General features: G+C 61.2%; 3 protein-coding genes across 5 annotated transcripts; all 3 read left to right on the forward strand.

Moving 5' to 3' along the window:
- The first annotated feature begins 816 nt into the window (after nucleotides 1-816).
- On the forward strand, nucleotides 817-32,093 carry KNDC1 (kinase non-catalytic C-lobe domain containing 1). Of its 3 annotated transcripts, none has more exons than XM_070432136.1 (31): nucleotides 817-1,060; nucleotides 7,098-7,296; nucleotides 7,840-7,898; nucleotides 9,811-9,957; nucleotides 10,646-10,763; nucleotides 11,866-12,530; nucleotides 13,415-13,529; nucleotides 14,278-14,349; nucleotides 14,453-14,514; nucleotides 14,902-15,060; nucleotides 16,424-16,501; nucleotides 17,008-17,101; nucleotides 17,629-17,791; nucleotides 17,863-18,503; nucleotides 18,794-18,938; nucleotides 19,349-19,446; nucleotides 19,951-20,357; nucleotides 22,238-22,267; nucleotides 22,904-22,997; nucleotides 23,079-23,176; nucleotides 23,389-23,609; nucleotides 24,984-25,097; nucleotides 25,859-26,006; nucleotides 26,086-26,265; nucleotides 26,753-26,959; nucleotides 27,546-27,628; nucleotides 27,852-28,002; nucleotides 28,475-28,597; nucleotides 28,702-28,761; nucleotides 29,538-29,695; nucleotides 30,226-32,093. In XM_070432136.1, the coding sequence occupies exons 1-31, from the start codon at nucleotides 959-961 to the stop codon at nucleotides 30,455-30,457; spliced, it is 5,223 nt and encodes a 1,740-aa protein (XP_070288237.1). In that variant the 5' UTR covers nucleotides 817-958; the 3' UTR covers nucleotides 30,458-32,093. The 3 variants fall into 3 exon arrangements, with proteins under 3 accessions (XP_070288237.1, XP_070288238.1, XP_070288239.1); XM_070432137.1 differs by having other exon boundaries at nucleotides 17,878-18,503; XM_070432138.1 differs by lacking the exon at nucleotides 817-1,060 and adding an exon at nucleotides 6,689-6,783.
- A 3,722-nt stretch (nucleotides 32,094-35,815) lies between these two features.
- Nucleotides 35,816-36,982, forward strand: UTF1 (undifferentiated embryonic cell transcription factor 1). Its single transcript, XM_070433233.1, has 2 exons — nucleotides 35,816-36,371; nucleotides 36,504-36,982. The coding sequence occupies exons 1-2, from the start codon at nucleotides 35,816-35,818 to the stop codon at nucleotides 36,980-36,982; spliced, it is 1,035 nt and encodes a 344-aa protein (XP_070289334.1).
- An 8,330-nt stretch (nucleotides 36,983-45,312) lies between these two features.
- Nucleotides 45,313-47,051, forward strand: VENTX (VENT homeobox). Its single transcript, XM_070433234.1, has 3 exons — nucleotides 45,313-45,373; nucleotides 46,431-46,591; nucleotides 46,677-47,051. Exons 1-3 carry the CDS (start codon nucleotides 45,313-45,315, stop codon nucleotides 47,049-47,051), a joined length of 597 nt encoding a protein of 198 aa, XP_070289335.1.
- Nucleotides 47,052-55,958: the final 8,907 nt, after the last annotated feature.

Genomic DNA, 55,958 nt, shown 5'->3' on the forward strand with positions numbered 1-55,958 from the left:
GGGGGTTGGGAGGAGGGGAACCTGACTCTTTGCCCAACTGCAGCCCCAGCTTGGGGCAAGGCTCACCTTGGTGGACCCTAATGTGCAGTGAAGGGCTGAAGCGCGGGCCGGCTGGACTGCAAAAGGGGAGGGGTTGTCTGGTCTTTGGGCTTCCGTTCCACTGGCTGGCAAGGTGCGGGTAAAGCTGTAACTGCTGGTCCCCACATGGCGTCCAGGGGACCCTAATTCGAGCGAGGGGGATTGGCCACCCTCCAGCCGCCCGGCCAGGTCCCTGCCAACCCCGTCCCGCCGGCCTGCGCGCCTCTGCGGCCGCCACCCCAGCTGAGACTGCGGCAGCCCCGGCCCAGGCCAGCGGGGACGGGAGCAGGGATCCGATGGAGGGTCGACGACCCACACGGCGCTGTCCTTGGGGTGCGCCGCGGCCCGCGCCCCTCCTGTGCTCGGGTGGGCGCGGACCCCGGCGGCAGCCTGCGGCGCCTCTGGGAACAAATCGCCGGCCGCAGGCTTGGCCCCGCCCCTAAACCTCCCCGGTCCCTCCCCCGCCGGCAGCCCCCTCCCCGCCGCGCATCCACACCCCCGCCCCCCCCAAAAAAAAATCGGCCAACGTGCGTACGCCGGGGAGCCTAGCGCCCGACAAAGTGAGCGCGGCCTGGCGAGTGCCGGGCCCCCGGTGCTGCCCCCAGCCTCTGCCCGGTCCGGGCGGCACTGCGGCAGACGCGCGGGCGGGGCGCACCGAGGCCGGGCGGGCCGGGGCCGCGAGGCGGGGCGGGGCGGTGCGGGGCGCGTTGCCATGGCTCCGGGGCGCGCCTAGCGGGACCCGCTCGTGGAGCCAACCGGGCAGACCTGGGCCCCAGGCCGGGGGGAGGGCCGAGGCGAGGCGGGCCAGGGGCGCCTGCCAGGCGCGGAACGCTGAGCCCAGCAGTGGCCGAGGCCGCAGCGTCGCCGGCGCGCTCGCAAGATGCAGGCCATGGACCCGGCCGCGGCGGATTTTTACGAAGTGGACGGCAAGGATCTAGACTTCTATGACTTCGAACCGCTCCCCACTCTGCCCGAGGACGAGGTGAGACCCCGGCCCCACGGTGGGACCCCCACCTTTCCTGGCGGAGGGTTCCCGGAGAGTCCCCAGGGAAGGTACCTCCCACTCCCCAGGCCCCTGCGCCAGGTCTTGGGGATAGGGGGATCCCCAGCTGGTCTCAACGCCTCCCACCACCCTAAACATTTTCTCCCAGAGGGGGCGGGACCCCTGGCATGCCGCAGGGGACAGCCATATGGGGGCTGTCGCTGGAGCTGATGCTCTGTGGGAGGTGGGCCCTGATTGTCAGGGTTGGGCAGGGGCGTGTGGGGCACGTGGGGGGTAGAGCGCTGTTTCCTCTTTGCAGCTGACCTAGGAGGTCAGCAGGAGGTGCCGGCAGAGCCCAGTCTGGCGGGACTGTTGAGGAGCTGGGGGAGAGGGGGGGGCGTGGAGCGGGGGGGGGGGGGGGGGGTCAGGACTGAGGGCTGCTTCCTGCTCACAAGGGCCCTCACTCAGGTCCCCGAGTGGGCCCCCACCCAAGGTGCACAGGGGTCTCTGTCACATGAGATTTCTGGCCGTTAACTGAGTCAGATGCCCACAAGGCCAGGCTGCCCGTGACTGAGGCAAGCAAGCCATCCCCCACTTGGCTGGGGTTTGTCCCTGTGGCTCTGGCTTCCCCATAGTGTCCCACGGGCTCTGGGTCAAACGAATCAACGGCTAAACAAGCCAGGCCTCTCTGCATGAGAGAGGATCCCAGAGGATGCAGCTGCTCCCAGAGAGACCCTCTGGTCTCCCACGGCTGTGGAGCCTGGGCACGGGGCCTTCCAAGCCTCCAGCAGGCAAAGGCCCGGCTCCCTGGGCTTCCCTGCTCACTGTTGAGGGCCTGCGCCATGCAGCCCAGAGTCGGATGCCGTCCCTCCATGGCTGGTGCTGATGGGGACCCTCCACGTGCCTGTACGGGTGAATCAGACTGGCTGGTGCCTCCAGGGGTAGAGAAGGGATTCATCATACTCCCCGGGGCCTTCCCCCCTTGGCCCAGCCCCAGCCCCAGCCCCAGCCCCTGGAGCTCAGGTTGAAGAAGCTCAGTCCTTCTTTCTGGGTAGCAGTCTGTCTCAGGAAGCTGCTGCTGGCCAGGAGGGGCCGCTGAGCCAGTGCCCGGGGGTGGGTGCTGCCACCCCCACCCAACCCCCGCCCCCCCATGGTGACCTGGATTTGGTGAGAGAAGCTGCAGAGAAGAGAGGCAGGTAATAAATAAACCTTTGGACATCTCCGTGGCTTTGATGGAAGAAGAAAGGGTGCCTGCCCCCTGCCCTAGCCTTCACAGCTCCCCAGAGAACGCATTCAAGTGCATCTGTGAGAAGACTCACCCCTAAACCACCACGCAGACAGAACAAGCCGCCCACACTCCGCCCACACTCGGCCCGCCTCCTCTGTGGCCGAGCACCAAGCAGGACTGGGGCCAAGTAAACAGGACAAGAGCCAGGATTGGACCCAAAGCCACCACCCTGCCACAGTCCTTCCTCCCACCGAGTCCTGACACCTTCTCTTGGGAGGTGTCCATGGCTCCCCTCTGTGCACAGTGCATGGGGTCCCCACTGTCCTGTGACCAAAGCCTCCAGGGGACCGGGGGTGCACAGTGGTCCCACTGCTGAGCATCCAGCAGGAATGTCCGGGGGCTCTTCCGACTTCTCGCCCCTCTGAAAAATCAGGTGCTGCCTCCAGGTGTGTCCCACAGAGCAGGAGGCTGGCCTAGAGCAGGCCTCACCTGTCCCTGGAACACACCAGGTCCAGACTGCACGCCACACACACTCAGCTTGGTCGCTGTTGCAGGTCTTAAATCTACATCAGGGACACGTGACACTGCCTGCCACAGCGATACCTAGTCAGGTGGCATCCGGAGAGCCATCTTGTGCAAGGTGAGGGAGGAGCCAGGCTGTGTCACCTGGGCAGGCTTGCTGAAGGAGCCTGGAGAGCCAGGACAGCCAGGACATGGGCCGCCCCAGGGAGGAACAGTGGCCACCAGACCCAGGACACCAGCAGACCTCAGGAGACACAGGAGTTGGCCACTTACTGTAACGGACTGTACAGTGAGGTCAAGAAATAGAACTCCATGGAGCCCCAGGAGCCCCTCCCCAGTGTCACCAAGAAAATCCAAATAGCCCATGAACACATGAAAAGATGTTTGACTTTATTATAAAAGGGGATAGGAAATACCCGCACTGTGAGTACCTCTCCAGGTTGGCAAGGCCCAAAAATCCGGACGGCGGCCCTCCCTCCCTGCTGGGGGAGCAGAGGAGAACGGTCTTTGTCAAACAGCTTGGCGTTCGGTGTGAAGTGGAGACGCCACAGCCTGTGTCCAGCAGTTTCTCTGGTGGGTGCTGGTGGGTGCCGGCGGGTGGGAGAACTCGACTGGAAACCCCCGAGGCATATGGTGAGGGGCTGGCACCACCAGCAACGCCCTGGAGGATGCAGCCCGGCTGGTCCCTGGTCTCCTGCAGGCAGCACCCTGTACAAGCAAAGGACAGGGTTTCGGGGTCAGGCAGAGCGGCCAGTCAGGCAGGACAGTGGCTGCAGGAGAGGCAGACGCCAGCCATCGGGAGGCAGGTGGTACCACTGCCTGCCAGGGGCCTTGGAGCGGCAAGAAGGAGAGCAGGCTCGGACAGGAAGATGGCGCACCAGTTTAGGGATTGGCGGGAGTGGGAGGGGGAGAGGGGGTGAAAGGGGGCAGGGTGTCTCCTGGTCCCCAGACCCCCTTTGAGGAGTAAGGAGCATTCTTATCCCTGCCCCGTACAGCAAGAATCTCCCAGCATCTGTGGGCTGAGTACTGGGCTTGGGGATTCGAAGGCAGATGGGGACCTTGTCGCTGCCCAGAGGAGCACACAGCTGGGGGTGCCCTAGAAAGGAGTGACATTCCCGCTGTGCCCTAGGGGGTCCATGTGACGTCTCTAAGGAAATGAGCTCAGAGCAGCAGGCAGCTGGAGAACCATGGAGAGCTTCCGGGGAGGTGAGAGTTACGCGTGGGGGGCTCTAGGGCAAATAGGCAGACCCCCAGCAAGGCACCCTGCAGAGCTCCCCACGCCTGTGGGTCTGGCAACTGAAGGGACATCAGCAGGCCTGGGGGTTGTTGACAAACCTCCGAAGTGACTGGGCTTTGTGTTGGCAGGCCCCGTTCCAAGGTTAAAAAATTCATTGGTTATAAGAGAATACCTCTGGGTCCCCATGGAACCCTGGCTCACAGTCTGTGACTGGGTCGACGGCCTCTTTAAGACACAGAAGCCCCTGAATGGGCACTCTGCTGCAACCAGACAGTGGCCCTGGGTGGGAAGCCAGCCCTGCCCAGGGTCCCAGGGACTAGCCGAGGAGGGGCTGCCGTGGGGACAGCCTGCCCTGGGGGCTCGCCTGCACCTGCCTCCTGCACCCCTCCTCCCAGCCGGGACGGGTTGACTTTGTGTCTGCAGTCGCAGGGTGGAGACCTCTCTTGCCTGCCCTGCACGGAACAGGACTTAGGTGGTCACTGCCCTCACACCTACCCCATGGCCCACTCAAGCACTGCCTTGCCGAGGGATGGTGAGGGGTGGGGCGCGAGGCCCAGTGGGGCCCATGGATCGGGACCCCTCAGCATGCAGGAGACCTCCTCTTAGAAGCCAGCCGTGTCCCTGGGCTCTGTCCTGGCCTGTGCCTTGGCCGTCCCCCCCTTCCTGTTGCAACCACGGGGCTTCAGGGGGGCTCAGCCATGTGGAATCAATGACCCATGGATGTCACTTCATAAAATCGCGCAGAGAAGCCCCTGATTAGCTCCTCCTACCATGAATGGGACAGGGGCCACAGGGCAGGGGCTGGGCAGGGCCTGGACCTGAGCAGGAGGTTGGGCAGGAGCACCGTGGGCGCAACTGACCTGGGATCCCCCCTCTTTTGGCAGCACACCCAGTCACCAGCTGTGTGAGCAGTTGGGCCTGCTGGCCACATGGGCACACCCGTGGGTGTGCACAGGGCCCTGTGGGGGACTGGCACAGACTCACGCCATGGGCTGGCCTCATTCTCCTAAAGCACAAACCCACGTGGCCTTTGGGTAGTATATTAGTGTGTGCATAGTGTGTACACATGTATGTGAGTGTGTGCACATTTGTAGAGGTGTGCTCTGTGTAATTGTGTGTGCTGGTATACACATACACGTGTGAATGTACAGGTATGTGTGCGTGTTTTGTGGGTGTGTTTGCAGGTGTGTACTGTGTGTACAGGTGTGCACATATATTTGTGTTGTGTGTATGGATGTGTGGGTGTGCAGGTATGTGTGTGCATGTGTGTGTTTGTGTGTGTTCTGTATAGTGTGGTATCGTGTACGAGCACTGTGTGTGTGTGTGTGTGTGTGTGTGTGTGTGTGCAAGTGTACACATACATTGTGCACTGTGTATACATGTGCACATATATGTGGAGAGTGCAGGTATGAGTGGACATGTTGAGCCAAATCAGAAAGGCCTGTTAGCAGTGAACTCAGGGACACAGCAGGTAGAGGTGGAAGCTGGTGTTTTGGGGCTCCCCCCTCCAACGCCCCACTCTAATGGCTCTGCCTTTTGTCCTGGTTTCTCCTTCTAAAACACCCAGTCACCTTCGCACCGGGATACTTTTCTGGAACCCAGCTAGGGGTTCTTGGCTCTTGGAGCTCTAGGATCGGGTGGCCACTTCTTGAACCAGCTCCCACAAGTCTCCCTTCCCTCATCCACCCCCCACCCCAGCCCCGTAGAAAGAGCCGGAAGTTCCTGGGGAGTGGCGCCATTGGGCCCCTCACCGAGCCCAGAGGAGGAAGCAGATGGTGGCAAATCCCAGCCCTGGTCCCCACTCCCACCACCCCCACTGCCAAGCCCAAAGGCTTAGCCAAGATGCACGAGAGTCGCTGCCTGGTTTTCTGTCCACCTGTCTCTGGTTGAGCCCTTTGTCCTCTTTCCCTGGTACGGGGTCCTTGCAATGCAGGAGGGGAAGTTCAAGGACAGGAGTGTGAGATGCTTTCTAGGATCGACAGCTTGTCTGTGCTTGCAGAGCAGTCCTAGGAGGCCCCCAGGACTGCACTGAGTCTGTGGAGGGACTTGGCCTCTCTTCTGCACCATCCCCCAGCACATCGCTTCCCCACCCCCCAGGTCAACCCCCCTCCTTCTTCCTCAGAGGCCCGTGCCCAGACCCTTTCTAGCCCCACCACCCAGTTCCCAGCCTGGTCCCTCGTCTGCCCTCCCTTCTGGAGCCCAGGTGGTGCACGGACACAGGGACACACAGATGACCAGACGTCAAACAAAAGAACAGAGAAGGGCCTTGAGGTCCAAGGTGGATGTGTGTGTGAGACTGTGTGTGTGTGTGTGTGTGTGTGTGTGTGCGCGTGCACGTGAGTGCATGTGTTGGTATATGTCCGTGTGTGTGCAAGCAGAGGGGCGTTGTGTGCACGTGGCTATGTGTTAGGTGTGAGTGTTGGTGATACGATCACAGCTGAGCTCTTACAGGGTCAGAGGAACCCACTCGGACCTGGAGGGTGACCTGCACGGGGAGGCCCGGGGTCAGGCTGTGCCCGGCGTGTGAGCTGCCTGGAGCAGATGTCCGGCCGCTCTGCAGCCAGCAGGCCCTGTGCGGGCTGGTGCGTGTCCCGTGATTGGCATAATAGCCCTGTGAGTGGCTCCCCGTGCACAGCTGCAGCTTCCTAGGCAGCAACTCCATTCCCAGTTCCAACGTCTCGCTCCTCTGCTCAGACCTAAAACAGCCAGCGCCTCCGTGTCCCCGCGCTGTGTGCGGTGAGCTGTGGGTCAGTGATGTCTTGGCAAGTGGGTGACCCGGCTCGCGGGGCTGCAGGGACCGAGGCACAGGTGCTGGCCCCCAGCGGCACCTGAGCATCTTGCTGAATGCTCTGTGGCTTCTGACATCCAGGAACCGTGCGGTGGTTTCTGTTGGGTTGTGGTTTTTTAAGAAAGCCTTGCCTAAAACCTCCTCCCTGACATAAAATGAAACTGCCACGCGTTGTCTGCCTCCCCAGAATTAGTCTCGCTGGGGGCCTCCCTGGGGAGGAGGGCCTGTGCCCGCACCGGTGTCAGTGAGGCTGTGTTGGCAGGAGAACGTGTCCCTGGCCGACATCCTGTCCCTGCGGGACAGCGGCCTCAGCGAGCAGGAGGCCTGGGCCGTATGCCTGGAGTGCAGCCTGTCCATGAGGAGCGTCGCGCACTCGGCCATCTTCCAGACGCTCTGCATCACGCCCGACACCCTGGCCTTCAACACCAGCGGGAACGTGTGCTTCATGGAGCAGCTCAGTGGTGAGGCCCGGGGCGGGCGGGCAGCTCCGAGAAGGTGCAGAGCCAGTGCAGGGGCCCCTCGCTGGGTGGGGGACAGTCACACACCCAGGTTTCCTCGGTAACCTGATGGGCTCTCTAGCCCCGTGGGCTCGGGCCCTGTTGGTGGGTGCTGGTCTCTGCAGCCCCGTCACACAGCCCTCAAAGGACCCGGAAGGGCCTGCTGCCCTGACCGCAGGGAGGACAGGCCTGGCGCCTCAGCCGGTCCCTGGGGTCCCCCTGGCCCTGCAGCGAATGGGTGCAGGGCCGCCTCCACCCCAGGGAGGGCCCGAGTGGAGGGCCTGGTGCTTCAGCTCTCTGGGAAGACAGCGCCCCTCCTTCCTCTTAGGAGCCTCGTTCCCACACTTGCAGGGAAGGAGGTGGTTTCCTCCCCTCAGGGACCGGGGCAGGGGAGGGGCAGGAGGCAGAATCGGCCCCTGGAGAGCTCGGGGCTGGGGTCCGCTCCGTGCCCAGAGCCGCCTCCTGGCGGGCGGGTGTGTGATCACAGCATCTTCTCTCTTTCCCCAGATGACCCCGAGGGAGCCTTTGTCCCCCCAGAGTTCGATGTGACTGGGAACACTTTCGAGGTAAGTGGCTGCCGGCCTTGGCCGGGCGGGGCCAGCGGGTGGTTAGCAGGGAAGGGCTTCAGCAGGCCTGGGCCCAGGGGCACGCCCACCCGGTCACTCCCGCAGGCAGCTTGGCTCCAGTGACAGCTGGGTGTGCTTCGCGTGTTGTCATTACAGTTGCATGTTCTCTAAAGTGTGAATTGTCTATATTTAACACGTTAAAGTGCCTACAATTACCAGTGGTGGCTGGCGTGTCTCTGAGGATTCGCAGCCTCTGGATGGTAATTCACAGCGTTAGGCAGCCGCACCCACTCACTCCGGCTGCGGCCACCAAGGCCTGCGGGAGGTCCCCCTCAGCTGAGTGGACCCTGGACCCCCTAAGTGCACAGGCACAGGGCTCCCTCTGCACAACGACCCTGCGGCATGATGGGGGGACCTGTCCGTCCACTCAGCGCTGCTGTCCACCGTGTGCCATGCTGGGCTCCGGCCCAGGTGGAGAATGGCACAGAAGCCATTGGTCATGGTATCTTTCTTCATGGCACCCCGTCTCCTAAGATGATGGTGGAGGAAAATGAATCCATCGTTAATAAAGAAACGAGAAATTACAGACTCAAGAATCTTCCCAGTAAAAGTCCATTAGTTTCGTGACATGAGTTTGAATTTTTACCCCAAATAAGAGTTTAGGATTGGCCCTTCCTGTGCTCAATTTTACTTTAAAACAAGCCAGTTCTGGGCCCCTTGCCCTGAGAGGCTGTGTGCGTCCCGGCTCCGTGGACCACAGGACCCGGGCCCATGTGTCTCGGTGGACCCCCTTGTCCGGTCTTGGGGATTTTTGGACCTCACGGGCCAGAACCTTTGGTGTGTACAGTTCCCATTCCTGGTCCATGCGAGGACTGCTTTATTTTTTAATTGTACTTTTGGGAAGGGAGCCGAGCTCCAACACGAACACCCCGGAAGTGGTTCTGTCCCCACCCGCACCCCTGTCCATGGTGACCAGCACCCAACACCATCCCTTCTGCCTCCTCTGTCCTCATTCTCACAAGTATAGATTTCTAAAATCCGCGTTATTTCACTTGTGCTGTTCTTAACTTCATAAAACCTCAGCATGCTGCATGGGATGTTGTGGAACTTCCTTTTATGTTTTTTCTGAGACTCATTCGCATGGTCCTGGGCGAGGCAACACAGCGAATCCTCCAAATCCTCTGCTCTTGGGAGCCCGAGGCAGTCATGCTGGGTCTGGCCCCAGAGGGGATGTGACCATGGACTGGAGTGGGCGCCAGTCAGGAATAGGGGGCTGGGCTGGGGAAGGGAGCACCAGACAGGGTGGCAGGGAGCTTGGCCTTTGGTCAGGGCCCCGACCTCCACGGTGTGGGTGGGTTGACTACCTCTCCAGAGCCACCCGGCCCAGGCCCTCACCTGCCCTCCTACCCTGGCTGTGTGGACCCAGGCGGGTGTCTGAACCCCTCTGGGCTCAGCCTCCTGTTGGTGAAAGGGGCATGGTAAAGCCCCACATGCATTGTGGGATGGTGCCCAGCCACGATGGGGCCTGTCCCAGCGTGCTCAGCCTGAAGAGCCCACACACTCTCACGTACGCAGATAGGAAAACCCTAATTTTCACTCTGGCTCATATCTGATTTTTTAAAAGAAAAGTCTCTGCCCTTCAGAGACACAGCAGCCATCAGGGGAGGACATCCAGGTGTCTGTGCCCGGGAGGGGTCCAGGGTCGCTGGCTGGTACAGCGGGGCCAGTGCAGACTCCAGACCCAAGAGACTGGGGTGCGTGGCTCAGTGCCAGGGCAGTCCACAGTGGGGGAGGTGGCCATAAAGAGCATGTAGGGTCCCCCAAAACATGTTGCTGGCCTGGGAGAGCAGTGGCCATGGGAAAACAGCAACACATGAGCCCGGTGGCACTGACGGGCTCTTTGGTGCCACAGGCTCACATCTACTCTCTGGGGGCCACGCTGAAGGCTGCCCTCGAGTACGTGGCGGAGCCAGAGCCGGAGCCCAGGCTGAGCCGTGACCTGGAGGCGCTGCTGGACCAGATGCAGGCCGAGGACCCTGGGGACCGGCCAGATCTCGAGGTAACTCTTGGGCCATCCCCTCATTTCACCCAGAGGCTGAGCCCCAACACCTCCATGCAGCCTGTGCCTTGGAGCCACATGCATGCACACTCACAAATGCAAACATGCACATACACGCACGTTACACACACGGGGCCTTCCCCTCTGCCCCCCGCTCTGCCCCCATCACACGGGCTCCTCCCCAGGATCTGGTGGCATTGCACTTTGTTTAAATAAGAACTTGGGCCAAAACCGGTTTGGCTCAGTGGATAGAGCATCGGCCTGTGGACTGAAGGGTCCCAGGTTCGATTCCGGTCAAGGGCATGTACCTTGGTTGCGGGCACATCCCCAGTAGGAGATGTGCAGGAGGCAGCTGATCGATGTTTCTAACTCTCTATCTCTCTCCCTTCCTCTCTGTAAAAAATCAATAAAATATATTTTTAAAAAAATAATAAATAAATAAATAAGAACTTGGCTTTCTGCCTTGGCCTGTATGGCTCGGTTGGAGTGTGGCCCCATACACTGAAAGGCGGTAAGTTCAATTCCTGGTCAGGGCACATACCCAGGTTGCGGGTTCTATCCCCAGCCGTGGCCTGTATGGGAGGCAACCAATGAATATTTCTCACATCGATGTCTCTCTCTCTCTCTCTCTCTCTCTCTCTCTCCCATCCTCTCTCAAATCAATTCTGACTCTCGCACCTGTGTGCAGAGCATCATCGCGCTGTGCGAGGAGAAGACACAGCTCATGTCCTCCTGCCGCCTGTGCCGCAACCTCTCGGCCGTCGGGAGGAGGGTGCTCTCCCTCGAGTCCTTCGGAACCTTCCAAGGTGAGCGAGCCACACTCACTCATGCATGTGCCTGCGTACACCCATGCTCCCAGGCATGCACATGTTCTCACACACACTCACACGTGCACATGTGAATACACACAAACATTGACACTGGTCTCACACACACATTCATACCAGTGTACTCACACACCACATACACACCCACTCCCGTGCTCACACACTCAGTCACACACGTAAGCATACACATGTGCAAACGCGTACACACCCATTTATAATGCACACTCATGCAGTGCACACACACGGGGGACAGACTCACGCTGTGCAGACATCATGCTGTTAGAGGTGAGAACCAAGGTCGTGTTGAGAAAAGGCTGGGCTTGGAGCTGGACACCTGTCCCGGTCCCGTGAGCATTTCGGCACAGGGACAGGGGGAGACCATTCCGGTCCCCGCCGCACGCCACATCGGAGGACACGTCACTTCCCGCCGTGCCGGCTGTTGCCGTAGGCCCTGGGTTTCCACGGCTCATGTGGGATTCTAGTCTCAGATGGCGTTTTGAACAAACGCCAGCATCAGCTCTGCCCTGTGCCTGCTGAGGAGGGGCCGTGGAGTCCTCCCCGTGACGCTGTCGGTGACGCTGCAGCACCAGGCCACGCTGTGTGGCTGTCAGAGCCGAGGAAAGAGTCCCCGCGGGAGGGGCGCGTGTCTGGCGGTTCGCAGGGAGACTGCGTGCGTGGAGGCTGCCGCCAGGGCGGGCAGGGCCGCGGCCACAATTTTTCCTTCCTGTGGAGACTCTCACTTGTGTTCTCCTAATAGAACACGATGTGCTTTTTGGATGAGATAATTAGACGGGGCTTAGCAGCCCCTGTGGGCAGCTGGCCTGGCCCAGGGGAGCGGGCAGCCTGTTAATTAGCCAGGATTATGTGATTAACGAGGCAGCGAGGATGTGTCTGGGTTGCTGAGAGAAGAGGCGGCTGGGAGCACCCATCCTGAGGGTCCTGTGCTCAGTCTCTGTGACGGGTGGGGCTGGGGTCCTGCAGGAGCCGGTTCCGAGGTGGCCATGGGCAGGAGTGTTGTGGGGGTGGCTGTCCTGGGCTGGGGCCCTGGCCAGGGGCAGTGATCAGCCCTGCTTTTGCCCAGATATCAGCGAGAGCGCCTGGAGGGGGAGACTTGCTCCAAGAAGTGTGGGGCCCAAGAGGCAGCCTGGGGACCATGGCGCTGACCCGGAGGCCCCACCCGCCCCTCAAGGCCGGCCCCAGACCCCTGCCTGCGACCCCAGGACCCTCTCCTCCAAGCTTCTGCTGTCACCCCCTGCGAAAAACGGAGAAAGCCACATCGGGGAGGGACTGGCCAGCCTGGTCCTGGACGCCCAGCGCCCCACAGAGAGGGGCCGCCTGAGGAAAGTGCAGACGGTCCCCAGGCTCCTGCCCGAGGGCCCCGAGGCCAGCACCCTCTGCCTGCCGCTGACCGGTGTGAAAAACCAGTTGCCCACATTGGAATTCTTCCCTTCAGACCCCGGGAAGGCCTTTCCCGAGAGAAGGAGTGGCCCTTCCAGCTTCAACGGCCAGCCCAAGTCCAGACTGCGGCCGGAGCAGGAGCCTGGGCTCCAGGGGGAAGGGGCTCGGGGGGTGGGTCCCAGTGGGGGCGGGGCGGCTGGGGTGCCTGGCCAGGGCCCTGCAGAGGAATGCCACCCGCCCTGTCCTGAGGACCCTCAAGATGCAGGTGGAGACTCAGGGATGATGTTGGGGGTCGATGAGCAGATTCCAGAAGGAGCCGGAGAGCCGGGCAGTGCAGCCTCGGACGAGGTGGGTGAGGGCGTGTTCTGCATGGCCCGTGGCCAGGGAGGGTCTCCCGGGCCTGGTGCTGCCCCTCGTCAGCAGGGAGGGACAGAGGACTCTGTGAGAACCGTGTCCTGGGAGTTGGGGTACGCTTAGCATCCCCACAGGCACTCTGAGTGGCCCTTTGTGGCCGAGGACACTAGGCGGAGCCCGGTCAAACATGCTGTCCTGCTGGGCTCCCAGCAAGTTGCTCCCTGAACTCTATGTCCTCATGAGCTCCGGGGACAAAGCCACCTGGATGGCCATGGCCCAAACCCAGTGTGTCCAGGGACAGCTCCCGGCCCAGCACAGCGGCTGGCAGGGTGGCACGGAAGCCCTCAGTTCCCACCAGGCTTTGTTGGCCCAGGGACTAGGGGGCGGAGTCTTGTTTCCATTTTTATTCACATCTTGACACGCACCTGAGAGTGAGTGATTTACGTGAAAAGCGTGGGAACCGTAAAACAGTTCACCCTGGACTCACTCACCTGAGGCCCAGCCGCCCCACTACGCACAGTGTCCTCCATCCACGCACGTGGCTCCCACCTCTCACCTCTTGTGAAGGATGCTGCTGTGAACGTGGGGGTGCGAACGCCTGTTCTAGACCCAGCTCTCAGTTCTTGGGGTCAATTCCCAGGAGTGGGTTGCCGGGTCCTATGGCCACTCTATTTTCAATGTTTTGAGGAGCCCCAGGCCGCCTCCCATGCGGCTGCTCCTTCACGTCCCACCGCGGTGCACGGGTCCCATCTCCACATCCTCCCAGCACCGGGGAGGTGTGCACGTGGGGACATTCCCCAGCTGATCTGCAGGAGAGGTCTCAAGGGAGGCACATCCCACCGTGTGTGACGTGGTTCTCGCCCTGTCGCCTCCCCCAGGGCGTCTCCCTGCAGGACCTCCTGTCGAAGCTGGGCCGGCCCTTCAAGGAGTACGAGCTGTGGGCTCTGTCCCACGCCTGCCTCAGCGCTGTAGGCACCCACCCCCGGCAGCCAGGTGACACTTGCGCTGCGGTTCCTTGTTCAGCCCATGGACGGCAGTGTCCACACTGTGAGCCAGGAGCACCCGGAGGGGGGGGGCGGGGGGCGGCGTCTGCTCTGGGCTCAGGACCCACAGAGTCAGGGGGCAGCAGGGGGCAGATGCCTAACTGTGGGCCTTAGAGCGGGTGGCCCAGCTGGCTCACACCCTCTCAACAGGGAGACACTGTCCCCAGGGAGGGGAAATGGCCTGCGGGGATGGTAGACATTATACTGCTTTGTGGACCCCAAATCCAACCCTGCGGGGCAGTGTGACAGGGCTGCCCTCGAGTCCCGTGGTCCACTGGCCTTTGAAGTCCGGTCAAGCCGGGCCTCCAGCCTCCTACAGGACCCCTCCTCCCAGGGGTGCAACATGTGGGCATTCCCCCTCACCACGCCCATCACCTCCTCTTTCTTCAGCTCCTTTTTGTTTCCAGCTTCTTGTGTCCAGCAGCCCCAGGCCAGCTCTGGGGCAGGAGGGCTGCTCAGAGGGTCCCTGTGTCCTGTCCCCCAGGGCCGTCTGTCCAGCGCCTCTGGGGAAGGGAGGAGGCCAAGCCAGTGCCCTGGCCCTCTCGCTGCATCCAGTGAGGGACCCAGTGTCCTTGCGTCCCCTGGGTGACCCGAGAGCCTTGGGGTGGCAAGGGGGCTGCCCCACCCACCCACCCCCGGCAGGCCTCTGGGGAGCGGCTCTCTGGGTGAGCCCAGCCCTGACCCGCCTTCCGCTGCAGCCTACCTGTGTCCGGACTCCGTGCTGGTGGCCGAGGATGGGGCCGTGCTGTTCAGGCCGCCCCCTGCCAACGGTGGGTACGGGCGGGCCTGGCTCACCCTCGGCTGTGTTCCCACATCGACCACCAACCTCCGAGGCGGGAAGGAGAGCTCAGCGGGTTTGGGTTTCTCTCTTAGGCACCTCCAACTCGTTCTTCCTGGCCCCTGAGGTGGCAGAGCAGCAGCTGGTGACTGAGAAGGTGCCTGGCCCCATCCCCTTCCCGTGGCCTCCTGCCCACCCCTCCCCACCCTGTGATGCCACCCACTTCTGTCCTGAGAGCCTGAGGGGGAAGGAAGGTATGGGCACTGGCTCAGGGGGGCCCTGGCAGCCCAGTGCAGCACGTGCGTCCATCCCCCCGGCTTTGCCTGACCTGGGCAGCCTCCCCAGCAGGTGCCTCACGGGCTCTGGTGGTGTCACCCCAAGAGAGGACTCTGCATGGACAGCTCAGGGCCTGTGGGCACTGGTTAAACACGCACCTGGGGGCTCGGGGCTCCGGGCTTCGAGGTGCCGGCGGGGTCCAGACAGGGACGGCTCCGTGGGGACGGAGACTGGTCTGCTGAGCACGGCTGGCTTCTCTCGTCCCCAGGCCTCAGTGTACTGTGTGGCCGCAGTGCTGTGGATGGCGGCCAAGTTCAGCGTCCCCCAAGACCACAAGCTGGCCCTGCCACGCAGGCTCAAGACCCTCCTCCTGGAAATGGCCAGGCGCAGTGCCCAGGAGCGGCCGTCTGTGGCCGAGGCCGTCAAGGTAACCTGGCCGTTGGGCACAGCTGGCATCCAGGGCCTGGGTGGTGCCCACAAGGAAGAGACTTCTTATTTCCAGGAAAAGTCGGCGTTGGGCAGGGAGGGCACGGGTGTCCTTTGTGGAGGGCCCATCCCCCAGCATTGCCCCCAGACCACCTGGTCAGAGAGTGGGCAGGGTTGTCCTGGGGCCAGCCCAGACCCCTGCCCTTAAGCCCGGCCAGAGAGGAGCAGAGCACCCCGCTCATCGGAGTCCTCCCACCTCCTCTTCCTGGGGTTCGGGGCCGTGGGGCGCCACGTGACAAGTGCAGGGGAGCCCCGCTATTGTTTCCCTGATTGCGGGGGGGTGGGGGAGGGAGCCACAGGACCTTGAAGGAGAAGCTGTGTGCAGACTGGGAGGAGACAGCTTTGCAGCTGCCTGCCCCTGACTGCCGTCAACTGAGGCCCACACCAATGTTCAGAAGGGGCGCGAGCTGTCCCAGATATCAGAGTGTTTGCTTGTGGAGTGAGCAGCTTGACTGAGAGGCAAGTGTTTCTTCCTGGAAGGCACAGATCAATTGACAGACACCTGCTGAGAACCCCACGGGGCTCAGAGGCCTGGCTGCATTTATGCCACAGGGGCTGCTGCCTGTTGTCAAGGTCATGGCGGGCTCAGGGCTGCCGGGGTGAGATTACCTTCGCTGTCATTGCAGTTTTTGTCTGTCTCAGGTTCCAATCCTGGGGTTGTTTTGTGGGTGTGAGCTGACTGGTTCTGGGCTGCCAGCTCTGTAGCATCACCCTTTCCTGTGGTTCTTAGAGGGATGGCTGGGAAGGGCATGTTCCTCGTGTCCCCATCTCAGCACTGGGCACCAGACACCCTGCCCCTCCATGCAAGTGGCTTTCAGCAAGGCAGGGTGGGGAGAGGCCATGGCCATTTCCGTCCAGTTATTTTGTTTTATTTCAGAGAGGAAGGGAGAGGGAGACAGAAATAGAAATGTCAGTGATGAGAGAGAATCATCGATAGGCTGCCTCCTGCACACCCCCTTCTGGGGATCGAGCCTGCAACCCAGGCATGTGCCCTGACGGGGAATCAAACCATGACCTCCTGGTTCATTGGTCGATGCTCAACCACTGAGCCACATTGGCTGGGCTGTCCGGATTTTATTCCTACAGAGGACACCCAGGAGGACAGCCTGTAGGTGTGCGGACGCTGACACTGATCACAGGCTGCCTGCACCTGGCCGTCCCCGGGGTCTTCCTGCAGGGGAGCCCTGAGCCCCTCCGCCGCGCCCTCGCTGACGGGCTCCTGTCCAGCCTGGCGGGAAATGGGCTGGTGGCCAAGCCGCCCACTTCTCCGCGTGTTGGACATGTGGCCGTGTCCTTGCTTTCAGATATGTGGCAGTTACCTCCTTCAGCGAGGCATGGACAGCAGAAAGATTTTAGCGCACCTGAGGGCATCCACCTGTAAGGTAAGGGGGCAACTTCCAAGGCTCAGGTGCGAGCCCCAGAACCTGCCCTGGGGCGCTGGGGAGACGCGGTCCCTGTTCCCACTGTCTGTGTACAGAGTGTAGGGGAGGGGGTAACTGACACATTCTCAGCCTTTCTCACCGTCTTGAACAGCAGCCCCACGCCCTGACCCACTGGCCCAGGGCAGGGGATGGGGCTCACCCCAGGTGGCCTGCACACTGGCCCTCAGGTAGCTGCATCATTTACACACGTCCCTGTCGGCTCCCCAGGCAGCTGACCGGCGCAGGCCACCTCAGGGTCCCTGGGTCAGCAGACAGGCACCCGCCACCCACCAGGGTCTGGGACGGTGCACAGCCTTCCTGAGCCCTAGAAACCGACCAGCGCTTGTGGAATCGGATGCAAGTGCCCTGGAGGCTCTGCGAGGCGGCTGAGGCTGGAGCGAGGGGTTGAGAGTGAGCCTTGGGCCTCTGCTGTCGCCTCACCGGGGGCCCGTGTCCGTCTGCCCCAGGTTTACCAGGAGGAAGAGACCATCGGTCTCCAAAGTGTGTTCTCGGTGATTGAACTGACCCCCAGCGCAGCACCAGCTCCCAGGTCCAGCTCAGGTGAGTCCCCCGGGACCAGCCCATCCTGCCCCGGGGCCCCTGCTGTCCACCAGAGTGACACTGCCCTGGACATCCCTGGGACCCCCAGCTGCTCTCCCCCTGGCCTCAGTCTCTTCTAAACGCCCCGTTGCTCAGCCTTCAGCCCTAAATTCTCTCCCATCTTACCAGCCGCCGGAACAGCAGCTCCACCCGCCTCCTCTCCCACCCTCTCCTGTGTTCACATCGCCGACCCCCTAGTTGTTGTCCTGCTCCGTCCCCTCCACAGAGCCCACTGTGTCCTGTCTCCACGGCACCTACCCCATCCTGCCTGTGGCGGGTCCTCGGGGTTTTCATGGCCCCAGCCTCCCTGAGCAGCGTCCCCAGCCTCCCTCCCAGCTCCAGCCGCTCTGGGCTCAGCCTCCGCGAAGTCTCCCTTCCCCTTGTGCCGGGAGGTCCCAGTGCGCTTGGGGATGGTGGGAGGGGTCACCGCACCCCCTCAGAGCTGGAGGAGCCATCCCCCCACCCACACTCACCCCAAGTTTGTCCAGGCTTCGTGCAGGTCAGCGGTGACACCAGACTCGTGGCTGTGCAGGGGCCTGCGCCCGATCCACCCTCCTGCTGCGAGGGGGCCTTGGAGCTGCCCGAAGCGTTCGCCTCCCCAGCCAGGCACTTCAAGCCCATCGTCCTCGCACCCGACGCAGGTGCGGCCAGGTGAGTGGCAGGTGTGGCCAGGAGCCGGCTGGGCCCAGGAGCCCCTCCTGAGTGCTCTCTCCTGCTCACAGGGAGGTACTTGCCAGGTCGGGGCCGGCAGAGAGGCCAGAGGAGAGGAAAGGCAGGTTGGATGGGGACATTGATGAGAAGAAGGTGCCTGAGGCCCACGCAGTGGCCACCAGCTTGGAGACACCTGACCAGAAGGCGCCTGGACCCAGCTCATGTGGCACAGCCCCAGGACCCCCAGGAGAGTTGGTGCTGAGAGGGTCAGCCCAGGGGTGCCCCTGCCCCCCAGCTCCCACCTCCTCAGCGATGCCCCAGGAGGGAGGGCTGGAGGAGCGGGTCCCACCTGGAGCCACTTCCAGAGGCCTGGGGCCCCGCACCCCAGAGCCCACCGCAGCTCGCCAGGGCCTGCATCACCCGGCCAAGCCGCCCAGGAGCAAGGCCACCAAGGGCCCCAGCCAGGAGCCCCAGGGCCCACCATTCAGCCCCTCCCTGGCCAAGGCGAGTCCAGACAGCCCCAAGGGTGCCCCAGACAGTCACCCCGAGCAACCCCGGCCAGCAGACCGCAAGCTGTGTCCATCCAGTGTGGACGCCTCCCCCGCCCCCAAGAGCACGGCCTGCCCGTCCCTGCAGGAGGCCACGCGCCTCATCCAGGAGGAGTTCGCCTTCGACGGCTACCTGGACAACGGGCTGGAGGCGCTGATCATGGGTACTGGGGGCCACCAGGGCCGAGAGGTGCCCTGGGACCAGGGAGTGGCAGGGGACGCAGTGCACGGGCGGAGGGTCGGCATGAGGGGTGCCTCGGTCACCACAAAGAGGGGCCCCAATCATCTGTCTGCACAAAGAGCCAGTGAGCAGAGCCAGCCCCCACGGGTCCTCTGGCAGCCAAGAGGGTCTCAGAGCCCAGCCCGAGACCAGCCTCATTTGCGCAGAAAGTGAGGGGACCCCCAAAATTGCTCCCCCACATTTTAACTTGCCTCTATCGATGTGTAAAACCAGGGGAATATATTTACGCCTTGAAAGATCTCACCTACGCCACTTTCTGCGGGGCCATATCAGAGAAGTTTTGTGACCTCTACTGGGGGGAGAAGCTGCTGCAGAATCTTTTCAAAGTGGTGAACGAGAGGACGTCGCCCCCCAGAAAGTGAGTGCCCCTCCTCGGGCCCCAGGCTCCCCCTCCCAGGTCCCTGAGGCAGACCCTGTGTCCACTGGCCGCTTCCTTCTCCCGCCTCTCCTCACCCCAGCACTCAGCTCCACACCCTCCCCACAGGGCTGCTCAGTGAGGGCCCCTCTCATGGCCCCAAGCCCACCCTGCTCCCCCAGCTTCCGGTTCTAGCACCTGGTCCCTTAGGGAGGGAGGGGGGCCCATGGGGTCACAGGGGGCCAGGAGGCAGATCTCCCAGCTCAGGGACCAGCTGGAGGAGGCAAATAACCGGGAGCCCCACAGGCAAGTTTCCCTGGGAGGCGGTGCAGAGGGAACCTGCGGTGCTGCAGGGGCGGGGAGTCCAGGGGATGGGGTCCTGGAGGCTCCAGTGTCCTCCATTCTGGTGGCAGCACCTCCGACGAGGCTGGGTCACAGCCCGAGGGCGGCCAGGCCAGCGCACGAAGCGGTTGCTCACCGTCCAGCAAAGGGCCCTTGCTTCGAGGAGCAGGTGAGTCATGTGGGCGGGGGGCGGGGGGGCCACTTTCCACAGCAGGTTCATCTCGACCCTCCCTATGTGGCTGGACAGTTACAGGAAAGGCTTCCTTTGTTCTCCTCCCCTGGGGGGTCTGTACTGTACAGGGGGATAGGTGAGGTGACAAGCGGGTGCCCAGGTGGCCTTGGGCCCCTCACCCCCTTTCACCCCCTTTCACCGCATGCACCTGAGGATGACACATCACCTGTCCTGACCTGCCCTCTGCACTCACTTTATTGTGTCCGTCTATTTGCGCGCGGTTGAGGGTTCCCTCAGTCTCCACTGTCAAGTTCGCCCCCACGTGACAGCTGGGTTTTCGAGGACCCTTGTGGCTCCTCTTGAGCAGAAGTGGGGGTGCCTGAACACCCCGAAGAGCCTCATGTCCCTGACCGGGTGCAAGTAGCCTCTCAGGAAACAGTCCGTGGCGGACCCTCTGCGTGACCTGCAGCTGCTGCCCCCAACCCTCTGTCCTCTGTCCAGGGAAGGACATGCCGGCCGCTCACAGCAGCAGAGCCCCCTGCCCACCCCCCTCGCTGTCCGACATGGACTCGGATGAGCTGTCCCGAGGCAACTTGGAGGTGGGATTTTGGCCTCAGAAGTCGGTAAAAGCCGAGAGGGAGCAGCCGCCTGGGACCCCGGCGGACCAGCCGCAGGCAGGGTGCCCAGAGCCGGCCAGAGGGACCCCGGACGTGGAGGCAGCGGCCCAGCTGGCCAGGCCCAAGGACGGTGGCCCAGTTGTGAACCCGGGCGCGGCCGAGTTCCAGAGCTGCAGCCCCGGCTGGAGCAGCGCCTTCTACGAGGCCGACTGCTTTGGCACCGACGTCCACAACTACGTGAAGGAGCTGGAGGGGCAGAAGGCCGGTGGGGCCCCCGACACCTCAAGCCCGGTGAGTGCGGGGCCTCCGTCCACACCCGGGTTGGGGGAGGGGGCTGAGTCCAAGCAAGAGTTCTTCTCTCAGGTGACCAAGGGCCCCTCCCTGTGTCTCCCACTCCCAGCACCCCACTCACCCCCCATGACCCCACGCCAGCTAGAGCGCCGTGCCCTCCCGTGCTCATCTGCACGTGTCCTCCACATTTTGGGAGAGGAAATGGCTTTTCTGTCCTTGTTAGTGGAGCACCTGGCCACCAGGTGACCGTTGGCAGGAGGTCACCTGGTCCTGGCGAGCCCGGTCAGCGCTCTGGCTGTGCCAGGTGTAGCTCCCTCGGCCAATAGGCCCTTCAGGCTCTTGTCCCCTCGGCAGCATCCCTTTGAGAAACACCTGCCGTGGCGGTCAGCTCAGCCTGGGCCCCAGCAGTCCCCCTGGCCTGGGCTGCCATGGTGCCCAGGGTGGTGGACGGGAGGGAACCCATCAGTGGTCCTCAGCCCAGGTCACTTCTGGTCTCCAAGCCACAAGTCACAGGAAAGTGTCTCCCAGCTCTTCAGCGCCGTCTAAGCTTTCCCTGTGTGTTTCTTGTCCTCCTCCTGCCACTGTCCGAGCTTCACTTATTACTAAGTCCCAGCCAGAAAGAGACCGGCCTGCCTCGGTCCTGGCATGGATATCGGTGGCTGAGTTAAAACGGAAGAGATGGCCCAGTGACGTTCTTTACAGAAAGAGGAAAACCCATCCCAGAATTCTTATGAATCTCAAGGGACCCTGAATGACCAAAACAATCATGGAAAAGAACAAAGCTGGAGGACTCACACTTCCGATCTCAACGTTCACTGCAAGGCTGCTGTAACCAACTCAGTGTGGTGCTGGCGTGGGGACAGACAGGGACCGCGGGACAGAACAGAGAGCCCAGAAATGATCTCAGCTCTGCAGTCAAATGGCTCCGACAAGGCGGCCAAGAGCACCCAATGGGGCAAGGACGGTCGTCAACGAGTGGTGCCGGGAAACAGTGTCCACGTGCAAAAGGGAGAAGCTGGACCTGACCTCACGCCATAGACAGAAATTAGCTAACGAAGCAGAGACCTAAACCTAAGAGCTAAAACTATAAAACTCTTAGAAGAAAATATAGGGGGGAGGCTCCCACAACCTGGATTGGGCCATGATTTCTTGGATATGACACCAAAAGCACAAGCAACAAAAGGAAAAAAAAATAAACTGACTTGATTAAAATTAAAGCTTTTGTGCATCGAATGACTCTACAACAGAGTGAAAAGGCTCCCTCAGATGGTGGAAACATTTGCAAGTCATCTACCTGATAAGAATGGAATACAGAATATACTAACAATTCCTAAACTCAGCAACAAAACAGACCACCCAGTTAAAAAATGAGGAAAAAGCCCTAGCCAGCGTGGCTCAGTGGATAGAGCACTGGCCCACGGACTGAAGGGTCCCAGGTTCAATTCCAGGTCAAGGGCATGTACCTCCATTGCAGGCTTGCTCCCTGGCATGCGGGAGGCAACCAATGTTTCTCCCTCTCTCTCTGTCTCTGCTCCTCCCACTCTCTCTAAAAATCAATGAAAATAAATCCTCAGGTGAGGTGTAACTCAAAAAATTTTTTAAAAAAAGAAAGCAAGTGGACTGAGGCCAGCTCAGATGAAAGATTCTGCTGGGGCAGCATCCATTTTTACTGGGTTGTGAGCCTGTGGCTGGGACCCCTGGGCCTCCCGCCTCTGAAACGCGACCCTGGACAAGCCCCTGGGAGCCACGGGGGGCCCTGCCGTCGCTCTGCGGGTGGTCCTGTGGGGACGGGCTGCAGGAGGGGAGGTGGTCTGGGGAAAGGCTGTGGGTGATGACCAGCAGTGACCTCGTTCCTCCCTTTTTCCTGCTCACCTGGGAAGACGTCTCTCTTGGAACCTGAGTGCAGGCAGGTGAGCTTCCTGGGCCCTCTGCATCATGGGTAATGGGTTGGGGAGACCTGCCCGTAGCCACCTTTTCACATTTCTCCTCGAGAACCCACTGTGTCGGCCTCAAAACAGGAGCCTCAGGAAAGCGTATAAAACCCCCTTTGCCCTGACCGGTTTGGCTCAGTGGATAGCGCGTCGGCCTCCAGACTAAAGGGTCCCAGGTTCGATTCCAGGCAAGGGCATGTGCCTTGGTTGCGGGCACATCCCCAGTAGGGGGTGTGCAGGAGGCAGCTGATCGGTGTTTCTCTCTCATCGATGATTCTAACTCTCTATCCCTCTCCCTTCCTCTCTGTAAAAAATCAATAAAATATATTTTTAAAACCCCTAGTGGACACACTTCACATTTGCTGCCCCAAAACAGAGCGAGAGGGTAACAGGCCGGGGCGCTGGGTGAGTGGGGCACTGAGGGCCCGCGTGTGCTGTCCATTGGTCAGGACCCACACGGCAGTACCTGCCCCTCCCGCCCCCGCCCCCCAGTGAGTGCACCTGCCGTGCGTGGGCCAGAGCATGTTTTCCACGCTTGCCTTTTGTGTGGGGCCAGCTGAAATGTGAATCCCGCGGGGGCTGAGGCCCTGGGCCCAGCAGCTCTTTCCCCCTCAGGAGCTGGAGCAGCAGCTCATGATAGAGAAGAGAACCTACCGGAAGACCCTTAAGTTCTACCAGAAGCTCTTACAGAAGGAGAAGCGGAGTAAAGGTAGGGTCATCGGTGCTCAGGGTCGCACGGGGGCCCCCCCGGGGTCAGGGCCGCCGGGTGCTGACTCTGCCTGGCCCCCAGGCTCCGAGGTGAAGACGATGCTGTCCAAACTAAAGGGGCAGCTGGAGGAAATGAAGTCCAAGGTGCAGTTCCTCGGGCTGGTCAAGAAGTACCTACAGGCGAGTCGCCCTGCATGCTGCACCCCCTCTCGCGTGGGTGTTCCGCAGTGACCACCTGGGAAACCCACTGTAGGAACAAACCTTGACTTTTGAGGGGCCACACGCGGTGCTGCGCCTGGGGTCAGTGGCAGGGGGCCCGGGGACCAGTGTCCCTCCCGCACACGCCTGGTGGCGCAGCTCAGCCGGACCACACTGACGCGCTCTCCCCGCAGGTCGTGCACGCGGAGCGGTGGGGCCTGGAGCCCTGTGCCCTGCCCGTGATCGTGAACATCTCCTCGGCCCCCTGCGACACGCTGGACTTCAGCCCCCTGGACGAGTCCTCGTCCCTCATCTTCTACAACGTCAGCAAGCACCCGCGCGGCGGCCGGCAGCGCAAGGCCCGCGTCCTGCAGGCCGGCACGCCGCTGGGGCTCATGGCCTACCTCTACTCCAGGTGCAGCCCCGTGCCCCGGCGGGGGGAGAGGGGGGCATGGTTTCACCTGTCGGGCCTTGGAGAGCGGAAGGGAAGCAAAAAAAATAAACGAGCCCCTCAGAGGGGGAGGAGGTGGGGGAAGTCTTGCCTCCCCTCATCGGAGACGGGTTTGCACGATTTTCACTTAGAATGAATCTCACCTGGGCTTGCTGACGTGTGGTCACTGCCACGTGCTCCTTTGTTGGGTTCCGGGCTTGAGTGGCCTCAGAGCCACAGGCCTGCCCGGCAGCAGGTCTGGGTCTCGGTCTTGGGGGCCCCAGCAGGCGCTTTGGAGGAAAGTATGTGATTAACTGCCCAGCAGTCTTCTCAGGTTAAATGCACACAGGCCCCTCGGAGACACACCTGAATCCCATCCACTTTACTAAGTCAAAACACCCCTTAGCTGACCGCCTGGCTCCCCAGGGACTGCGGTGGGGCTGGGCTCAGAGGCTCATTGGGGTATGTGTGCAGCCGCCACCTGTGGGCGTGAGCACTGCTTAGGTTCATCGCACACCCGGTTGGTAAGCTCGCCCTGCAGCAGGAACCTCCGCCCACTCACACATGTCACATGTCACCCCCAGTGCCCCTCCACCCCTCTGCCCACCCAGGCCATAGATGCACCTGTGTCCTGCGTGGGCCCCGCAGCTCCACCTGGCTCCCCGGGCATGGCCCTCCCGGCAGGCTCTTAACCCGATGGCCTGGCCCACACCCGGGGTGGGAGGGCCCGCCCAGGTGTGGCTTTTGGAGACCCATGAGTGGGATCCCTCTTTGCAGGGCAGACTGGGCTGGTGGCTGCCTAGTCCCTGGCCTGAGCCTTCCATGTCCCCAGCCCACTGAGGCCCTGGGGTGACCAGGTAACTGCTCACCTGCAGTTCCTCCTGCAGTGGCTCGGGAGACAGCCTTGCCAGGACCCCACCTGTTCCTCACTCCCAGACTCAGTCACAGACACCTGGTGTCACGGATTGAGGCTTTCTGGGGCACCCCTGCGGGTGGGGGCCCTCGTACACTCCCCAGCCTGGTTTCACCCTAATGACGCAGAGCTCTGGGGCACAGCTTGCTCTTTCCTAACGCAGGGATGTCCACCTGGGGCGGTGACTGTGCGTGCTCAGTGTGTGAATAGGTTCTAGAAGGAGACTAACAGGTGGGCTTAAAAAGTGATGGCCACTCACAGAGCTCACACTCACCTCACCCTTACGTTCACACTCACACACAGCCATACGCACACTCGCTCACACACACATTTACCCCAGAACCACTAGCCAAGGCTGTGGGTGGAAGCGGGCGTCCCGCTCACCTGAAGCACAGGTGAGGGGCGGCGGGAGGCCCTGGCCAGGTCTGACAGGCCCCTCTGCGCAGCGACGCCTTCCTGGAGGGCTACGTGCAGCAGTTCCTGTACACCTTCCGCTACTTCTGCACACCCCAGGACTTCCTGCACTTCCTCCTCGACCGCATCAGCAGCACCGTGTCCAGGTACACCCCCCTGGGCCGCATACCGCAGGGTGGACGCCAGACCCCTCGTCTGCTGACCCCGACCAGGAAGGGGGAGGGCTGGCGAAGGCTGAGGGGAGGATGGAGGAGGCCAGGGGGTCAGTGCCGCAGAGAAGGGAGCCAGCATGGGCAGGAGGGGACGGTGGCTTCGCCTGGAGAGGCCATGGGAGGGCGATGATGGGGAAAGGCAGAGGGTGGGGACAGGGACAAGTGGGAAGACCAGGCAACCCCCAAGTGGGGAGGGTCCTGCAGCTCACCCACAGCCAAGGGGTGGGGTGCTGGGTGGTGGGCGGATGCACGCTGGCTGTTCTCTGAGCTGGCTGGGAGCCCTCTCCCCACACCCCTGTGCGCCCTCACCAGGCTGGAAGCCCTGGCAGTCTCAGCCCATCCTGTGGGGGAGGGGCTCACAGGAGACACCCCGCCCCCCCATTCCCTCTACACGTGGAGGCCAGGCTCCCACCTGCCTGTTGGGAAACGAGTGCTGTCCCGTGGCTTCCTGCCGCCCCCTCCCCCCCCGCGCCCCCCCCCCCCCCCCCCCCCCCCGGCATCCCGGGCGCTGGCTCTGGGGGTGGCAGGAGGGCCAGGTCCTGCCCTCTGACCTGAGCCCTGGGTCCCTGTTGTGTGGTGGCTGCTGCCTCTCTCCTGTCCCCAGACAGGCAGGGTAGGGGCTAAAACACCCCCTTGAACAGAGAGCTGCATTCAGACTCCACACCCCCCACCCTTGTCTGGCCATCTGCCTCCAGGGCCCATGAGGACCCCACCTCGACCTTCACCAAGATCTACAAGCGCAGCCTCTGCCTGCTGCAGGCCTGGGTGGAAGACTGCTACACCGTGGACTTCACCAGGAATGCCGGGCTGCTGGGGCGGCTGGAGGACTTCATCTCCTCCCAGGTGACCACCGGGCAGCACTCGGGAGTGGCAGCCAGCACCCGCCCAGGACACAGCCTTGACCCCTCTGCCTTCTGTCCAGATCCTGCCCCTGGACAGCTCCGTGGAGCACCTGCTGGGCCTCCTGGAGGTGGGCACAGACCGGCGGACCGAGGGCGCCCCACACAGCACGGACCTGGAGGACCCCAAGGAGACCGAGGAGGCCAGCAGACCCCTCAACGCCCTCTGTAAGAGGCTCTCGGAAGACAGCATCTCCCGCAAGGTGGGGGCCTTTCCCAGGGGCGGGCCTCCCGGGACAGGTGCTGCTCCCAGTGTGCTTGTGCACCCCACACAGACGTGCACACATACACATGCCCATATGCATACATGTGCACACGGGCACATATGCACACATACTTCGTGCTGGCACTTCCTGTCCCCTCTCATCCTGGGCAAGGACAGCAGAGGGGCCAGGCCAGGCACTAAGATGACCTCACTTCCTGCCCTTGGACCAGAGATCCAGGTGGAAAGAGGCATTGTCATTCCTGCCTTGGGACAAGCACGGGGACTGAGGGAAACTTTCCGCAGTGTGGGGACAGCCCCAAGCTTCAGTGGCTCTATCTAGGGAGAACCCCTGAATTAACCAGGGAAGGGGTGCTTGAGCCCACACGGCCGCAGGCGGGAGGGATGTGCGCTCTGGCTCTAGCTGAGCCAGGCTGAAGGGTCCTGGGCCTGGGTCCTCTCCCACCCCTGTGCCCCGCCCCCCGCAGAGCTTCCCCTGGAGGCTGCCCCGGGGCAACGGGCTGGCACTGCCACACCACAAGGAGCGCCAGTACACCATCGCGTCCGCCCTGCCCAAGCCCTGCTTCTTCGAGGACTTCTGCGGCCCCTACGCCAAGACCAGCGAGAAGGGGCCCTACTTCCTGACTGAGTACAGCACCCATCAGCTCTTCACCCAGCTGACGCTGCTGCAACAGGTGAGGGGCCAGCAGTTGGATGCAGGCAGGTCCCACGAGGCTCACCGTAGGGCATCGGCAGGGGTGCTCGCAGGCCCCACAGATGGCTGCTGGAGGAGCACACTGACACGCAGTGAAGGGAGCCTGGCTGACAGGTGCACAGGCCGGGGGGTGGGTGCCCCTAAAAGGGATCCAGGAGCGACTCTGGCTCTGAGCACACAAGGCACACAGGGCCTGCTGCCCACCCTCCTCTGCCCCTGACACTCCCCCCTCTCAAGCACCAGAGGGTGCCCTTTGGACTGCCATGGGTACCACCTTGGGTATCACCTCCTCCCTCCTGGATCTGCCCCAGGACCAAGGAGTTCAGGCGCCTCCAGGCCCTTTGCCCGCCCTGGGCCTGGCCCCTCACCATCCTGGTACCCCATGTCACTCGACAGGTGACAGCAGTGACAGCGACCCAGTGCGATCCCAACCGGGCAGGGGCCGAGCCCTACAGCACACAGGGCAGGCAATGCAGAGATGACCCCCCTCCACACACAGCCCCCAGGACGCTGCCTGGAGTTCCTCGGGAAAGGTGCCCTGACCACCTGTGTCCTTGTCTCCGCAGGACTTGTTTCAAAGGTGCCATCCCGTCCACTTCCTAAACTCACGGGCCCTGGGCGTCATGGACAAAAGTGCCGCCATCCCGAAGTGAGTGTCCACCCGCAGGTGTCCACCCGGAGGCCTGGGGTGGATGGCTGGCGGGAGGGTCTCAGCAGCTTGACCTAAGTGTCTCGTGGACACTCTTGTCTGAAGAGATGCTGGTCTCAGGAACGGCCTCGGAGCCAGCCCCTCCGCAGTCACACAGCCCGGCCTGGCCCAGACCGAGCCCCAGCGCCTGCCTTGCCGTGACGCGCACCCATGTCTCTTCCAGAGCCAGCTCCTCTGAGTCTCTGTCAGCCAAAACCTGCAGCCTATTTCTGCCCAATTACGTCCAGGACAAGTACCTGTTACAGCTTTTAAGAAGTGCAGATGACGTCAGCAACTGGGTGGCCGCCGAGATCGTGACCAGCCACACCTCCAAGGTTGGCGCCTCCGCAGCTCTGAGCTCAGAGCAGGGCCTGGGGTCCGACTGCACAGCGAGCGGCCCTCCTGGGGGGCCTCGTCATCTGTCTCCCAGGGCAGGGGGTTCGCAGGCCCTGCCCCCGGCCATCAGATGGTGCAGCCAAGATCATGTCCGCTCCTGGCATTGACAGCCTCTGCAATGTCTTCTTTCCTTCTCTGATACTCCTCCGTGTCCCTCACCCCAAGGCCCGCAGGGCAACCCCAAGGCCCATTAATAAATGCAAGTTTCTATTTCTTTCCCCTTTGGGAGCTTAGGAGTTTATTAGTTGACAGATTGACCCACCTTCACTTCTGCCTGATGTGGGAACAGGGAACCTGAGCTCACCTGGTTTGTCCTAATTCACGACGTTATAAATATCACGGCATCCAAGGTGGCTTTCCCTACCATCCGTGATACCTGGAAGACGCTGAGTGCGCCGTTTCCCGTGTCAGTTGCAGGTCAACCTGCTGTCCAAATTTCTGCTGATTGCAAAATCGTGCTACGAGCAGAGGAACTTTGCGACCGCCATGCAGATCCTGGGTGGCCTGGAGCACCTCGCCGTGAGACAGTGCCCGGTGAGCCCACGAGGGCTGCGGCCGGACGCTGCTGACCTCGGCCGTGTGTGCTGAGGGCTGGGGCGCTGGACCGCCGCAGGGTCTCACCTGTGCTCTCATTCTAGGCCTGGAGGATCTTACCTGCGAAGATAGCAGAGGTCATGGAGGAGCTGAAAGCCGTGGAGGTACTCCTGCTCTGCATGAGCTTCAGGCAACTGTGTCTGCCTGGGGATGCGACGGGCACAGCTGGGGGGTGGCACCCCTCAGAGCCAGCATCAGGGCCCCAGAGCATATGGCCCCTCAGAGTCGTGCACGGAGCAGCCCGGCCTTGCCCATCTCCCCACGGGGCCTCTGCCGCTCACCTGGGCAAAGCCGGCTGGGAGCGCAGGGGCTCCAGGAGCCCACTTGCTGGGCCAGCGGCACAGGGTACAGGTGCCAGAGGACCTGAGCTTGGCTGACTGGCCGCCTCCTCACCGACGGACAAAGTGAGACCCTAAGGGAGGAAACAGTTTGGAACAATGGGCATTTCCCCCAACTGCCAGGAGCAGGCCCAGCCCAGACACAGCTCTCTGCGGGCAGGCGGGCTGTGTGTCCTCAGTTAACACCAGACATGGCCTCTGCAGCCGGCCTTGGTCTTACTAGTATTTGGGGAGTTGGGTCACCCGGCTCTTTCCGGGAGCCCCTGAGAGAATGAGTTAGGGAAGGAATCTGCCATTTCAGTAGTAGGAGGGGTGCAGCTTTCTGAGGGGGTCAGTGTGGCCTTTGTGGTGTCCAAGCTGAAGACACTGGACTCTCGATCCCCAATCCAATAATCCAAGGTGCGTTTGGACGGCTTGTAAGTCCGAAGGCTGCGGGACTATGGGCGCCAACCGGGATGGCCTGGGCTGAGCCAGGACTGGCTGACCGCCCAGGACTGACCTCAGGCCTGTCTCCCTCGCCCACGCCCCTGCTGGGCCACCAGGTGTTCCTAAAGAGCGACAGCCTGTGTCTGATGGAAGGGCGCCGCTTCCGGGCCCAGCCCACCCTGCCCTCAGCCCGCCTCCTGGCCATGCACATCCAGCAGCTGGAGACTGGGGGCTTCACCATGACCAACGGGGCCCACAGGTGGAGCAAGCTCAGGTGAGAGCCTCCCTCATCCCTCCTGCTCCTCTGAGATCTGGTCCCCCTAATCCTCACTCAACCCTTACCCTAGCCCAGGGCATCCCCTACCCCTGTGACCTGCAGCCACTCCTGCTCTAAACTTCATGCCCGCATGTCCCTGCTGCGATCTTCTGTCACCGAACCCGGTGCTGGGAGACGTGCACCCAGACCCCGCTAACAGCACCCCTTAAACGACCCACATCTACCGTACCCACCTCCTCCGTCCGCCCAACGGCGACAGTGGGTTTCATTCATGTTGGAATCCTTAGCACCGACCAGGGCGACAGATTTTCAGTAAATATTTGTGAAATGCAAAGCAGGTGGAGGGACGGATGGATGGATGGACAGACCACAGGCCTGAGTAATGAAATGAGGTCTGGCCTCGTTGATACAGACAAGGCAAAGTTTGTGCTTTGAAGAGCTTCGGTTCCAGCAGTTGGGAGCGCGTCGGGAATTCATGAGCCCCTGAGACTCCTGCAGACTGACATCTCGTTCCTTCCCCAACACAGAAACATAGCCAAGGTGGCCAGCCAGGTGCACGCGTTCCAGGAGAACCCCTACACCTTCGCCCCCGACGCCAAGCTACAGGCCTGCCTCAAGCAAAGAATCTCGCGGTTCAGCGGGGCTGACGTGTCCATCTTAGCCGCAGACAGCAGGGCCAGCTACCACCAGATCGCCAGCGAAAAGCACTCTCGGAAGATTCAGGACAAGCTACGGAAGATGAAAGCCACGTTCCAGTGACGGAGGACGGTGGGTGGACGTCAGATTCCACACCAAAGGACGGAGCTGGGGAGAACGGAGCCCGCCCGCTCGCTGCTCCAGGCCAATGGCCCCGCGGGCGCAGCCCCCGCCACCTTAGACTAGGGACCCCCAACACAGGCCCAGCCTGGGCCTGTGGGCACCAGAACGGGAGAGCAAGGGGCTCAGACCACGATTCGGAGGGGACAGGCACCCGTGCAAGTCAGGGGGGTTTCTGCTAGAAAATTTAAACATGAAATCTTAACATTTTAAATGAAAATGGGCAAAGTAAATGCCCAGGATCAGCGAGAAATGGCCCTCCCCACTTCTCCAGGGATCCAACCCACCCCCAAACCCCACCCCACCTCCCAGCCTCTGATTTTAACTGGGTTTCCCAATGAGCAGTGTTTTCATGGGCCTGGCCTCCATGTGCCCAGCAACAAAGTTACCAAGACTGACCTCTGACCCCCACACGCACCACAAGTTCCAAGGGGTTCTGAATCCTTCCACGGGGGTCCTGAGGCTCCCCAGTAGCCCAAGCCCCAACCTGGTTCACACTCCCTCCCCCCAGACCTTCCCCGACCCAGACTTCCCCTGGCTCACCCCGTCCCAGCCAAGTGGGGGTCCCAGAGCCCTGCAGCCCTTCCTGCCACCCATTCCAACTGAGCCTCCTGTTGCTGGCAAGCGCCTCCCAGCTCCACACTGGCAGCCCCCCAAGTACCCTCTGGCCCCACGTGCCCACCACCCCCACTTAGAGCAGCTTCTGGTGGGACAGGTGTGCCCTGGCAAAGGTTCTGCTTCCTAGCAAAGCACACAGGACACAGCAGCTCCAAAGCAGAGGCAGCTTCGGGGACCCTGAGAGGTCCCTAGCCCGCCTGGGGGCCTGGGAGCCCCTGGGCTGTGGCTGCTGCCCACCTGCTCCAGCAGCCATGCATGCCACGCACACGCCCAGCCTGGGCTCCCGCGGCTTGCCGTCACCAGCGCTTCGTCGGAACCAACCAGGAAATGAAGTTTGCTGCCTAAATGGCGCCAGGGCTCTTCCCACGTGGCTGGTGCTGGGCACAGCTCAGTGGGTGGGGGACACCCTGGGAGGGGGCCTGCTGTCACACCCACCACGGGGCCTCTTCCCCGGCGTGGGAGGCCAGACCCCCTGGCACCATCCCAGGCACCCCCGTTCTTCCATTCAAATCATTGCAAGACCCACGACTGCTCTTCTGAGTTTTAGAATTAGTGATTCTTTCGAGCGACCAGCTGTATTTCTAGGAACACTGTTACTAGTGATAAAACGCTGCTCTTTTCAATATCAAGATGTGTTTTCCCACATACATTCATTCCAGGTCCTGCTTACATGGCGTACAGGGGGCTCGGCTCTCCTGGCCATGCCAATGTGGCTTTATTTTTTTTAAGCTTTTATATGAGGATTGTGTTCTGCCAATCAGCTCTGACATTTTCAGACTTTGAATTTAACAAGATAGTGTCACAAAGCCTGAAGCAAAATTAGTGTCCAGCACAAATAAACATTCCAGTCTTAACGACTTATTCAGGGGAACTGACGGGGCTTTTGGCTTAAGCACGACGTTTGCATGGCGCCCTCCTGTCCTGTAGCACAGGTTTCTAAATAAAATCATTTCTACCAGGACGGCTTCCCTGTGGCTCAGTTTGTTTCTCCCTAAAGTGACACCTGCTCTGCGGTCAGAGTGGGGGCTCCTTCGTGACCAGACAGAGACAATCAGGGCGCTCACGACGTTGTGAGGGCCCAGGGGTGCTCGGGCCACAGCCAAGTCCTTGGGTGGCGCGGGGCAGGACAGGTCAGCCAACCCCTTTCGCACACGGCCCCCCTCCGGAATGCGCAGGCCTGTGATCAGCAAACACATCCTGCAGGGAAGACTTGCCGCTGGAGGAGAAGACTGCAAACCACCCAAATAGCTGAGTCCCCAACCTCCCAGCGCTACCACTCAAGGCTGCTCTGCCCAAACTGCCCAGCCCCAGCCGCTCCGCCTGGCAAGCCCACGCGCACTCGGGCACCCAGACCTCAGTACCCAGACCTCACCGCAGCCTGCGGGCAGGAGCGGTGGATCGCTCCCGGGCACTACCTCGCCAGGGCCTGGCTGGACAGGGTCCTCATGGAGGGGTTTGGGATTGGTGGACACCACAGAGGGAGGGGTGGAAGGCCAAGAGCTGAGAGTTTGGGGCGTAAAGTGCCTGCATGAATGACAAAGCCCTCTGCCTGGCAGGCAAGTCTGGAGAAGTAACGTTTTATAAAAGACAACAAAATAGTCACGTTTTACTGTGGACCGAGCTCAGCAATTCTGAAGCTACTCTCCACGCGAATGAGGGCTGGCCATTAACAAGCTGTAGACAAGGGAGTCAGCCACCCTCTGTCAGAGAAAGAAGCTACAGGAAAGCGCGTGGGGAGGCGAGGACACACCCTGCAGTGCGGGGACAAGGGGGTCGGGCACCCAAACACTACCTGGATGCGTGGACACAGGCGAGTGTACATTCCTCAGCTGCGGTGGGGCTTCTCAGCCACTGGCTCCCGACCTTAGGGTGGATCAGTCTTTGCTGTGGGGCTGCCCAGTGCAGTGTGGGAGGTGTTACAGCATCTCCCGTCTCTACCCAGCAGCACCCCTCAAGTTGTGGCAACCAACAATATCTCCAGACATCACCAGCTATCCCCTGGGGGTGGGGAGTCATAACCCAGAACCACTGGCTTAGAAGCAGTGACAACCCAGTATCCATATCTTGGCTTCCAGGATCCCATTCTCAAAACAAAACACAAAAACACAAATTTTTTGGAGAAATGGCTGAATAGCTGACTGGTGGGGAAAGTTCCAGTTGGCCAGGAGCACACTGTAGTGTCAGAAGCCAGCAAGTGCTTAAAAAAAGGGGGGGGGGGGGGGGGGGGCGGCAGAACATGTCAAGGTCAGAGGACAAGAGGGGGAAAGGAAAGAGCTGCGAAGAACTCCCCGTGGCCCAAGCTGTGCCATCTGAGCACCTAAACACCAGGGCCAGACTGCAGCCCAGGAACGAGAAACATCTGCAAGTCCACACTGACATCAACTGATGGTGAATGAGTAAAAAGGGGGAGAGTTACAGAAGAACCCCTAACGATACATGCAAATGCCCCCGTGCATGGGTGGGCTTGGTGACTGGCCCCCACTGCGGGGCAGAAATGGGGAGGTGGACAGAGAAAGGCACCACCTTAAGGGAAATCAGGTGAGCATCACAGTCCTGCCAAGGTAACACACCTGGTGTGATGAGTAAGAGGGGCACAGAACCTCGCGTGGTCTTCTTCCCAGAAACCCATAGCCCCAGTCTCACCACAAGACACCAAACAAACCCAAACTGAGGGACAGCCCGCAAAATACCTGGCCAGTGTCCTCAAATTGTCAAGGGTGTGGACACAAGGCCACAGCCAGAGGAGACTGAGGAGACACTAGGACAGGGGTGGGCAACCCTTGGCGCACGTGCCAAATATGGCACGCCAGTAACTTTTGCTGGCACGCGAAACCCTCTCTTATAATCTTCCATTTACAATTTTTTTCTTAATATCGTCTTTTTTTATTTTTAAGATAAATTCAGTGTAGGTGCATCTTAGATAAATAATTTTACATAACAAGTTATCTTAAAGACCACAGACATGGATTGACGAGCGAGGGGAAGAGCAATTTCTATGCCTCTGCCTTAACTCTCCCTGCCTTCCTAGATCCGACCAGTGTTTTGGTTTCATCCACATACGCTTGTGAATCTTTGTTCTCAGTGATGAATTTTGTTAAGTCTCGTAATAGAAGTAGCCTGACGGATGAAAGTAGTAGCTCGTGCATATCTCTGAAGGTCACGACATATAAACCTGATGTAAAATCTGTCATCAGTGATGCAGCAGCAAAAGTCCCACTGATAATATCAAACGGAGTCATAAAGTTTTCTGTCGGACTATCAGTGTACATGTGTACATTAAACAGTAAATGCATTTTTCATCATCATATACTGTGTTTTTGTCGCTCGAATGAATTTTATTATTTCTTCAAGATTCTTCACATACGTACATCTTAAGAGATATCAAGTAGGTGTAACATGTTCTCAAAAAATTAGGGCTAGCACGTAGAAGAATTTTGAGTCAGAGATTTTGCTGGTTTTGGCAAGCTCTCACAAAAAGGCTGCCCACCCCTACACTAGGACAATGCAGGTCCCTGGACAGAAGCGGACATCGGTGGAAAACCTGGAGGGACCCAAATAAAGTCTGTGGTTTACCGATGTCATTTCTTGGCTCTGACAGAGGTCGCAAGGCCATGTGCAATGTTCATGGGACTCGGTGCTGTTTGCAACCTGGCTGAAAATCTAAAGTTTTCCCAAGCTAATAAGTTTTAAAAACTATTGTAGCCAGTATACAGAAATAAAATTGATTTTTGTTCATTGTTCATTCAATGACCTTGCTAAATTCACTTATTAATTCTAATAATGTGCTTGTGGGTTACGTTGTACTTTCCGTGTAGACATACAATCTGCAAACAAAGATGGTTTTACTTTTTCCTTTCCGATCTGTGTCCACCTTACTCGTTTTTCTTGTCTTATAGCTCTGGTTAAACTTCTAGGATAATGTTGAACAGAGTGGTGATGCTGGGCATCCTTGCTTTCGTCCTAATCTCGGAGAGTAATGCTCAAAACTCTACGTGGACTAGAAGTTTCTTTCCGTGAAGTGTGTGTGTGTGTGTGTGTGTGTGTGTGTGTGTATGTGTGTGTGTGTGAATCATGACACTAATTCTGACCCATGGTCACAGCGCGTTATCAGCTCCGGCCCTAAGCTGCCTGCACGTTTAGTGAACGCCACCTTCTGTGCAAGTAATGAAACCACCAGAAGGTGGGAGCACAGCCAGCGCCTGGACGTTTATCTGTAAACACCACCCTGGGGCGCACCAAAGGCAACAAACAAGGAGGGGGCGCGGGGGAGGGGGGCCTTCCGGCTAGAACGTTCCAGAGCCGCTCCGCGCTGCGGTGAGAGGGCACAGCACACGCGTAAACACAGTTGAACTTTGCGCATAACGCACGTCGCGTTAGTTTGCACCTCAATCTAACATTTTTAAAAAGTTCTACACCCACAATTGGTCGGCAGGTCCCCCTCGGGTGGGGGCGGAGCCTTGCCCCCTGCACTTGAGGCTTAGGGGCCCGGAAGGCAAGCCCAGAAACCCAGGCGCAAAAACAGACGGAGTTGGATTTAGCCGGGAGGGGGCGGAGCGGGGCGGGGCGGGGCGGAAGGAGGGCCGCGTAGACCCGGCCGGGGGTCGGCTCCGACGGAGGGCGGAAGCGCACCAAGTCTTCAGAGCGCGTGTGGGCGGCCTGGCGGGCTGCGGCCCGGACCCCAGCATGCTGCTCCGACCCCGGCGGCCACCCCTGCCCGTGCCGCCCGCCTCGCTGGTGCAGGACAGCCCCGACGAACTCGAGGAGGCCGAGGACTCCCCCGGGACCCCGCCCAGACGGCCCGCCTCGCCGGGCACGCCGGAGGCGCACGAGCTCCCCGGGTCGCCGGTGTCCCCGGGCTCGGCGCAGCGCACGCCCTGGAGCGCCCACGAGACGGAGCTGCTGCTGGGCACGCTGCTGCAGCCGGCCGTGTGGCGCGCGCTGCTGCTGGACCGCCGCCGCGCGCTGCCCACCTACCGGCGCGTGTCGGCCGAGCTGGCCCGCCAGCAGGTGCGGCGCACGCCCGCGCAATGCCGCCGCCGCTACAAGTTCCTCAAGGACAAGCTCCGTGAGGGCCACGACCAGCCGCCCGGACCCTTCGACGCGCAGATCCGCGAGCTCATGGGGCTGCTTGGCGACACCGAGAGCAAACGAGGCCGCCGCCGCTCCCCCGGACCCGGGCGCCCCCCGCGTGGCCGCCGCCCGGTCCCCAGTACGCCCGCCGGTCCGCCCGCCGAGCCGGGTAGGTGGAGTGGGGGAGGGGCGGGAGGGCCGGGCGGGAGAACGGGGGGGGGGGGGGGGGAGGGGAGGGGACTGGCGGTGGGGGAGCGGCGCCGGCCCGGGTGCCCAACCCTCCACCCACTCCGCGTTGCAGAGGCTCCGTCGATGCCCGCGGCCCGCGACTCCGACGTGGACCCCTCCTGGTCGCTCAGATTCAGCTCGTCCCCGTCCAAGCCTTCCGAGGCTCCCCGAGACCCGGGCTCGCCGACCGCGCTCCCCTCCTTAATCCCCGCGCCGGGCCGCTCCGAGCACCACGCGCCCCCCCACGCCCCCAGCTCCCCGCCACCCCTGGACCCCGCCTGGGAACAGCCCGACTCGCCGCCCAGCCGCCAGGAGACCCACGCGCCCCCGCAGGCCGCACCCCCGTCGCTGAACGCCGCCCTCATGCAGACCCTCGGGCACCTGGGCGACATCGTGGCCGTCCTGGGCCCCCTGCGCGACCAACTGCTGACCCTGAACCAGCACGTGGAGCAGCTGCGCGGCTCCTTCGACCAGACCGTGTCCCTGGCGGTGGGCTTCATCCTAGGCAGCGCCGCCGCCGAGCGGGGTGTCCTGGGGGACCCGCGCCCCTGAGGCCTGGCCCAGACCCGTCCTGTTGCCCTCCCCCCATACCTCTAGGTACGTTCAATAAAAAAATGTTGCTTTTCCCAACGTAGCCTTGTGAGTGTGTGCAGGTCCCGCCTAGGTAGGAATGGCCCCCTGCAGGCAGGGCGAGGTTAAAATGGCCTTGGGGTCCTGGGGAGGGGCAGGAGGAACCGCGGGGCCTGTGCTGGCTGTGGTTGGGCAGGAGTGGTGCGTCGCTAGCCAGGGCCTCACCTGGGGGCCAGTCTCCAGAGGGAAGGGCTGCAGAATGAGGTTGGAATCCTCCAGGTCCCACCAGACTGCCCACCAGGACTTTCCACCAGCGCAAAGCAGCCTTGGGGGTGAGCACTGCCTGCACCCTCCCTGGGGGCCCCACTGAGCAGAAGGAGGGGTGGGTACGCAGGGCCCCACCGGTAGGATCCGGGCAGTGGCGTGAGCTCGGCCCCAGCCTGTGGGGGGAAGGGGGGTGGAAGAGGTGCTGGGACACACAGGCAGGAGACCGGTGCTCACCCAAGGAAGGGGCTGGTTTTGTCCCCAGGGTGGTGACTGGCCTGGGTGGGTCCAGGTGGCAGGGGCTGGGGGAATCTGAGACTTGACATTGGCTGAGGCCAGGATCCTTGCAATTTTGAGAGGGTTTTTATCAAAACCGCTGAGAATGTTTTCCCAGATGGTCATTGAGAATCCTATATTCCGTCAATGAGTCTGGCTGAAAGGAGACTGGGTGGAGCCAGAAGTGCCCCCTGCGCAGGCAGATAGGAAGTAGCCTGAGGCGCCTCACCAGCATAACAATACCGGCGCTGGAGTAGAATGTGGGGTGGGGAGCTTTTCACCGTCGAGGGACTCATTCACTGAGACTAAAGCGATTTGCTTGGGGCCCGCAAAGCTAGGAACTCCTGCTGGCCTTGCCCGGGGGTTCCGAGTAGTGGGGTTGCAGCCCCTCCCCCAGAGAGGCCACAGTTGGACCCTCAGCCAGCAGGGTGCTCTGATGAGCCAAGCTGAGCAGTGTGTTGATGGCAGGCCCTGGGGATTCTGCGAGCGACCAGACCCACAGGACTGACTCTGGGTCACCTCGTTTATAAGCTGCCTCAGCTCCAGGATGCCCCTGCTGCGGTCCCCAAGGATGGCCAAGTTGCTTGGAAGCCTGTTGGGTGAAGAGTCTGGCTTGCAAACATTCCCCAACCCCCTCTTGGGGGGAGACAGAATCCCAGCAAACCTGCCCACCCCCATGGGTGGGGAGCTTGTTGTTTGGTGTGTTCATCACTCTAGTCACTAGGGACCCTCTGCCCTGGAGAAGAACTGTTTTGGGGCAGAAAAAATCCTCTGAGTTGGAGATAGTTGACACCAGGAAACCCATGGGCCTTAGTGCCACGTGCACTGTGGGTCAGGTCTGCAGCCTCCTGCGCGCTATGCTGGAGTAATCTGCACGCTCCTGCCCGGACAGCAGTATGTTCCTCCAGCCTGGAGGGGAGAGATGCTGGCTGTTTGTGGTTCCCTTGGCTAGTTTCTCTACTGTCTTTGCCCTGGTGATGCCCAAATGTCTTTTTTTTTTTTTTTTTTAGAGGAAGGGAGAGGGAGAGAGAGTTAGAAACATCAATGATGAGAATCATCAATTGGCTGCCTCCTGCACGTCCCCTACTGGGGATTGAGCCCACAACCCTGGCATGTGCCCTTGACTGGAATCGAACCCGGGACCCTTCAGTCCACAGGCTGATGCTCTATCCACTGAGCCAAACCGGCTAGGGCCCAAGTGTCTTCTTACCATCCCGGGCTGTGATTCCCTTCGCCCGGGGCTCCTGTGGGTCTGTGAGGTGAGGCAGGTACCCATTTTGCTTTGTGTCTTATGCTGGGGATCCTGGGTTTGGCTCTGGGAATGTGAGGTGAGGTGGACACACCCCAGTGGGACCAGCATCCCCAGCCTGTGCCTGACCACCGGTGCTGGGCAGTGTCTCCAGCAGCCTCCCAGGGCTGCTCTTCAGATTAGTCCCCCTTTTGTCTCGCTAAGGGGCTTCCGGTCGCACTTTTCCTTTTATTGTAAATACACGTACAAGTCACGTGACCTGTTTTCGAGTGGGCAGTTCAGTGGCAGCAAGGACATGACACTGTTGTGCAGCAACACCATCCATCCCCAGAACTCTTCGTCTTCCCAAACGGAAACCATGTCCCCCTTAGACAGACACTCACTCCCCATCCCCTCTCCCGGCCCCTGGACACCAGCATTCCACTCTGTGAACGCGGCTCCTCGTGGAAGTGGAATCTCACAGTACCTGTCCTTTTGTGACTGGCTTATTGCACTGAGCATGATGTCCTCCAGGTCCATCTACGTGGTGGCCTGTGTCAGAATGTCCTTTTTAAGGTTGAACAATACTCCAATGTGTGGATGGACCACCTTTTCTTTATTCATTTGTGGACCCTTGGGTTGCTTCTATCTCTTGGCAGTTGTGAATGAGGCTGCGATGGACATGGGCGGCTGTCCCAGTGGGTGCGGTTGGCACCCTTCAGTGACGTGCAGGTACAGCAGCACCACACTTGAGGGGGACGCCCACTGTCCAGTTGCAGGGTGGGCCATCTAGCTAGTGTTTCTAGCAGATGGTGCTGATTCCTAGTGAGCAACCCGCATTCTCTGTGGTGTGCTGAGGCCCTTCAGTATGCACATCACCTGTGTCTCTCGCCAGGTCGGATGACCTGCAGTGACCACGGGAGGGTACGGCCTCAGGGACCCGGGGCTGGCTTTGCTTTTCCCTGTATCCATCCTCTTAGTGGCGCCCACTGTGTGTTCAGACTGAGCCAGGCCCACGCCCGGACTCACCTGGATCCTCGTCACCATCCGTCCATCGTGCAGGACTGTGGCAAGGGCGTACGTACTCTCAGAGGCCAGTCTGCTTCTGGGTGGGCAGCCAGTGGGCTTTGCAAACAGAGTCGAAGGTCCTGTGCCGTCAGCTCTGCCTTCCCACCGCCGGGGCCACCCAGGCCGTCGGAGCACCATGTGACTCAGTCTTGGACTCACTCACACATGGAGCCGAGCCTGTCCCGCCTCCCTGTCACCACGGAGCTCTTCCCGTGGCTGTGGCCATCTGCACTAGCTGTCATGTTTGTTGTCACAAGAATCTCGGAGGAGGGGGTCCCTTCCTGAGGACCCCGGGGTCACTGTCCCCACCTTATTTATCCAGACGCAGCACTGCTCCTCCTATTGTCGGAGTCGTCTGGTTCCACGGCTGTTCCCTGTGTGCCGAGAGCAACACGGTGTGGCTGGACTCCTGGGTGGGAAAGTTCTAGAACTGCATTGTCCATGACAACAACCACCAGCCACGTGTCACTGAGTCCTCGAAATGTGGCCGGTGAGATTGACACTAAATGCTTTCATCTAAATTAATTTAAATGCACACCTATGCCTCCGATTCCACAGTCAGTCCTTACATAAAATTCTGTTGTGTTTTAGTGTTACCTGTTCTTGGTTTAAGGTCAGACCTTCAGAACGTTGCCTTTAAATTTACATTTAGTTCAATTCCTTTTCACTAAAGTCAAAGACCTAGAGCCTAAGATTCTCTCCATAGCGACCGTCTCACCATCGTGGTCTGCCACCATTGGACAGGACACTCGCGTCCTCATCCCTCTATCTCTTCACCCTTTTTAAAAAATATATATTTTATTGATTTTTTACAGAGAGGAAGGAGAGGAACAGAGAGTCAGAAACATCGATGAGGGAGAAACACCGATTAGCTGCCTCCTGCACACTCCCTACTGGGGATGTGCCCACAACCAAGGTAACATGCTCTTGACCAGAATCGAACCCGGGACCATTCAGTCCCCAGGCCGACGCTCTATCCACTGAGCCAAACCGATCAGGGCTCTTCACCCTTTTTTAAAAGCCCACATTCCATTATGGTGTCTTTAACCCGCGTCATGCAGGCCACTACCTGGCCCTCAATGACGTGTGTTCACCGTCCACGCTTCTTACCTTTACAGCGGGGCATGCCCTCGGGTGCCCACTGTGCTGGCGTGATGGGCCTGCGTGGCTCCTGGGTCCCCGACTTCTCACAGCTTCACAGAACCTCTGGGAGGGGGCGGGAGGAGGGGGCAGGTTTGGCCTCCAGAGCCCTGTGATGCCTGTGGGAGCAGTGGGTCCCAGGACTTAAGAGTTCACACTGGTCACTTCCCGTCACCCACCCTCCCGAGGGCAGGATGGAGGTGGGCAGAGGGAGGCAGGACCCACTCCCCACCTATCCGTGGCAGCGGCAGAGGAAGCTCTGCCTGGAAAGGGGCCCAGCCAAGGACACGGAGACCCAGACAGACAGAAATGAGCCGTCCTCCACCATCAGCCCTTCCAGGTGAGGGGGGGGGGGGGGCCTTACTCATCACACCCTCCACCTGGGAATCTGCTACCTCCAACCCAACCACCCACCAGGTGCTCTCTTCCCAGATTCTCACCTAGCTGGGGTGGGGTCATGCCCACCTCGCCCCCACCCACCCCTTGGTTCTTTCCACAAACAAGCAATTGGGGGCCACGAGGAAGGGCCCAAGGGGAGTATGAGGGACAAGGGGGCTAGGAGGGTAGGCTGGGGGGCTCAGGGAGGGGCACGGCAGAGTGGAGGGGCAGGAATGCCCCTGTGAGTGATGGAGTGTGAGGTGGCAGGCCAGTGAATGCATGAGCAAGAACAGGGCGGGCTGAGGCAGCAGGACCCGGGGCCCAGTGTGGGGTGCAGGGCTGGGGCCATGGGAATGGCCGTGGGGGGCGGGGCTGCCAAGCCTCCGAGTGACGGACGGGAGTCTGAGAGTGGGGAGCGCATCTACCACTCACCTCCAGGCCCAGTCACCCTTGCAGAGACCGGCAGGAGGCGACTCTGAGTCGTGCAGGCATGGGATTGGGGCCAAAGGTCCAGAGCCGAGGCCACGCCCGCAATCACCAGGTCTCTGAAGAGGGGCAGAGACCCCAGGGTGCGGCTCCCGGAACTGGGGGTGGGAGGTGGGGGAGGGGGTCCAGATTGCCCCAAATGCTCCACCAAAGCCAAGTGAGGAAGCTGCCACCAGGCACGCGTGGCACAGAGTAGCTGGGGTTAGCGGGAGGGACCCCACTGGACAGGAGCAAGCCGGTGGGAGACAGCCTGCTGGAGACCAGGCAGTGCTGCAGGGAACCGCCAGGCAGCAGCCAGGAAGGCGGGGTCTCTGACCTGCTGAGGCTGGGTCACCTTCAGCCCATGGAAGGGGGGAGGGCGGTGTAGGCAAGGGAGCGGGAAAGGGAAAGCAGGAGGGTCTGGATTAGGGAGGAAGTCGCCTGGCAGAGATCGGGGTACCGGGAAAGGTATGGGTATGGGGTCAGAGGCCAAAGGCCCTGAAAGATCAGAAAGGAGGAGGTGCTGAAAGCGGCGTTGGAAGCTGCGGGGCCTGTTAATGGCTGACGTTTCCTAAATCGGCACTTTGGGCACACGGCGCACAGTGCGGGATTCCCAACCAGCAGTGCTCCTGATCCGGAGGCCTGTCTGCACGTGGAGCAGTCCTGGGGGTGGGGAGACTTCCCTTTGTCGGGTTTGTGAGGCACCCCCACCCCGTCAGTCCTAGAGGATCTCTGCGCAGGTCCCCACTCGGGACACAGGCCAGTGACCCAGATCCCCAGCCTCACCCCGCGGGGTCTGGTGACCGGACACAGCCGGTGCAGGGGTTGGAGGAAGACCTGGATCAGCACCGGTCGGTTCCTGCTGTGCCCGTGGGGGTCCGGCTCCCACATCCCTAACCCCTTGTGGCCTGAGCGGCTGGGGAGGTGGGCCTGGGTGCTAATCCCGAGGCCGGCCCGCGAGCCCTTTGATTCCACAGGCGGCGTTGGGGGACCTGGGGCGGCCGGCGGTGCCCGGCCCAGACTGGCGCCAGCGCCCCAGGACCCCAGGCTGCTGACCTAACAGTCAGCACGGAAAACAGCCATTGGCTCGGCGGCCAGACCCGTGCCCGCACCCGACCCGGAGCCTGAGCTCGAGGGCCCGTTGCTGGGTTTCCGCCTTGGACCTAACATGCGTCTGACGAGTGGCGTCCAGGAAACAGGCCAGCCTAGGTAGGAGAGGTCCAGGTGATGTGCGGTCTGGGGTGGGGCGGTTGTCAGAGGGGCTGTCGCTGCGCTGGGCCCACCTGCCTGCGCCCTCTGCTTCCCCCAGAGCGCTGAACCCTGGAAGCCGACCTGGCCAGTTCAGGAGTGAAGCAGCATTGGACAAAGTGACCGTCCCTAGGGCACCCCCTGAAGCTTTTGCTGCATAACCACCACCACCACCCCACACACACACACCCCAAATACAAAGGGAAGATCATCTAAATCATCACTCTCCGCAGAGGACGGTGGCTGTGTTGTCCTTCCTGCTCGGTTCCTCCCGGGAGGGAGCAGAGGAGCGAGGTGCCCATGTCCTGAACCAGCAGGCCCCTCCTCCTTTGAGTCACTGGAATTTGGCAGCAACTCCTGGGGCTCCCTAAAGACCCCCAGCCAAGGGGCTGGGTGGGGGCTGGGAACAGCCAGACAGAAGGGTCTACAGGAGCTGGGCAGTCCCTCTCTGGACAGCCCCTCCCTGCCCCGTCTGGCCTGCTTTACATTCCTACCCAGCCAGGCGCCTGGAGGCAGCAGACTCCCTCATTCTCACGGGCCGCCCACCCTGTCATGGAAGCAGGATGGATGCCGACTCCCCCTGCTTGAAGCAACCTGTCTCAGTTGCACACCTGTCGCCTCTGTCTGGCACTGTAGACCTCCGGGACAGCTTGGAGAACGAAGAAGGTGGTCCCAGAAGCCCACAGGACAGGGTGGGAGCTGACATTGGCGGGACCATCCTCACCTTCCCGCAGCCTCGGCCAGCGGGTGGGGGTGGGAAGATGAAAGGATCTGACAAATCCCCAGCCACACAGCCCCACCCCTCCCCCAGACATCTTGGAGCCGGGGGAGGTGTGAATGACCTCCTTTGTGCCTCCGAATTGAAGGCAATTAGATGCTACTTATCTGAGGGGGATTTGAGCTATCCATGCAAATGCGCCTCCCACCCCCTCCTCCTTCTGAGCTATAAATGCTGCCCAGCCCTGCTGAACCTGAGGCAGACCCTGTGCCCCCACCCCGCTTGGCCCTGCCCCGCCCACGTGGCGCCAGCCCCCACAGTCTGTCCCGCCGAAGACCCGGAGCCCGGCCTCCACCTTCTGTTCCGAGGCGGATCCAGAGCGGTCCCGGCGTCCAGGCATGCCGCCCTGCTCCAACCTGCCCGGCGGCCAAAAGCCGACCTCCAGCTTTGGTTCTGTGGACTGGCTCTCCCAGAGCAGCCACGTGGGGCCGGCGCACACCTCCAGGCCCACTGCAGGCTCCTGGGGCAGCCTCTCTGCCCCGGCCAGGGCGTCCGGCGGTGGGCAATCCCCGCAGGCTGTGGGCCTGGAGGAGGCGAAGCCCTCAGCAGTGTCTACGCCAGGGACATCCACGACTGGTAGGTCTGGGTGTAGGGAGAGGGAGCCTTCTTTCCCAGACTGGGCCGAGAGCCGGGGAAGATTCAGGCGAAGGGAGGCCCAAAACACAGGCATCCTGTGTGCTCAGGACGGGCTGGGGTTCCGCCCGATCCCCCTGGCAAGTGAAGGCTTTCCTTCTGAAGCAAAAGCCACACGGCCGGTCTTCCCTCCTCAAGCCCCTTGGGCTCCTCTTCTGCACCCTCCTCCTGGAGGGACTGGCCTGGCCCTCTCGCCCAGGCCCAGCTGCTCACGGACTGTGCCCACGGATCCTCGCCCAGGTCTTCACTGTGGGCCATGACCCCGACGTTAGCACCGTTGTGCCTGTGGTTTTCTAGTCGTAATAGTCCTGGACCCATTTCCACAAGAGGCGCAGGGTTGTGGATAAGTACTTCTTAAAGCTTGTGGCACCTGGCCAGGTCAGAAGGTGGTTGTGCCGCACCGCCACCGCCCCCTGCCCCCAAAGCCGGGCGCCCTGTTTGGCATCTAGACTGTCACTCCAATTTCCCTGGAATCCTGCAGGCTTGATTTGGGGGCAGCCACAACCCCGACTCCTGAGGACACAGCCTCTGCTTTTCCGTACACTTGATGTACCTGAGTTCCCTGCCTTCAGCCCATTCAGGAGTCTCGGTGGCTCCTGAGCCTTACCCAACCCTTTGTCGTTTACTGACGACACTTTCTCCGTCTGCCTTTTACTCGATGTGACTTGGTCATTGCCTTTAGGTTGAAAGTGGGGGTTTATATTATCTGTAAGCTTTTGTTTTTTAAAATGTTGAATTCTTATGGAGTAGTTTTATATTTTAATGAGGTAGAATTTTAAATGTATTCTCTGCAACCGGTAGTTCCCGCCCCCCCCCCCCCCAAAAAAAACACCAATGGCTGCATCAGAATCCTTCGTGCTGGCCAGTCACCCCTCCACCCCCACTGCACCTCTGAGTGAGCGTGTGCTCCTCTGGTGGACACTTCGGGAAAGTGTTAAAATCAAATTTGTAAAATCTGCTTCTCCCAAAGCAAATGATTGGTGTATTTTATCGGTCAGACTTCTGTTCAGTAAAGACCATGTGAAGGACCTACACCACACTGGTTGACCGTACCTCTTGGGGGGGGGGGGTGCTGAGTGCCGTCCCCCACCTCCTAATTTAAAAATTAGAAGACTGGACTTCCAGACACACTGTTGGTGCCGACAGCCTGGTTCCTGGTGATGAAGGCTGCTTTCCCAATTGGTCCCACTAGGCCAGTGATGGCGAACCTATGACACACGTGTTAGAGGTGACACGTGCGCGAACTCATTTTTTTGGTTGATTTTTCTTTGTTAAATGGCATTTAAATATATAAAATAAATATCAAAAATAACATCTTTGTTTTACTATGGTTGCAAATATCAAATTTCTATATGTGACACGGTACCAGAGCTTAGCTAGGGTTTTTCAAAATGCTGACACGGGAGCTCAAAAGGTTCGCCATCACTGCTCTAGGCCTTGCATAGAATGGACTCCACCCACCCCACCCCTACCAGCCCCTCTGACCTCTCACTTGGTGAACAGGAGTTCCTTGTCTGCAGGCAAAAGAAACTTTTTCTGGAAGGAGGTGGGGTGGGTGGGAGTCATTCTTTTCGGAAGGAGCGGAATGCCCTGCGGTGGCAGGGGAGGGTCTGTGTCGGAACCACTGCTCCATCCGTAGTGACCTTTCTGCAATGTCCACATCCCCGTGCTGTCCTGCGCCACAGCCTCTGGACCTTATTGCACACGTGGCTGGGCGGAGGAGCCCTCACCAACCCTGAGCAGGACAGCAGAACACTGGAGGGCTGCTACAAAAAGTGACCCTAGGGAGGACGGTCTGCCCTTCTTCAGGCCCCAGGCATATTGATCACTGTGTCTGTCATCTTCAGCCACGAAGCTTGTGGCACCCACTGAGCAAGGGGAGGGTGTCTCTTGTGAGCCAATGTCCCTGGTAGCCAAATGGATTCAGTGCCCGTCCTTCCTCCCTCCCCCAGGGTTGAGCAAGGAGGCAGACAGCCCTCGGCCTCCCCGAGTCCGCACAGCCTTCACGGAGGAGCAGATCAGCACCTTGGAGAGCTCCTTCCAGCTCCACCGCTACCTGGACCCCCAGGAGCGCCGGAGGCTGGCCCAGACCATGGGGCTCTCAGAGGTGCAGGTGAGGCTTCTGGGCTCAGCAAGCCAAGTGGGGCAGGAGTGGGGGAGTGGCCTGTTTGCCCGCTCTGATCTTGTTTTCCCCACAGATCAAAACCTGGTTTCAGAATCGCCGCATGAAACATAAACGCCAACTGCAGGACTCACAGCTGAACGTCTCCCTCTCTGGAGCGGTCTACTCGCCCCTGGCTTTCTGCCCACCTGCCCTGGGCAGCCCCCTGCAGTTGCTGCACCCGTGGGCATGTCTGTCTGGGCCCTCGGCCCTAGCACAGCCCCCTGGCTCCTTCTGGGACCCCTGCCAAGGGGAACAAGCCTCCCTGGCCTCAGCGTGGGCCTCAAGCAGCAGACAGCCTCTGATGTGCTGCCTGCGGGATCCTGGGAGCCAGGCGCACACGCTGGGCCGGGCCTTGTCCAGGGGAGCCTGGCGCCTGTGTGTTCTGCCGGAGACCGGAGATGCCTTTTGAGGAAGCAGGGTAGCCCAGTAGCCTGCAGTTGGGGTGTGTCAGAAGCCAAATCATCCCACACACACACTGGGTGTGTGCAGAGCATGCCTGGCATCTACCTGGAGAGATCGTCGCCCGCATGTCAGTTTACGCCACCCTAACACCCTGGTGTGGGCCTTGTGCTGATGCATGGAGGGGACCTGGAACCCTGACCCGCCAGAAGATTCTGGAGGGTTTACAATTGAAGGCATTTTAGAGCTGCCCCTTTACTGAAAGCTATTAAAGGGTTTCTGATGGCTCAGTGAACAGAATGGAAAGTGAGTGGACTGGTTCTGTGCTGGGCTGTTAGCACCTGATAGAAGGTAATCTATTCCATCTAAGGTGTCGGAAAAATGTTTTCTCAGTTGGAAAAAATAAAGGTGGACCCTTCCTCGACCAGGGCCAGGCACATGTCTCTATCCTGAGCCTCCCGGTCTTTGCGCTCAGGCTATGATCTGGGGGGTGGGCAGGGAAAGTTGCTCAGGACCCCCCCCCCCCATAAACCCACAAGGAAAGTGGGCATGGTGGGTTTCCTGAACAGATGCAGCCCCTTAGGGGTGACCCTGCACACCCCCTGCTGCACTGACCTTTTACATTGGGCTCTCTGGGACACGAATGCTCTCCCTGCCCAGGAAGCTGTGGACAAGAGACCCCCACCCTGAGCTGGGGTGCAGCATGTGACCCACAGGCCAGTTAGGGACCCAGGAGAGTGCTGCCTCTCCCTGAGCCCAGGAGCCATGCTGCAGCCACTGTCGGTAAAAGTAGAGAGCCAGGCAGCGCCTTTGGCATCCTGGATTCAGCCATGCCTACAGCCCACAACTGTCCCCACACAGGGAACAGTGCAGCTGATGCATTGGGGTACCCCCATACCTGCTTTCCTCTACCTCAAGAGTCCCACCAGAGCCTCAGGGGGCTCAGGGTGGGATGGGAAGGGCCTATTCCGTGGCCTGGCGTCCCTGCGGCGCTGACCCCTCCCCCCCAGAGGCTGTGGTCTTTTGAGGGAGGAGCCAATTCCTATCAGTGAGATTAGGGGAGAGGCCTCTGGGCAGGACCCTGGCTGATAGAGCTAATCGCTCCATTTGCTGCCTGTAAGCGGGCAATTGTTTAAGCTTTCAATTCCCAGGCCTCTGTCCTTTTCTCCACCTGGAAGTTAAGACACAGGGGCGAGGGGCCGGGGGCGCTGTGCCCTGGGGGTCTGGCCCCGGCATTCCTGGCCAGCCCATCCCCACCTGCCAGCAGGCGCCCTGGGAGTGTCCGGCTTCCAGCGACCCTGGTTATCAGAAGGTCATCAGGAACCACCCCGCCTGTGGATGGGAGTCATTTCTTCCCCCTCATGTGTGTGTTTTTTATTCCTCCATAAGACCGCTCTGTCCAGTGCGACCTCCCCCTCCCCCGGCCCACAGAGACGAGAGGAAGCCAGCACAACTTTGTTTTAAACTTATTGTCAAAACAACACCACACTTCCCGTGGAATTCGCTTTATTGACATTTCTGGTCAGAACATCAGCTCCTGCTGGTGGTTACAAAAGTACAATGAAGGTGCAAGAAGCACAAATCGCTTGTTGATGTTCACGCCGCTCTCACCTCCACGGGAGACCCAGTCAGTCACCCCATGTGGCCCAGGCCCAGCCCCTCACCCCCAGGGAGAGTCATCAGGGAAGGGTCTGGGCTGCCCCACCCGGCTCCTGGGGGAAAAGATCAGGCAGGGTTGGCGCCTGCGCCATCCTCCCCACCCCTCCAGGGCGCACACACAAAAACAGGTTTCCAGATTCCTCCTCCTGGGATACTGACCACCCCCCACCCCCCGCCCGCCCGCAGAGGAGGGCCAGGAAGCCCTCTGGGTCCCACAGCCGATTCCAGGGGAGTGGAGGCAGGTCAGGATGCGGGTGCAGCGGAAGGAGAACCTCGTCGCCCCATTTTCCCATGCCTTACACCTCTTTAGGCCAGACCCTCAAAGAAGTATATGCATAGGAAAAAGGAACCGCGAGAGACTGTGGGTGGCTGCTGGGCGCCAGGGAGGCCGTCCTGGCGAGGGTCCTGCGGGGCCAGCCGGAGGAGCTGCAGCTCGGCGAGTCCCGTGGGTGTGAGCTGTGCCCGGCCAGGAGGCAGGGAGGCCCCGAGCCTCTGCCTTACCTCATCCGGCCTCCAATCTCAGGTCCTGGGCAGCCGCTGAGGAGAGCCGCCCGCTGAGCTGAGCGAGGTGCTCTGCAGCTGCCTGCCGGCTGCGCGCCCCATTTATGCGAGATGGAGACCTTGGCGGCTGGGCTCCCAGGGCAGCGGCTGTCACATGTGGTTGCAGGCTGTGCCGGCCAAGGACCTGGCCACCCCCGCACCTGCGAGATCGGGGCACAAAGCCCTGCTCTGAGCAAAGTGCTGAGTTGTGCCTTTCGGCCGGGCGAGCGGAAGGGCGGGTGGGGAGGTCCGCGGATCCTGGGGGCTGCTAGCGGGGAGCTGGGACGGGGCCAGCCCTGGCCGGCAGCCCTCCTCCGGCACTATCTCCCGACTTGCGACTGCTTGCGTCAGGGCCGGAAAATGCACACTGGCGTCTCTCCCATCCCCTCCCTGCTCCCAGCGCGGGGACAGCGGTGCCCCTGCCCAGGGCACTGAGCCCCAGGACCACCGCCCACCCCCCAGTCTGCCCAGAGGATCAGGGGGGAGTTTATCCCCCATCACCTGCCATGTGTGCTCAGCTCTGCTCCCAGGGCCCCTGGGGGTGTCTGCAGTCTCGAGGGTGAGAATGCAGGCACAGGCTAGGGAGACAGCACCGAGGGGAGAGCTATCAAAAACCCAAGGCTGCCAACAGAGAGCCCATACAGACTCACAACACCCCCTGCCAGGCAGGTGCCCCACGCAGGCAGCTCAGCTCCTGCTGTGTGTGTGTGTGTGTGTGTGTGTGTGTGTGTGTCCACGTGTCTCTCTGTGTACAGCAGCCCCTCAGGCTCTTACCCCACTTGTGGGGTTGGGGGCTCATTGGGCTGTTGCATTATCTCTGATGGAGCCTGTGTCAGGGCTTCTGGGTAGACAAAGACAGACCGCTCAGGTGGAGAGACAAGTGGACAGGTGGGGGAAGTCAGGTGAGGGTGTTACCATCCATGTCCCATGAACACACCCAGGCCCGCTATGGTCTGGACCCGTTTGGGCGGGTGGAGGAGTGAGACTGAGAAACTGCAGACCCAGGCTGAGCGGGACAACAGGTGACTACCCTGCCTGTGCCAGGGGCTTGCGTGCAGACCGCCCTCTGGGAGGGACTGGCCTCCCCCAGACGCTGACTGGGACGTCAGGCCACTGCTCTGAGGGTGATGGGGGCAGAGACATATGGGTCAGGGGGTCAGGAGCCTCCTGGGCCAGGCAGGACCTGCGGGCTGGGCGCCCCCGGAGGCTTGGGGTGGGAGACAAAGAGGGGTGTCCCACTGCACTGTGGGTGATGGGGGGGGGGGAGTAGGGCCTCTCTCTAAGAGCTCAGACATGCTCACACTCGCTCACACAAACACACTCATGCTTGCACACTCACCTATTGACATTCACAGACACTCCCCACACTCACTGAGGCCGTAGAGGGGAACCTTCTACTGAGTCTTGGCCTGCTAGTGAAGCCCAGTGGGGAGAGGGGTAGGTGAGTGGTGCTCCCCCTCACAGCTGTCTCCAGGGCGACTGGGAAAGCACTGCTGTTCCTGACCTTGGGGCTCATGGGGCCCAGGGTCTGCAGGAGGGAAGGAGGCCAGAGGCAGACAAACAGGAAGACAGATATGGAGACAGAGAGACAGAGGGTGGGGGGAGGAGGCCCTGGATTGCCCTAAGGCCTAGTTCTTCGCTGTGTTTTCCTAAATTATATTAATGTGGCTGGTTTAAAATCCAGAGAGGCGTAAAGACAAAGACAGGGGGGCAATCAGCCAGCCCTCTGGGGTGTCGCTGCCACACTCATTGTCCCCTGCCACTACCTTTCCCTTTGAAATTGAGGAGCCAAGGGCTGTCCTGGGGGGAGTGGACAACTCGCCACCCACTGGGAGGAGGGGACCGGGACCCACTGTCTTGTGTTTCCCCGAAGGCCAGGCGATGACAGGTAGATTCTGTGTCCAGGTCCCTCCCTCTGCTGCCCTGTGGAGCTGGTCAGATGGAGGAGGTGGAGGTGGCTTGGGGGACTCAGTGCAGGGTTCCAATCCCAGCCGCCACTGGCTGTGGACCCTGAAGAGGCCGCCACTCCGGCTCTGAGGCCCTCACATGTCTGTTCTGCGGACCTGGGAGGTGAAGGATGGGCTCAGGGACCGCTTCAGCCCGGAGAGCTGAGGTCAGGAGGCCCCCAGTGGGTGCCCTGCAAGCCTGCCCTACTCTAAGCTCAGTGCTTTGAGTGAAACCCAACACTGGGCCACACAGCCTGGCTGCACCTGTCCAGGGACCCAGGCCAGACTTCCCAGGAGCGGTGTGGGCAGGAACACTGGGCAGAGCCCCCTCCCCAAGTAACGAGGATGGTCCTGCTGGGCAGGTGTGGAGGCCAGATTCCAGAGGCCAGATGAGGGACAGGGCTCCAGTTCACAGGGGGCCTGCCCACCACTCATGGGGCCTCCAGACAGACCCCCTACCCCCAGGAAGCCTGGCCTCTGTGTCCTGGTCCGAGAGATATGGAGACAGAGACAGAGGGGGTGGGGAGGAGGAGGCCCTGGATTGCCCCAAGGCCTAGTTCTTCACTTTGTTTTTTAAACTTCTTTTCCTGATTATAAAATTAATGTGGCCGGGGCAGGGTTCCCTGCTGGGTCCAGCCAAATCCTGGCCCTGTGGACCCCAAGAGTGGCCCCTGCAACATCAAACATGCCAGGCCTGGCCCTCCCTCTGCCCATGAGACAGAGTATCCTTGTGGGCTCTGGGAAGACGTGCTTGGCACGGAGCTGCAGTGGACGGGCGATAAGGGTGGCCTTCAGGACTCTGCCTCCCTCTCTGCTCCATTCCTGGCGGGGGTGGGGGTTCCCACAACTGTCTGCTTAGCTCAGGCTTCAGCTGCCAGCCCCCCGAAGGTACCCTGCCATTAATCCCTGGTGGATTTTCCAGGCCCCTTCCCAGAGGTGGCCCACCGATCTGTGAGACACGGAGACCTCGGTGTCTGCACTGGCTCCCAGGCTGCCCTGCGCCCCCCCCCGGAGTTCACTACACCCCAGGTTACTGTCCACTGTGCTCTCCACCCGAGGGGCAGGCCAGGCAGGGTCCGTGGCCCCTCTCCAGAGCAGCAGCTGAGGCCTGGATCGGGACTCCCCCCGGGCCATGCTGTGCAGACCTCCTCTCCTGGCCTCAGTTTCCCCACCTGTCAAAGCAGGCGCTGAAAATGGCCAACCCCTTTGGAGCCGTAAGATTAAGCATGTGACTCTGTGACTGTGACTTGGCCATTGCACGCCCACATGTCTCCCCCAGAGAAACAGAAGCATTGGCCCCAAACGGACCGGACAAGAATGTTCTCCCACCAGGCAGCCCCCAGGCCCACTCTCAGAGGGTGACGCCCACCCGCCTGACCCGCAGGTCCACAGTGGAGCACAGCTCAGCGACGCAGAAGACATATCCGTAATAAATCATTGCTCATCTGGAAATGGCATTAACTGGGTATCCTGAGTTTTTATTTGTTAAATCTGGAGAGGACTGTGCTCCAAGAGGGAAAGTGACGGGAAACCAGGTCTGGGCCTCAGGCCTCAGCATGTGGAAGGGGACCTGTGGGCTGGGAGAAAGCCAGAGATCCCTGTGGCTCCTGGGCACCTGGGCACCAGGCTTCCTGAGCAGCCGCCCGACTGGGGAGCAGGGGCCTGAGCTGGGAAAGCAGGAGCCTGAGCTGGGGGGCAGGGGTCTGAGGTGGGGAAGCAGGGGCCTGAGCTGGGGGAGGGGGTACAGGGGCCTGAGCTGGGGTGCAGGGGCCTGAGGTGGGGGGTGGCAGGAGCCTGAGCTGGGGTGCAGGAGCCTGAGGTGGGGGAGCAGGGGCCTGAGGTGGGGTGCAGGGGCCTGAGCTGGGGGAGCAGGGGCCCGAATTGGGGGGGGGTAGGGGCCTGAACTGGGGGAAGGGGTACAGGAGCCTGAGCTGGGGTGCAGGGGCCTGAGGTGTGGGAGCAGGGGCCTGAGCTGGGGTGCAGGGGCCTGAGGTGGGGAAGCAGGGGCCTGAGGTGGGGGAGCAGGGGCCCGAATTGGGGGGGCAGGGGCCTGAGCTGGGGGAGCAGGGGCCCGAGTTGGGGCTGTCTCCGGAAGGCAGTACAGCCAGAGTGACCAGGGTCAGAGGGTCCTGTGGCCCTGGGTACCCATGGGAAGTCCTCACGGGTGCTGGGTCCCCGAGACCTGTGCTCCAGGTGGGCAGCTCGGGGTATTGGCCGGGTGGGGGCTGTGCCCCGTGGCTCGGAGGTGGGACAGGCGGGCCCGTGGGAGGGGTGGGAGAGGAGGACAAAGAGTTAAGCCTGAGCCCTGGCAGGCCCTGCCTCTGCGTCAGGGCTTCAAGGCTGGTCTGCGTGACTCCCTCTGGAGAGATAATATTGGCTTCTTGATATTTTCTTTCTCTCTCCCTGGTCGTATCAGGAACACGCACCGGCCCTGGGAACTTTCCTCTGCCCGCCAAGGCCATCGTGCAGGCGGCCCTTCCCAGGGCACCCTTGGCCTTTCCCGGAGCCCCCCCCCCCCCCCACCCTCCCCTCTGGCAGAACCAGAGCCGCTTTGTCTGGACTGCTGACCTGGCAGCCCGGGCCTGGGCCTCGGGGGGACCATCTGAGCACCTGGCCAGAACCTGGGCCGCTGGCTTGCCACACAGGCATGCACACACACTGGCACCCACCCCCCCCGCCCATGTATGCACCCTCACACACATCCATGCACACTCACACACGTCCACGCACACTCACACACATACACGCATGCTGAGCCTGCCCCTCTCCTCCCCACTGCCTCTGGGGTCCAGCCACCAGGCTGAGCCCAGGTCCTCAGCCGGCTGCCCCCAGGGTGTCCACAGCTGCTGCAGGGCCCCTGCAGTGGCCTAGGCGTCGGTTAGGAACTGAGAACGCTGGAGTGGGGCTCAGCCGGAGACCAGCCAACCCCTGCCTACGTGGGCGCTGGCCGGGCCTGTGGGGCCCTGGGCCCGGCTCCCCTACTTTGCTGAAGGGGACCCAGGTTAGCAGGCTGAGCTCGAGTCCCGGGGATGAGGGACAGCCAGGGTCAGAACCAACATCCTCCAGGTTCAAGGTGCCTCCGAGGAGACCCTTTCCCCTGTCCTAGTGGACGGAGAAGCCACCGGGCCTGCCTGGGCTCGGGGGACCGTGGGGTGCCATCTCCCAGGGAAACAAGCCCCAGCCCGTGGCCCACATGGGCTCACTCACTACCTCTGAGTTGAGTGGGGCTGGGAAGGCTCAGTGGACCCAGGATCTGGGGAAGGGGCTGGGCTTGGGCTGCCATCCGGGCTGCCAGGGCTGAGGACAGCACTGGTCACAGAGGAGAGGAGAGGCAGGGCCACTGCGTGGCCAGTCTGGAGGGCAGAGCGGGGCCCGCAGGCAGTGGGAAGAGTGAGCACGCATGTGTGGGTGAGGACCCTGGGTGCGGAGTGGACTTGGAGCCGGGCCCTGTGTGGACTGGGTGGAAGAGAGCGGGCAGGGGCCGTGGGGACCGACGCTCAGAGGCCCTGGGCCTGTGCTCTGGGGGAGCAGAACCTCTCCCCGCCTCGCTCCCTCCCCACGGGAGGTTGGGTCAAATTGGCGGCAATGCTGACAGTTGTCAAGTCTGGAGAGGGGGCTCAAGAGCAGGCGGAGGGCCTGGCCTGGGTATATGGGGGCAGAGGGGCAGGGTGTGGGGAGAATCAAACCCTCCCTGAGGGCTGGGCTTTCCTCCAGAGACCAGAGAGGGGTCAGCACCCACTGGCCACCTGCCTTGCTTGGGCTGCACACAGGGGCAGGGTGGGCAGGCTGGCAGTGCCACCCGGGGCCAGGGTTCTGGGGTGAGGTCAGCATGTCCAGGTGACTGCCACTGTGGTGTCCACAGGGGCCACAGCCCCTGTCCACCCTGCGGTCCTCAGCCTCACCGCCACCCCAGCCGTGCAGCCCCCACTCTGACCTGCAGTCCCCTGCCCTCCGTCCTTGGCCTCCAGCCCTGCCGTCTGCCGGGGCGGCCACTTGACCAGAGTGAGGGATGGTGTGGGGCCACGGAGAGCAGGTATCACTTTACCCACCGTGTGGCCTGGGACACTGTGGGGTAGGGGCGGAGACAGACACCTGAGAACCTGGGGCGGGGGTGGGGGGGGGCAGAGGGGCCTGGGCTGGGCCCTCAGTCTCCCCTGGGCCTGACCCAGGGCTGTTTGGTTCTGTGTTTCCGGGGTGGAAGGGGGTGAAGACGCTCTGAGGGGGCCGTCCACTGGCCACTCGGCTCGATGGGACCTGAGGAGTGTGTTTTGACACGAGTGCCCTCAGCTGAGCCGGATTCCAGAGGCTGGCGGGAGGCAGCGGCTCTCCCCACGCCTGAAGGAACACGAGGATTCCCATTTTCCCCAATGACAGAGCACATGTCGCCCTTACGGAAGTGGCAAGGATACAGAGAAGAAATCACCGTTTTTGCCACCAGGGGACCCTGTTCACCATTTGGTTTTCCGTCAGCCTGCTTTCCGGCATCCTCTTACCGACATCAACACGGGTGTGCACCCGCCGCCCCTCCTGTGACCGTGGCACCCTCTTCTGGGCGCCCACAGTGCAGGATGTGAGTCTGCGGCAGCGGTGGTTTCACAGAGGTGCTCCTTCCTGGGCCTTGTTGACCAGGTGTCTGAGTGTCTCCCTGCGTTCAGGCCACCTCCACACAGTGGCCACATGGCCCTGCCAAGCCTGCCGCTTGCCCAGCCTCCTCCAAGGCTCCCACCATCCTCCAAGGCTCCCACCATCCTCCAAGGCTCCTGCCCTCCTCG

Source organism: Myotis yumanensis, unplaced genomic scaffold (assembly GCF_028538775.1).
Source record: "Myotis yumanensis isolate MYYU_CA2020_CCGP unplaced genomic scaffold, mMyoYum1.0.hap1 SCAF_13, whole genome shotgun sequence".
Taxonomy (NCBI): Eukaryota; Metazoa; Chordata; class Mammalia; order Chiroptera; family Vespertilionidae; genus Myotis; species Myotis yumanensis.

Bases quoted from the DNA above. Each gene is read 5' to 3' on its own strand.
- VENTX (XM_070433234.1), top strand. From the start codon at position 45,313: ATGGCTGCATCAGAATCCTTCGTGCTGGCCAGTCACCCCTCCACCCCC. The intron at 45,374-46,430 runs GTGAGCGTGTGC...TCCCTCCCCCAG, and splicing joins CACCCCCACTGCACCTCTGA to GGTTGAGCAAGGAGGCAGAC. The intron at 46,592-46,676 runs GTGAGGCTTCTG...TTTTCCCCACAG, and splicing joins TGGGGCTCTCAGAGGTGCAG to ATCAAAACCTGGTTTCAGAA.
- KNDC1 (XM_070432136.1), top strand. From the start codon at position 959: ATGCAGGCCATGGACCCGGCCGCGGCGGATTTTTACGAAGTGGACGGC. The intron at 26,007-26,085 runs GTGACCACCGGG...CCTTCTGTCCAG, and splicing joins AGGACTTCATCTCCTCCCAG to ATCCTGCCCCTGGACAGCTC. The intron at 26,960-27,545 runs GTGAGGGGCCAG...TTGTCTCCGCAG, and splicing joins AGCTGACGCTGCTGCAACAG to GACTTGTTTCAAAGGTGCCA.
- UTF1 (XM_070433233.1), top strand. From the start codon at position 35,816: ATGCTGCTCCGACCCCGGCGGCCACCCCTGCCCGTGCCGCCCGCCTCG. The intron at 36,372-36,503 runs GTAGGTGGAGTG...TCCGCGTTGCAG, and splicing joins CGGTCCGCCCGCCGAGCCGG to AGGCTCCGTCGATGCCCGCG.